Source organism: Haemaphysalis longicornis, unplaced genomic scaffold (assembly GCF_048455015.1).
Source record: "Haemaphysalis longicornis isolate Haplotype H1 unplaced genomic scaffold, Haemaphysalis longicornis Haplotype H1 scaffold_5, whole genome shotgun sequence".
Taxonomy (NCBI): Eukaryota; Metazoa; Arthropoda; class Arachnida; order Ixodida; family Ixodidae; genus Haemaphysalis; species Haemaphysalis longicornis.
This window is the reverse complement of record NW_027526385.1, coordinates 30,236,219-30,308,307: the sequence shown is the minus strand read 5'-3', so window position 1 is coordinate 30,308,307 and position 72,089 is coordinate 30,236,219. Positions and strand designations below refer to the sequence as shown.

Sequence of the window (72,089 nt, the reverse complement as noted above, 5' to 3'; positions counted from 1 at the left end):
CTTCTTAGTAACTTTTTACGTCCGTTGGCGGATGTCATTCGGACTTGTACATCCGTTTCTGGATGTCCACTGTACGTCCGAAAATGTACGTCCAAAAATGGACGTACAGTGGCCGTCCAAACTGGGCCTTGGATGTCCGGCTGTATTTCGGCCGTCCAACGGACGTCCGTGGTTGCTTGGGGAGCTTCGTCCGGTGGCTTTATCAAAATAAATACACAGGAAAAAAACTTCGCCGCCTGTAAAGGATACACCACCGCAGAAAGCGTCTTATATTGAAGCCAGCTTTCGCGCATGCTCAGGTGTGAGCACAAGGGGCATACGCGTATGCGGGCCCTTTACTATACGATTTTAAAGGTTATAGGCTCCGTGCAGTCAAGTTTGATGATGATGATGATATGACGATGATGATATTTTGGCTGTACCCTTTGAATCGGGTGGGTGTGCCGCGCACACGCTAGCCAGGACAAACAGAAAGAGAAATGCATGACAAACAACGACACTAACGCGGCCCGAACGAGACACAAACATATGTTACAGCAAAAAGAAACACTTGACAACACTCAGCCACATACGAGAAACCAAGAAAAAAAACAAAAAAGCACAACATAACGAAGAATCTCAGAATGTACACTTAACGTGCTTAACGTCCCTGGGCTTCCGTCGCACACCAGCGTTCCAGGCGGCGCTTTGTACGCGCAACAGCGCCGAGCGAGCGCAGCGCCATCTACCGCGCCTCCGCGCAGCACGTGTAGGCGGAGCCGCACCGCCCTGGCCGGCCGCCTGTTTCCACGCGCCCTTGAAAAGGAATACGCTGCAACGGCGACAGGATGGCGTGTTATCGACCGAGAGGCTTTAAAACAAACAAAGCGCAGAAGGAAAGCTACTACTGCCTTCGCTGCCCTGAATCGTCCGAGTTGGGAAGGCTGGTCACAGCCTCAAAGGCGGCACATGTTTCCGTGAAATTTTAAGCGCGAATGCACTTCTTAAGCGACCCTGAATCACGCGTCCACCGCCGTCCGTCCGTCCGCACCACATACCCACTTAGGGCGATTGGCCAAGAAGAGTTCCTAATTTCTTTAGCACATACCCACTTAGGGCGATTGGCCAAGAAGAATTCTTTCGCATCACCCGTGCATTCCCACGTACCCATCGACGACTGCTGCTTCGCCAGGAGCGGAAGTCGGGGCGAGTACTGCGGCGTCTACCTCGTCGGTCACGTCTACGCGAACCTCGTGTCGCACGCCGTGTCCACCTCGCCGGTCAGGGACGAGTCGCCGAACAGTGCCGTCTACACCGACGCGTACTCGGGCGACGGAATCGTGGTCGTCACCCTCTACCTCGCGCCAAACATCTCGCGCGACGACGTCGTCGAATACGTGGACGCGGCGATGGAGAGTGTGGCCAGGCGCGTAAAGCCCTCGGACCCGGTCGTGGTTGTTGGGGACTTTAACGTGGACGTGCGAAAGGGCGGCGAGTGGTTGATGGAATACATGCTCGCCAACCACTCCATGACGTGCCTACCGCTAGAGGCTCCCACCACCATCAACGGCAGCTACATCGACCTGGCCTTTGCGAGGAACTGTCTGATACGCGCGGTCTTGCAACAACTCTTGACCGTACATTTCAGTGACCACAAGGCGGTCATAATGACCGTCAGCTACAACGACAACACCAACAAGTGCTGAATAAAGAATACTGTCGTTTCACTTTACTTGCGTGTGTGTGTGATCTCCTCGAACATACACTTTAATTCACCAAGATTTCCAGAGAACGACTAACGGGGTGTGTGAATCCCCACTTGATCACGCGGGGGTGTTAAATGCAACTAACGGGCGAATGCCAACACAGTTCAACATAACTCCCCCTCATAGCATCCCCCGTGCATTCGCACTTCCCCATGCTCCCCTTCGGGGAAATGCGGGTGTTTTTTTTTTTAGAAAATACAACGGCGATGACTACCATGCAGATTACATGCTGCTGTCAAAATAAAGTGTATCGGTTTGCCACCTGTTAATACTCGTGAGCTTAGCGAATACGGCGCGCATTGGCAGTATTTGCACGAAGGTTGGTTTCTCTGCATCATGCATGCGTGCGGCACGTAACACTCAGCCGTATTTTAATTGTAAGAGAACGAATTGATGTCTGCAACATCTCACCCATATTTGGAAATAAATGATTGTTTTTAAACAAAGTAGGGACATTTGTTTGAAAAAAAAGCTGTCAAAAAGTCGAAATACCTACGTCAGTACAAGATATAAAAGCAACGGATGTGGGATTTTTGCGCTGCAAATAAATGCTGTTCAATAAAACAAAGTCGTTTTAACGGGGCTCACAATTAACAGCAACTTCAGAGAACAACAAAAAATAAACGGAGTTTGATTCTAATATTTGGAGGCCCTGCTGCTTACCCCTTAAAAAGGAATAGATAGTATTAAATTGTTCACGGGTATTTCCTGGCGGGCTTGCAGTGAAACCCGTGTACGTTGTGAATGTATTCACAGAAAAGGAGACGGAATTCGGCACAGAGGTTGAAGTCGTTCCTCGCTCCTCTCGCTCCTTCAGGCGATACTGCTGCTTGACCTGGTGCACGGAGCAAGAAAACATGCTCGCTCCGTGATCTGGGGGTGGGAAGAACTGGCACCAGCGGAAACGAACTCTCAGGGGCGAGGAGCAGGACGCATTCTGGGAATGTTTGGCGATAATTCAAGCCGTGAACTTGAAAATCGTCATCAGGTTCGTTTCCTGGCTGCAGGAGCCGCTTTTCTGATGGAGGCGAAAAGCAAAAACGCCCCTGTGGTCGAGATTTCGGCGCACGTTAAAGATACCCAGGTGGTCAAAATTAATCCCGATCCCTCCACTACAGCGTGCCTCGTCGCCTGTCTGGCGTCGGCGCGTTGAACCGCGCAATCAATCAATCGAAAATCTCCGCCAGTTGGTGCGCAGTTCTCGATGCTTCCCACTCGCCTGATCCACATTGGAGCCCGCGTAATTAGTCAATGCTGCTAGCACGTAGCACAGAGTACAGACCGCACTACACCCAAACACCGTCCACACGAACGTTCTTGCCAGCACCACGCCGCAAACCACGTTTCGCGTCGGGAATCGCGCTGCCCGGGCGGCTGAGTGCAACCTGAAATATGGCTTCCTCGCCGCCGCCCAGGTAGCGCCGCCGTGCGGTCCAAAGCCCTGTGAATACACCCTATGAGAACAAAACGGCTTCTTTCCAATGCTGCGAACAGCTAATTAATTTGTGCTTTCTAGCAGAAACACATATTCACTGAAAAAAACTATGTGGAAACGTGAAAACGGGCGCACGAAATGCATCTGGCTATGCGTACATGGCACTGGGAATCGCTTGCCCCTCTCCTCCGTACGCGTAGTCAACAGTTGAATCCTTCAGTCTGTTCCTAGCCCGGTGCGGAGGAATTACTGTAGTATGTTTTAATTAATCTTAAACTTAAAAATTGCGTATACTACATTTCATCCGGTGCCGCCAAGCAGGAGCGCAATCGAAACCCGAGCACGCTGGCGAGCGGTGGCCGACCCAGTATTTTTCTTATTCCCCGATGGCGGCGCTGGGTGTCGCGGCTTCATTCGCAGCAAAACTACGAATGAAGCGGTACAGGGGGATATGGGCTGGTCGTCCTTTGAGGCAAGGCAGGCGCAGAGCAAGATAAAATTTGAGGAGAGACTGTGACATGGAGGAGGGAAAATGGACCGCGAGAGTGTTGAGGTACCTGTATATGAGGAGCATGGGCACGCGGTGGAGGCGGAGGACCAGACAGGTGACCAAGCGGTACGGAAAGTCGGTAGGGGAAAGTGGGGTATACACAACAGTTAAAAACAGGTAAAGGCAGCAGAGACGACGAAGTGGGCACAGAGAATGGAAGTAAAAAAAAAAAAACCCTAGAGTCCTATAACTCGAAATCAGGAAGGAAGGCTTCTATGGCAATACTAGCGGCAGTGCATTGCTTTTTGAAGCACTTGCCGGGTTTGTCTGAGAACACGGGCATACACGGCTTACTACAGGCAACAGGACGAAACTTGTGTATGCTGCGGCAGGGATCTGGAAACCGTTGGGCATATTGTCATAGACTGCACAGAGACATGATCACCATCATCAGCCTATTTGGGTCCACTGCAGGACCAAATACTTTTTGATGGATGTCCACCCGCTCCTTTAGTGCGCGTCCTGAGTCTATTCATTGACTCCGAATTATCTTATTTTTATCTTGAATCTAGTTGATGGCCTTCCCCTTCTTCGATTCGGGTGGTCCACTAATTGCCACTTCTCACTACATGGCCAGCCCGAGTCCATCATTTTTCTTATTTGAACTATGATATCTGCTACTGGAGTTTCCTCCCTGATCCAAGAGGTTAGTTTCCTGTCCTGCACTCAAGAAGTCGTAAGTTTTTGTAAAACGTAATTTTAACTTGTTACTTGCACTCTGCTTGCAGAAGTTTTGTACTACTTCCACCAGGCAATTCTCCCACTCGGAAGTGCACATAATGATTAATAAAAATGAGTTTCTGCAAAGGTTCAATTTTTTTAACGTTTGTAGACATTCACTGAAACTTATCCGTTTACTGAAAATTAACGCACTGCTGGAAGTGTCTCGAGTGGCTTTGGAATCTGTTTCTATTGTACTAAGTTCAAAACACATGCAACGGCATGTTTGTTCTTGCTTTTTAGTTCACGCTATCATTTTAATAAAGAGTGTTTGATGTTTCTCAACTTCATTATGCAATAATTGAATTTGTACTTTCTCTATTTACTGCAACATTCATCTTTGTCTTTTTGTGTCTATATGCAGCAAGGCTGCCCGTCCTTGGTTCACCTCAAAGCACGCGCTTCTAATACCATGCAAAAAATTAGGACGTTTTCAGCTCCAAAGGCTCATGTTTAGAATATTGTCCTCCTTTTGAGTGGCATATGCACAAATCCTTGACGTGAAGGCTCAATACCTTACGTAACACTGCCGATAGGACCATAATTTATGTAGATTACACCTTTGTGCAAGCATTAAAATAAAAGTAATCTGGCAAATCAACATGTGTAATACAAAAATGCCACATGAAAGTCAGCGGGGGTATCCATACGCATAAATGTATCACGCTGTAATTTCTTTCCCAGTGTCCAAGATGTGTTTGAAGTACCGGCAGAGTGGGACTGGACTGGACTGGAAAGGACTTTATTCACATCGATCCTGCAGTGGGCGGGGGTTTGTTATGACCCTCGTCCCGACGTGGCCGGTCGTCGCATCTTCTTCGCTACCCTAATAGGCGCAGGCCCCTTTACGGAGTCCGTGCTTTTCGAGTGCAGTGAAGACCTGCTGGATGGCCCACTCTTGCTTCGTCTTGTCTCTTGATTCGATGGCTTCCTGTAGTTGTGCCGGGTAATCTTCGAAGCTGGCGCCTTCTGGTTCGGTGGCGCAGTCCCACATGATGTGCCACCGGTTGGCCGGCCCCTTTTTGCATACCTCGCATAGGCTGCTTGTGTACTCCTCTGGGTACATGCGGTGTAGTGCCGCCGGCGACGTGACCGACGCCGTCTGTAGCTGTCTGAGAATCGTCGCCTCTTCGCGGCTCAGGGCCCGATGGGGCGGGGGATATTCTCTTCTGGACAGTCGCGCGTTTTTTAATACTTCACCGTAACCTCGGGCCCTATCTTTGGTCTCTGTCCACCATTCCCACTCGGGGCGGCTTTCCACTCTGGGGGCGCGGTGTGTTAGTGCGCGCGCCTCCCTGTGGGCCGTCTCGTTGTGGTTCGGTGCGTGCGACGAGCATTCGCCAGCGTGCGCCGGAATCCACCTGACTTCCACTCGCCGGCCTTCTCGGGTACCCGAATTCTTGATGATCTTGATTGCTTTGCTGCTTACGCGTCCGTTCGCCAGGTTTCGGACGGCTTCTTGGGAGTCACTCAATATTGTGTCGCAGTCGGTTTCGGTCATTGCCAGAGCTATGGCGATTTCCTCGGCCTCCGTGGCGTTCTCGCACCTTGCGCTCGCTGCCGTGGCTATTCTTCCTGTTCTTGCATTGATCGTGACCGCGACGTATCTGCCTTTGCCGTAGTCCGCCGCGTCGACGTATCTCGTTCTCGGGTCGTCGCCGTGTTGTTCGACGATGTACTTGGCCCTCGCCCTTCTCCTTTCTCGGTTGTATTCTGGGTGTACATTCGTCGGTATGGGGCTCACGCGTATGTTTGCGCGCGTATCTGGGTCGAGTTCTTGCAGTTGTCTTCCCATGGCTCGGTGTCCTTGGCCCAGTGTCTCAAGAATGGTTCTGCCTGTCTTGGTTGACGATAGCCGCTCTCGCTGCGCCTCCAGTTGCGCCTCGATGAGCTCATCGACCGTGTTGTGGGTGCCTAGTTGCAGGAGTGTTCTTGTACTCGTTGACTCGCTCAAACCCAGCGCTCGCTTGTGCATCCTCCGTATCATGACGTCGATTTTGGCCTTTTCAGTTTGTGTCCACTGGTGGTACGCGACCGTGTAGGCGACGTGGCTTATTGCGAAGGACTGCACCAGTCTCGACAACGCCTCCTCACGCATGCCCGTATTCTTGGTGGACACTCGCTGTAGCAGTCGCATCGTGCTGGCCGTCTTGGTTGCCAGCTTTCTCATGAGGTTTTCCTTGTTGCCTTTGCCGTTGATGAACATGCCCAGCACCCTGATCTCCTGCACTTCTGGGATTCGTTGGCCCGTCTTTGTGATTATTTCTAGGCGGTCACATTCCCTCGGGGGCGGTGGTTGTTTGCCCGGCTTGCGGGGGGAGTACGTCAGGAGCTCTGACTTGGCCGGTGAGCACTCTAAGCCCGTCCCTTCCAAGCTGTTCTCGATGGCCGTGATCGCCTTCTGAATTCTTCTTTCGATGCCCGCGTCCGTACCACCGGCAGTCCATAGGGTAATATCGTCTGCATAGACGGTGTGTCGGACGCCCTTGACTTCCGCCACTGCTTTGGCTACGCGGATCATTACGATGTTGAAAAGTAGCGGCGAGATTACCGACCCCTGGGGGGTTCCCACGCCGCTCGCGTCCTGTTCTGGTATTACAATTTCTCCCGCCCGGAGCTCGATCTTGCGGCCCGTCAGGAAGTCTTCTATGTACTTGTAGCTGCGCTCTCCCATATTGAGCCTCGAAACTTGCGCCAGTATGGCCGAGTGTTTTACTCGGTCAAAGGCGCTTTGTATGTCCAGTCCCAGTATCACTTTAGTGTCTCTGGTTTCGTTTTCGATGATTTCCTGTTTCAGCTGCAGCATGGCATCTTGGGTGCTTAAGCCTCTTCGGAATCCAATCATTGAGTCCGGGTACAGCCCCTCTTCTTCTAAATAATCCTGCCACCTGTTCGCCAGCACGTGCTCGAAGACTTTCCCCACGCACGATGTCAACGATATGGGTCGCAGGTTTTCGATGCTCGGTGGTTTGCCCGGTTTCGGGATGAGCACCGTTCTAGCCGTTTTCCACTGCATCGGTAGTTTGCCGCTCTGCGAGCACTTGTTGTAGTATTTCGTCAGTGCTTCTATCGATGAGTGGAGAACCGCGAATACTGCTGTACGAAAAATATTTTTCGGTCCTCTTAAATGGTCAAGTTTATACTAAAGCGGCGCAACGTCATTCTGTTCTCGTGTGCACGGAATATGTACCGTAGTACAGCGATACGGAAAATATATCACAGTCGTGTCAGGCGGCTATGTTTTACGCTATAGGGATACAGCGCAGTACTCCTGCGATGCGGAAAACGTTTTTTAATACTGTAATACGGTACGAATTCCGGAGCTGATAACGTAACAAGTCCCTAGGCCTCACAAATAGATATTTTTAGTAGTGTGATAGGGGTATACCTTCTGCAGCCTGGCGAAACGGTCATGTTCCGCGGTCCCGTTTTGCAGACACGTACCGTAGCCTTGTGAAAAAGTTATGTTCTGTGGTTACATTGTAGGGCCAAGTTCGTACACTGGGGAAACGGTCATATGTTCCGTGGTTCCATTTTTTTGGTCACTTTCCTTGGCCTGATGACGCAATTTTGTCCTGTAGTTCTGTCACACGGCCTGGTTCAGTAGACTGGTAGCCTGGTTCAGTAGTAGCAACGGTCATATTTCATAGTCTTGCTAAACGAAGGTGTTCTGTGGTCTCCTAACTCGGAACATTTTCCGAAATTTGGAGTGCTGAACTACTTTCGCAGAAGCATTGCACGGCCATGTTCTGTAGCCCTCCTAAACGAATTAAGTTCCGTGCATCTTTGCTACGAAACATGTTTCGTATTCCAGCAGTATGGCGAATGTCCCGCAATCAGTGATAGCCAACGTGTTGCCGAAGCAAGGTTAGCACACACATGCCCCGTACTTTCACAGGGTTATTTTACGGTGTGGGCCTGCGCTCCTGCATGACCCAGGAATAAAAGCATGTGCGACACTACTCCAAACACTTTGGAGGCGGCCCTGTCCACCAACTCCCTGTACCACCAGCTCATGTTGGTCGAGAGGGTGGGAGTAGGGGCCACAGCCTCAGGAGCCTATGCACACGGGTTTCTGCCTCCGACGTCCTACCTGTTTTGTAGCGCAAGCTACACTACACTACCTCGGGCAGTCTTCGAGGGGTGACCAGTTTTGCCCTTGTGCGCTAGAGGTCAAACCACACCCCCTTCCGCAAGCGCCCGGCACGTATGAGCGGCCCGATAACAGGGGGAGATAGGCGGCAGGGGAGAGATAGGCGAGGAGGGAAAGGTGACGTGCGCGGGACATGGAAGGAGAGGAGGACGCCGCCGCAGCGATAAGCGCGCGCCACGAAGGAAGGACACGAGGCCACAAGCGGCACAGAACCGTTTGCGATAGAGGAAGGCGAACATCCAGCTGTAGTCCCTCGTACAGGGGCGAGGATTAAACATCACCGCGAGGCGAAAAAGAGGAAACGCGCTACTGTGGCGTCCGGCATCGCAACCTTCGAGTCTTACGCACTAGTGTGAGCGCCCTTCGTTGTTTTTCATCCAACACCCTATTCCCTTTTTTCTAATAAAGGTTTATCCACCGCCATCCATCTCATGAGCTGGTTGCAGCACGGTGAAAGATATGAAGCGCGCAATGGCGGTCCCTGCCCTGCGCAACGTAGTGCTCTCATTGTACGATCTGTTTCTTGCTTGTTGATGGAAGACCTAAGCAGGAGGATTTCATTTAAACTGTTTCAATGTCTGTGGTATTAGTGTCACAATTTGTGTTATTTTGCTTTCTGTCGAAAGGAAATGTGATAACGCCCTGTTCCTGCTGCTGCGTATAGAAAAGGAACACGGAGTGTCACCGCACGTCCATCGGTCCAAATGCCATCCTTGGAGCAGTTTTTTTAAAGCGCAGTTTTAGTGTGCTCAGTGATGCCGTTGTACGCCAATACGCCTGCAGGAAAGCCAACTACTTTTTCTGACGATGATGATGAATGATCGTGGGTGAAGTGAAAGAAAAAATTTCCCCGCATTTCCCCGAGGGGAAGAATGTGAACGTGCGAATGCAGGAGTTGAATTTGCGCGGTTCGGTAATGTTTGCGAAAGAGAGATCACACACACACACACAACTACAAAGAAAGTAAGATGCATTTATTCACAGACACCTATTTGTGTTGTCGTTGTACTTGATTGCTAGAGCGGATCTCAGCTTTGAAATTTCGTGTCAGTACTCCTTTAAGCGGGTGCATTAGCCCTTCTCACGCCCGATTCTTGGCCAATCGCCCTAAGTGGGTATGTGGTGCGGACGGACGGACGGCGGTGGACGCGTGATTCAGATTACTTGGCCAATCGCGCTAAGTGGGTATGTGCTAAAGAAATTAGGAACTCTTCTTGGCCAATCGCCCTAAGTGGGTATGTGGTGCGGACGGACGGACGGCGGTGGACGCGTGATTCAGATTACTTGGCCAATCGCGCTAAGTGGGTATGTGCTAAAGAAATTAGGAACTCTTCTTGGCCAATCGCCCTAAGTGGGTATGTGGTGCGGACGGACGGACGGCGGTGGACGCGTGATTCAGATTACTTGGCCAATCGCGCTAAGTGGGTATGTGCTAAAGAAATTAGGAACTCTTCTTGACCAATCGCCCTAAGTGGGTATGTGGTGCGGACGGACGGACGGCGGTGGACGCGTGATTCAGATTACTTGGCCAATCGCGTTAAGTGGGTATGTGCTAAAGAAATTAGGAACTCTTCTTGGCCAATCGCCCTAAGTGGGTATGTGGTGCGGACGGACGGACGGCGGTGGACGCGTGATTCAGATTACTTGGCCAATCGCCCTAAGTGGGTATGTGCTAAAGAAATTAGGAACTCTTCTTGGCCAATCGCCCTAAGTGGGTATGTGGTGCGGACGGATGGACGGCGGTGGACGCGTGATTCAGGGTCGCTTAAGAAGTGCATTCGCACTTAAAAAAAACACTCTTCCCGTGGCCGGAATCGAACCTGGGCCCCTACCGTTAAGACGCCGGCGTCTATCAGATTGCTCCACTTCGACGTTTTCTTAAACAATAACCTCATTTACACATAAATATAGTCAAAGTGAACGCCAAGCAGCAGTTACCGATTCGCGCCGTACACCCCAAATGCAAACGTTAAGCCTACGGAGTGCACATCCGAAAGTTGCTGTGGGTATTCTAGAAGTGGTGCGTACCTCCAGAGTAGCACATACTCTCAGTGTGGGATTGTACAACCAAAGAATCCATCACGAGAAAGCTTTGCGTTCAACCATCGACGTCTTTTTACGGAGGGGCGCAATTTTTTAGATGCGAAGCATCTCATCCCAGGTGAAAATGTTTTTTTCTAGCTGGATTATTCAACCAGAAATTTCTTCTAGCTAGAAATATTCTAGCTAGAAAAGGCAAGTTTCTAGAAGGGTAAGCTGACGGGCCAGTTGGTACATTGTTAAACTAAGAAAAACAGCGCAAACGACTAGCTAGAAATAGCAGACTTTCAAGCCAGAAATTCAGTTTCTAGTTCATTTCTAGCTGGATTGAGATTTACTTCTAGCTAGCATTTGTCAGTCCAGCTAGAAGCAAAAAAAACCGCAAGCTGGAAATAATCGTTTCTAGATAGACAAAGAATTTTTCTAGTTAGAAAGTTGTAGATTCCAGCTAGAATCTAATAATCTAGTCAGAAATGAAGCTGGAAATTATGATTTCTTGCAAGAAATGCTCTTTCCATTTTTACGGGGGATGCTCGGGGCTGTGTCCCTCCCTCCATCGTTATCGCTGTCCGCCGTCCGCACTCTTCTGCGCATGCGCGTCTCTTCAGCCCCGTCAGCACTTGGGATGACGTCAGCGCAGTCCACTATAAAAGGAAATAGGCGTTGCCCGGTTTCGATCCCACGACTCTCTGGCCGCAACGGGAGGTACGTGGCGCTCTTCCCACTGCGCTACAAACCGAGACGGAGCATGTGCTACGATCGCGCCTTATGTCCTTCACTCATTCAAACTACGTCAAGAAGCTACTGGTACAACGAAGGCACGCGAAGCTGAACATCAACGGAAACGACGAACTGAAAACTAATGGGAACTTCAGTCGACCCCATGGCTGCTTCGCATACTTCTCAGGGTTCCCCTACGGAAAGATGGTGTAATTTTTTTAGTTAGGTGACGGTCCGTAGATTTGAATGCCATCAGCTGCTTACAACACCTGCTCACAACAATGGGTCATATAATGATTTCGAGTTAATAAGGTGAGTTAAAGCTTTGCGTTGCGCACGGTCTATAGGCCGGACAACCCGACGGCTGCGAGCAAATTAAGTTCGCTCTAGACGGTGTTCTCTGAATATTAGTGTAGCCTGGGGTCTACCTGGGCAGTGGCATTTTTCTTACGGCATATGAGATCCTCACCCTGTATACCTCGGCTGCAGTGGTTTCTCCTATGACTTTCATGGAACCGTCATTTGTACGTCTTGGCTACTACTCCCTACCTCTCCTCAGACTTTCTCCTCAATTTTTGGCCACACGATCTTCCCTTGGCAAACAATGGATAATAGCAACTGTGACAGCAACAACAAACAAAAAAAAATCACGCCATATCCACGGAATGAATGATGATAAGTGGGGCGAAGCTCGAGAGGGGGAGATCATCGGTAACCGTAACTCTCCCGTGAAAGTTCGCCCATTACATCATTAAGAAAGACGTAAGACTGTGTGCGCACATAGTACAAATCAACTTTTATTTTCGGAGTCAATGCTCCCAGGCCCAGACCTGGTCAAAGACCCCGCGCCATCGAGGACTACCCCGCACCTCCACCACAATTTGTCACGTAGGATGGGACACAACGGTAAAGAAAGAACTTTTATTTAGGGCGAACTTGTGCCCGAACAAGACGAGAGGAAACGAGCAAAGGTCCTTGCGTCTCGTTCGATCTCCGAGAACGACTGCCTGCGTCCGTGGCGTGATCTCTTGCGTGATCTCCCCCTCGCAGTGCACGTGCGCTCGCGCCTCCGTTGGCGAACACAGACAAGCTCGCCCTCCCGGTGCCGACTTTGCGCTGCCGGTTGCAGCCGGTTCTTGCGCGTGCAACGCGGCCCACTTTGCGACATCTCCGAAAGCATGCGGCGGTCACGCACCACGAGACACAAGGGATGGACAGACTCATGGCTTTAGGAGCTTCGCCCCTAAAAGAGCAGCAAACGACAGCCACAACAACTGCAGCAGCGTGCACGCAAAGGAACCGCGATCGAAACTGGGCGAATTTGCTGTGAAATCAGCTCCACCCAAAACACAAAACATTGCACGCGCCGCTCGTGCTCTGTTGATGTGGCCAGTTGCAGCGCTGTCAACGGAAAATTTTCCGCGAGTTTGTTTGCTTTGCAAATATTAAACAGACAGCTCTGAGTGCTTTCGACTTACCCGACGCGCAATCACACGGCCGTTAATAAACCACGGCTGAGAAAACAGGCACACCGACTTTCGTAGCTTCGTACCCGGCTTTGTTTTCTTTGTACTATTCGTCGAGCGAAACACTTAACGCGAGATTTTTTTGTTTTGTTTTCAGGGAGACCAAGCAGCGCCTCTGGCACGCCACCGAGACGGCACCTCATGGGACGGCGAGTCGATTGGAGACGGCCCGAACCGGCGACGGAGAGAACGGACACTTCGCGATGGAGCGGTTTGATCCTTCCATCGATGTGCACGCTCGGGTCGGAGCTGTGGCGCCGCGCGCACGGCACAGAAGGAGCAAGTCGTGGGCCACGTGGAAGGAGACTAGAGGTATGCGAGTATCAAGACATCCAAAAGAATACCCTTCGAGAGGGTGTAATTTACGATGAAACACCCTTTAAAAGGGTGTATTCTTGTGTTCTTGCTAGAGTGCAAGGGTGTTCTAAACAAAGACACCCTTAGGAGTGTTCTCCTTTGTTTTTTTGCAAAATTTTAAGGGTACTAGTTACAGACAGTTATTTGCACCCTTAAGGGTGTAAATAATTTAACAGTGTAGCAGAGACAGAGAGAGAGAGACAGATAAACGAAAGACACCCTTAGAGGCGTTTTCCTTTGTTTTTTCACCTAGGTTGTAAGGGTATTAGTTATCAACAGTTATTTGCACCCTTAAGGGTGTAAATAATTTCACTGTGCAGTAGAGATAGAGTGAGATAAACGAAAGACACTCTTAGGGGCGGTTTCCTTTGTTTTTTCCTTAGGTTGTGAGGGTATTGGTTATACATAGTTATTTGCACCTTTATGGGTGAAATAATTTAACAGTGTAGTAGAGAGAGAGAGGGAGAGAAATGTTTACTTATTGGAAAAGTTCGCTCGAAACAAAAGGGAAGCTGGCTACTCAAAACTTTGGAGTAAGCGAAAATTAGAGTGAGCTAAAATAAACGAGTTAATAAGGATTACATTAGAAATGATCGCGATTCGAACATGTGCGTGCTCAGTGGGCAATATGCTACACTAGCATACACTAACAGTGTGATGTTAGAATGTGTGCACCTGTAGCGGAATGTAATGTAGTAATCCTATATGCATGCATATATACACAAGCAATACAGAGTGGCCATATTGCAATAACGTATACGTTCACGTATATGCAGTGCAACCCATAACCCCGATGTGTGTCGCCACACGTGTCCAGGGCAATGTTCAAGTTTTTTTATGGCGTTCGCATAACTTTGTCACGGCGAAGAACTGCCTGAGGGCACGGAAGGGCTTAGTCTGGCTTCTTAGATTGTGTCACGGTCCTAATAGTTTCTTCAAAAATAGGGTTGCCCACATAAGATGTTAAAATTGGAGGGAAAATAGCTGTTCGTTGACATTCCAGCGCACAGACACCAGAACTATTAAAACTATAAAAAAATTCCCCCGCACCTCCCCGAAGGGAATCGTGCAGAAATGCGAATGCATTGGGTGCACCGATGAGTGTGTTGCGAGTAATGGCGTAATTAATGACGCGAGTGTGAACGTAATCATTTATTCATCAGCACCTGTTTGTGTTATCGTTGTACCTGACGGCCACAATCACTGCCTTGTGATCGCTAAAGTGCACGGTCAAAGGGTCTTTGAGAAGCATACGCGCGTCACAGTTTCGCGTAAAGACCAGATCAATGCAACTCCCGTGAATGGTAGTGGGGCACGTGTCTAAGCCGGCAGAGAGACAATGCATAGAGTGCCTGGTCTGCATGTACTCGACCAGCCACCCGCCACTCTTCTTGCGCACGTCAACGTTGAAGTCGCCAACCAAGACTGTGGGGTCAGAGGGTCTGGAGCCCACGCGCACACTTTCCATAGCCGCGTCCAGAAATGCATTCGCATTTACGACGACGACGACGACGAAGGCAGAACTACGAGGCGCGAGCGCACGTGCGACGACGACGGCGAAAGAAATGCATTTCTCCTCCTCCTCCTTCTTCTTCTTCTTCTTCCTCTTCTTCTTCTTCGTCTTCTTCTTCTTCGTCTTTCTTTCTTTCTTTATTTATTTTGTTTCAATTTTGACTAATTTCCAATCTGGATTCCTCAAAAACAAGAAGAAAAAAGCTTCCAAAATTTTCTAACTTTCCTTGAATCATCCACCTAGGCAGCAATCTCATTCGAATTAGCAACTGATGTTTGGCCGATCCCCTGATTGGGCATGCGCCATTTTGTGAAGGAACAACAACAACAACAACAACAACAATTCGCATTTACGACGACGACGACGACGACGACGAAGGCAGAACTACGAGGCGCGAGGGCGCGCTGGCGCTGGAGGAATGCAGGCGCACGCCGGCCAACGGAGCAAGACAACCCCCGGCTAATAAATGCATTATTAGCCGGGGGTTGTAATAAATCCCGCGGCTGGTCGAGGCAGCCGCAACTTATGGTAGTCGCTTCGTCAGTGACTGGGTGCGCACGCGCTGCGGCATCCTTGTGCTGAGGGTCAGCCGCGGAAGACAAGCCGGTGAGTATTGTGAGCCGTCGCTCTATGCATACACATCCGCGTCTTTGTTGTCGTTGCTGTTAATAGCAGAAATTTGTACCTGCGCAGCATACATACATACATACTGCATACCTACGCACACACATACGTACACACATAAATATATACATACATGCATACATACATACATACATACGTGCATACATACATACATACATACATACATACATACATACATACATACATACATACATACATACATACATACATACATACATACAACCCGCCGCGGTGGCTCAGTGGCTAAGGCGTTGCGCTGCTGAGCACGAGGTCGCGGGTTCGATTCCCGGCCGCGGCGGCCGCTTTTCTGATGGAGGCGAAAAGCTAAAACGCCCGTGTGTACGAGATTTCGGCGCACGTTAAAGATCCCCAGGTGGTCAAAATTAATCCGGAGCCCTCCACTACGGCGCGCCTCATCGCCTGCGCTGCGTCGGCGCGTTAAAATCCTACAATCAATCAACATACATACATACATGCATACCTACATACATATACATACATACCTACACACATACATACATGCACACATAAATAGTCTTGGTCAAATGAAATGAGAACACAAAAATATGAACCACAACACGCAAAATCAACGAATATGGATAGTGGAGATAAACAATGGCTCGCTAGTTGTATATTTGGAAAGACACATTTTCGATATTTGTCACCGTAGTAAAGCCACACGACAGTTTAACTTGCAGGGAAAGAAATCGCGCTATTTGTGTCTTGCGGTTAATATTTTCGTGTTCGCGTTTCATTTGTTCATGACCGTACATACATGCACATATGGGTGCACGGGTGTGCGTATGGAAATTGAACGCTATTTTATTTTTTTCCATGTCCTTTGCAATGTCGGGTTGTATTGCTACAAGAAGAAGGTGACGTCACAGGAAAATATAAACTGCGCGAATCAGGCGGTCCTCTTGCCTCTATATCAAAACAAAAACATTTCGTATTTTGTTTTGTAACTCCTTGTTCGCATTTTATTTCCTGCAGGGTATAAATTACCGATTGGCATGCTTCATAGAAAATGTGCCCAAATTACTGAGTGACCAACGGATGAAATGTTATAGCTCACATTAGCGTTAGATGAACTGCATTCCATGTTAACGTGAAAATTGCCCACAATTTCACTTGTGTAAGCATTAATATGTGGACTCAACTTGAAACGGCTTCTGTGTCACGCTTTCCGCTACTTGGTACTTTCATACAGCATTGCCTATTGCGCCGTTATTTTGCCTTTTGTAGGAATAACAGGAACGACATTAATTTTATCACAGACTTCAAACAAATAATGAAGACGTTAGAGAAAACAGATGACGCAGTGGCGACTCCCTAGCCGCTTTCTGGTGACGTCATAGAATTCTATGACGTCACCAAATTCTACGACCAATTCTTTGACATCAAAGAAGATTCTATGACGTCATAGAATTCTATGGCGCCAGCAAATTCAATGGCACCATAGAATTCTATGGCGACAAAGAAGATTCTATGCCGTCATAGAACTCTATGACGACATATAATTCTATGACGTCAAAGAAGATTCAATGACATCATAGAATCTTGTTTCCGCGAGTGGCCACTGAACGAAGCCACCGCCAAGAAATATTTTTGGGCGATCGTTGTAGGGCCTCTAGTTTCTTTTGTTCGGATCACTTGAATTACAACTTGCACTGAACTCACTGATAACTGTTTTTTCCTAATGCATCACTGCTGCCTCTATTGCGTCGCTTCTGACGTCTTGTAGAGCGAAATTTGAAAGGTCCTCAGCATTTCTCGCATTAAATCGACGTTCGAAAAAATGCAGCTATTAAGGAAAACAGATGAAGCAGTGGCGGCTCACGGGTAATTTTCTGGCCGCACCTATATGACGTCACAGATACTTGTTTGTGCGATTGGCGGACCTATATGACGTCACAGAAACCTGTGTGTGCGATTGGCGGCAGCCGACCAAGGCCACCGCCAAGAAACATGACTGTTGTAATGTAGCGGGGCTTCTACCTCCGATGAATCATGTACTACTTCAATTATAGCGGGCAGTTAGCAGACTCATAATGGTGTGTTTTAATTTTTCCTTTATTACGTCACTTTTACCTTCGTGAAGAGCGAAATTTGAAGATTTTGCTTGATTTCCCTTTTTTTTGTGTGTGTGGGGAAAAAAAGGCGTAGCTTGCAGTAGCGGTGCAAGGCTGGAGAAACATCAGAGCAGGCGGCCCCTCGCCCTTCGTCGGAGACCCGGCTGTTGCACGTCAGTGACATCACATGGATTTCCGAACTTTCCGCTGGAAGTTCTCCGTGACTGACAAGCCCGGATCGTTTGGTCCGCAGGCTCTCACACCTCTCCAAAATGAGCCGCGTTAGCACGCACTAGAACCCGCAGCAACCGACTTCGCGAACTCGGCGTCTGTGCTGCGCACTTCAGGCGCGACGAACTCACGTGAACTGGCGAGGAAAAGAGCATACGAGAGATCACACCGCGAACGCTGGGTGGAATATTCCCGAAGGTCGAGCTGACCGGCTCCTCACGAGGTTCAGACTCCTCACGCGGCGCATTTCCACGCGCCCACCTGTACGACGCCGGGCGCTCCTCCCGAGGCGCAAGCTCACTCGCGCTCAGCTGAGACGCCTTTTCTGGTAGCGCTGCACTGCGGAACTAAAAGCTTGAACAGCTCTGATGTTAGAAACTTCTTTGGAGGCTGGAATGGGGTTTAGTGAGTTACTGACATCATTTTATTTTAAATAAAACTAGCATTGATACACTAGTTGTACCGAATAAAACTTGGTCATATTTTGTTCTCATGGTTCCTTTAACCAACGATAACAAAATGGCGCTACGTAGCTCCAGCGTTACCACTCGCATCCCGACGGTGTTTTCTTGTTTCGTCTCATCTGCGAAGATACGCTTGTCCCCAGCCCAGATCAGCAACAGAATGCGACCGGACTGCACGCATGTAGTGGACGAACCTCACGACTAAACATCCCCGAAGCTTCAACCATATAGCGCAAAAGACGAGAGACACAGACAAGTAGACACACTCGGCGCTACTTGTCCGTGTCTCTCGTCTTTTGCGCTATATGGTTGAAAGTCATGTACCAACAAGCCCAAATTTCTACGCCCCGAAGTCGCATTGGCTCTTGTCGACGCTTATAAACGTGTCTCACAGAATCAACCACCGTACACGTTGAACGCTGCGCCGCTTGACTGCATGGCACTCCCACACGGTTCGGCGCGTTTTCCTGGACCTTACTCCCCGCCGCCGTCGGATCGCGTACTTCCACACTCGCGGGCCATGGCAGCGGCTTCCGTTACAATTGCTCCTTCGAGCGGCGAGCCGAATCAGCGCTGTACCCTGTATCGTCCCCGTCACGTATGGCTGATCGCATCATCCGGTTCCGCTGTGCATGCGCACTGCCTATCGAGCGGCCGTGCATCAGCAGTAGTTCAACCGCCGCGAGATCACGCCGATACGCGTGTTTGATCCGACTTCTTGCTGGACTAGCAGGAATGTTGCCCGAAAGCGGGTTGCCGCTGACACCGTGCGCCACGAACCACAGACGTCCATCACCATCGGCGTCGCTGAGTCATCGCGCATCGCGGCAAGTGAGAGCCAGCGCCGCTTGATTCGTATCCGTTGGTGGCCGACGTTTTGTAAAACAACGGTGGAACGAGGGATAAAAAAAGATTGCCCTATCGTCACGCGACTCGAAAGCTCGTGCGCGTACCTACGTTTGTGAAGGCCTTCGTACTGCCGCTGCGCGCGCGTACTTCCGTAGCTGCCCTCCGCGAAACACATGTTCCTAGGGCAGACGGGGCTTAGCATGGTGCTCTTGTTGTCATTGCAATCCACCGCGCAACTCTAGGCATGCTTTCATGCCGCTGTGTTGAAGCCGAGTGCGGAGTGAACGCCGCGTGCACGCCGGAGCTTCTGGCAGCTTTAAGGTAGCCTCAACCATCTTCAGGTACGTGCGGTACTTTTCAGTTGTCTCTTGTCGGGGTAGTAGTACTAGTAAAACTTTTATTGAAGCGGGAGACCGCTGGCCTAAACAGGGGAAGAGAAAAGGGGCCAAAAACGCCCGTGTTATCGAGATTTCGGCGCACGTTGAAGATCCCCAAGTGGTCGAATTTAATCCGGAGCCCTCCACTACGGCGCGCCTCATTGCCTGTGTAGCGTCGGCGCATTGACCCTCATAATCGAATCAAATAAAAATCAGGGAAGAAAAAGGGGAGAGGGTAGTTAAAACACTGGGGCAGTGGTACAGTTCTTGGATTTCACGGCGTAACTTATTGTGGAAGCTGATGAGGATTCAGTTCTTTTAAGCGCCACTCTAGAAATGAGTCAGTCCATCGCAACTGGCGGGCCAGGCAAAGTATTCCATCGCTTGTCGGACCGGTGAGGTATCCGCCCAGACAACTCGCGCCAGACCGCTATTTAGAGAATAAAATGTCATTTGGTGGATTAATTCTGCGTCAAGTTGTTGCGTATCAGGGTGCAGTTGTAGTGCCGGGAATTTTCGGTGTTTGGCAAAAGTCGGGCGTGACCACACCAGATGAGTGAGGTTTGGTGGAATGTCGACGCCTTCGTTGTTTCGGGCTCTGCGCAAGCAGGCTCGACGATGTGTGTCGAGGAAGGTTTTTTTTTTCCTTCGGCTGATCGGCTTGGGAGCGGTAATTAGTTGCGTCATGAAAGGGAGCGTAAAGAGGGAGGTCGAAGTTCGGGTGGGCTTGCGAACTGCTGGCGTTGAGGGACACTGATCCGAGGTATCTTCTGGCCTTATTAAGGTGCACTTGACGTTAAACCACACCTATGGGTACTACGAGTCTTTTTTTTTTCATCTTTTTCGTACCATTCGCATCATTCCGAGCTCGTGCAAAAGGTTGTCGATTCGTGAGATCGCTCTGCGCACGGCAGTTTAACCAAGAAATCCGTTCGATTCGTTAGTTTGTGTCTGTCACTGAGAACGTATTAAGAGACGTAATAAAACACCACTCCAAAGTGGTTACTCGTCAAGCCTAATGCCGCGATCGAATACTGTACAAACGTCCGACTAGGCAAGAAATAAATAAGTAAAACAAGGGGAGGACAAGAGCACAGCCCTGGCTTTTGTCTCCTCTGGTCCGAAGTTTGGGCTGTTATTCATTCATGTCACACCAAATTGCCTAATGTAACACCCTTGCAAGCAAATGCACCTGTTGGTAGGAATACGACTGCAGCTCAAATTGGTTGTCGGCGCTCGCGTTTAAGTCGCCTTTTCACTGTCAGCGTTTGCATGGCTGCGACAGGAGCGCAGCGAACCCAGTTCCTGTCGCGTCGACGTTATGTAACCGGGGCGGCTTCAAAGCAGCGTGCGACAAAAAGGCACAACGATAGAATAGCGCGCTTTTGTGTAATGCGAATTATTTACATTTTGCGCGTTTGCGCTGTCACTGAGCGGAAGCACTTAGGCCGGTTGGGTAAAAATGAAGACTGACTGTTCCCATACAAGACGGCACGGCCGCCAAAATGTGACTCTGTTTAGACCACTGTTAACCTTGATTGATTGGTTGATTGATTGATTGATTGATCGATTGATTGATTGATTGATTGATTGATTGATTGATTATGAGGTTAAACGCGCCGACGCTACGCATGCGATGAGGCGCGCCGTAGTGGAGGGCTCCCGATTAATTTCGACCACCTGGGGATCTTTAGCGTGTGCCGAAATCTCGAACACACGGGCGTTTTCGCTTCACGTTTATCCTTGGGGCGTGATGCTTTGCCGCTTGCTGTTTTGACGTGTCGCTGTTTCACCGTTGTGCAGTTTTTGTCGCGTGCTCTTTCGACGCCGTGCTGTGTTTACGCGTGTTGTATTATTGCGGTACGCATGTGACCGGCACGCCGCGCTCGGAAGCCGTAGTAAAGTCATAGCCTAAAGTTGTGAATTAGACAAGTTCACTCGCCGCTGCGCTAGCTCGCTACGATGTGCTTCCGTCGCAGCCGTGTAAACGTTGCAATGAAAAATTGTCGGATTCCTTGTCATCATGCTAAAAGCCATTAGGAACGACCTAAACGGGGCCCTGAAGACAAAATTCGAGTTTGAATGGTTCAGTTTTTAAAAAGGCTGCTTTGTACTGGCAGCAATGACGCCAATTTCATCGCAAATTTAAAACGAATAATGGAGGTATTAAAGGAGACACATCGAGCAGTGTTCACTCCCCAGCCACTTCATAGCTACTTTTCTATGACGTCTGAAAATCTTGCTTGGGCGATTGAACGCCGCCGACTGGTTACCTTTAAGAAACGTGACTGAGCGGTTGTAGCGTGACCTCTTGTTTCGTTTGATCTGATCACCTTAACAATAAAGTTCAATCATCACACTTTAACTTTGTTTTTATTGCTGGACCGTATTACGTCACTGTAGCGCGAAATTTTGAATACCGTAGAATCTTGATAAACGAAAATCGCTTAAACGGAATTGCCCCTTAAACGGAACTGTAGCATTCCGGTTGGTTGGTTTGGTATTCAGATAAAGTAAAAAAAAACTTTCGGTAATCGGAACTAAAATTTCCGCCTTACCGTGAAAAGGGAACCGGAAATGGAACTTCTTGTCAAACCCATAGCCACTAGCATCAGCTTTTTTAAGTTCCGGCTGTTTGTTTTTTGTTTTTGTTTTGTTTTTTAGCCTCGTAAGCCTCGTCTCGTTAGTAGTCAGCCGTGTTAGCGCGACGAAGGCAAAATCACAGTTCTTGTTCCAGTTGTTCAGTCTAGATTCAAGTTGTCGAAGTTACAGGGTTTAGTTCCTGCCGCCTCGTCCGTGCCATCGTGGTGCTATTCGTACTGCATTACCACTTTGCCGTCTTCTAAATTCGATGGCTCCTAAGCACTCGCAAAGTCGAGGCCTGAGGCATGCACACCATGCGCTTACATTAGAAGAGAAAGGTCATCATTCTTGAATTCGAAAGCGGCTGTTCGATGAATTTTCATGCATTTTTAGGGCCCAGCTAGTCATTGTTGCCAAATAAACTCTGTGAATGTTGTGCCTAAACCTATTGTAGTTTTCTTGATCTCTGAAAAACTATCAGCTACATTCACATTAAAGTGCTTCGAGTTCCGTGAAATTTCCTTTAAGAGTGTGTACGCACATAAATTTGCACTTTTTGCACATATCTCAAAGTAAACTAAGCTCCTGTTCAAGGGACCGAAAATATTAGTTCCATTCAACAGGAGCTTCGTTTACTTGGAGAGGTGTGCAAAAGTGCATATTTATGTGCGTACACACTCGTAAGGAAATTTCATGGAACTCGAAGCATTTTAATGTGAATGTAGCTGATAGTTTTTCAGAGATCAAGAAAACTACAAGTGGTTTAGGCACAACATTCACAGAGTTTATTTGGCAACAATGGCTCGCTGTGCCCTAAAAAATGCATGAAAGTACATCAAGGAGCCGCTTTAGAAGTCAATAGTGAGGACCTTCCGTTTATACGTTCCGTTTATCGAGAGTCTACTGTATTTCAAGTCTTTGTGCGTTCTTTGGTTATAAAAGCCTTTCGTTTTGAAATGAGGATTACCGAAGGCTCGTTCTATCAAATTAAAAAAAAAAAGGTTGTATTTTGTCTTCCTTCGAGAAGCAGCAACGCGGACGCTGCGTGGGCTGCGCTGAAGGTGGGACTTACCGGCTTCGTTGACCCGCGTGAAGTGTTGCGTGGTGTAGACGGAGAGTTTGCTCATCGGAAGACTGCGTGGTCTCAGGTGCTAGACGATAAAAAAAAAGCATCGTCTGAGTGCCGACCGGAGGTAGATAAGTGTATTGCCTGATGCAGCTACGACAGTAAACTTCCGAGATAAATTGCGGGAGCGTATGAAATGACATCCCTCCAGGACGAAAGCGTCGGCACCCCTCCCCTAGTGTTGGTAGAAAAATAATTGGAGTGCCTGTGCAGCTACAGGCATTCTTCTTCTCCGGGGCCATTTAAGTCCGGTGAGCAGTTTTATGTTTTGGGTTCATTTGTTTCATGCTTTATCGTTTTTTTCAGTTGTGATTAGTTTTATATAAAAAAGGAGCTGCCATGGCCATTAACACTGAATTTCAGTGCCGTGTTGTGGTTGTCTTCCTCGTGTGTCCTCGTCTAATTTTTGCTGCTACAAATTTGTCTCATTGATTTGTTCATTAAAAACTTAGTTATCCCGTACGAATGATCATACTTAGTCCTATGATGCGCGTTATCTGGGATCAGTGTCGCTTCGTCTAGCGGTGGGATAAAAAATGAGTAGCCATTTGGTGCTTTGTTTGGTGCTTGCCTCTCGTAAAAAGGTTTTTCCCGCAGAAATAATCCCACGACAGTAAATTCTATATAAAACTGTGATTGTTGTAACACCCTGATATAATCTCCGATTCGTCGACTCAAGCTGTTTTTTGGGTAGATCATGAAGCGGGTCTTGGATGTCTTACCTTCATCATTATCAGGCTGATCAGGTCCACTGCAACACGAAAGCCTCTCCGATTGATCTCCAACTGCTCCAGTCCTGCGCTGCTCGAAACCATTGTTTGCCTCTGAATTCCCTATTTCATCCTTCCGTCGTGTTATCGGCCTGCCTTTTCTTCTAGACTCGTTTCTCAGCATCCACTCGCTAAGCCTGGTGCTCCACCGGTTGTCATTTTTTTTACTGCATGACCACTTCTTGACCATGCACAAGTTTCTTTCTTTTTCTTTACTTGAACTATGCTATCGTATATTCGAATTTGTTCCCTATCCACGAAGCTCGTTTCCTGTCCCTAAGAGTTGCTCCATTCTTCGTTCCATGACTCGTTCAGCCGACCTAAGTTTGCCTTCCAGTTGTTTAGCTAGGCGCCAAGTTTCAGCTGCATAGGTCATCACCGGCAGTAGAGATTGTTTCTACATTTTTCTCTTGAGTGATAGAGGTAGCTTGCTTTTATTTCGGAGTGCTTGCCGAGTGCACCCCAGCCCATACCTATTCCGTTGATTGATTGATTGATTGATTGGTTGATTGATTGATTGATTGATTGATTGTAGGGTTTAACGCGCTGACGCAACGCAGGCGATGAGGCGCGCCGTAGTGGAGGGCTCCGGATTAATTTTGACCACCTGGGGATCTTTAACGTGCGCCGAAATCTCGCGCACACTGGCGTTTTTGCTTTTCGCCTCCATCAGAAAAGCGGCCGCCGCGGCCGGGAATCGAACCCGCGACCTCGTGCTCAGCAGCACAACACCTTAGCCGCTGAGCCACCGCGGCGGGTCATACCTATTCCGTGCCGGATGGTTGGGGTCAACACTTGTCAGAGGTTGTTATATTCTGGTACGTGTTCTAACGTTTCGTTGCATATGCTAAATACGGTACTTTCGGCGTGGTTATTCATCATTACTTTAGATTTATTAACATTTATTTCTAGCCCCACGGCCGTGCTTTCTGATTGTAGTTCCTTGAACATTTTTGCAGGTGTTCTGCAGTCTTACTCTGCAAGCATATGTCGTCTGAAAACCTGAAATGGCTCAAGCATTGTTCGTTTATCCTTAATCATGTGTGTTCCCAGTACTTAAGCTTTCTTAATACCTCCTCCAGACATGCTGTGAACAGTTTTGGTGATCTGGTATATCCCTGTCATACGCCCTTTCTGGTTGAGAACTTTTCGCTTTGCTTGTGAATGATTATCGTACATCCCTTTTATATGTCGTTTAGAAGTCTTTTGTAGATCTCTTCTACAGCTTGGTCTTTTAGTTCTTTCAGCATGGCTGCATTGTCAGAACACAGGCGCATCTAAGTGAGTTCATCTTTCGCCCAAATGTTTACAAATATTACATTAAGGTGGATGTCCGCATATCCAAAGAATATAAAGTCTCCGTCGAAGAAGCGGCTGGAATAGGGTATTTTCGAACACGCACCATAGTAGGTAAGGAGGCAAGAAAAAGCTATGAATGTTTAATAACAAAACAGTGCCGGATAAATTATGCAGCGATATAAACCAGCGGCTATAGGGTGGTATTTAAGTGAAAGTATCATAGTTATTCCGGTTGTGAAATATGCAGAGGACGTTGTAAAAATGTACACCAAGTGGGACATAACAGGCTGTGGGAGTACTTCCGAATAAAAAAAATAACGGCAGCAACGACACGTCTTTAACCACGTTGCGCTGTCCTCACTCAGCGGCGCAATAGTCATCGTCGAGCCAAGCCGCTCTGGGCGGCAGTAGAAGTCCCACTTAGCAACGTAGCAATCCTAAACAATTTCATTGTAAAACTCGGCAACGCAACCCGCAGCGCAAAACTCAAAGGAACACTCGGACGCGTTGCATTTCACATTAATGCTTTCCATTCCCAACTCGTTTGAAATGCCTACGTGTTCTAAGAGCTCTTACTAAAGCGGAGCTTTCGTGTTCTCACTGATGGCGTCGTTAACGCGAAAACGCCGCAGTGAAAGAGAAAAAGTCGTTCCGTGGCCGGAATCGAACCTGGGTCTCTCGCCTTATGAAGCCGGGGTCTATCCGAATGCTCCATTTTGAAATTTTTTTTCTTTAATGCATGGAAATTTAGAAAAAAAAATCAGATAAGACAATTAACACACAATATAAACACCAACAGAGAGCAAAGGGTAAGCACGTCAGTTTAACAAAGGTCGGTACCATTTCAAAACTCGGGCAAGCAAACGCACGCATCCAAAAGATGTAGCCACTCCGGTGGATCACTCTGCGCTGGATAAACGCTCCGTACCAACGCCGCCTGTTCCCTAAAAATGCACTTGGTCGGCCTAGGGGGTTCAGCATGCCCATCAGTCATGCGGCACTTCCACGAGCTAAACAATCCTTGGAGAACAAAAACGTCGTATGGCACCTGATTAACGTCCTCAACTGGCAAGAAGCGAATGGTGTAGGGGGTGATCTCAATGTCCTTTTTTAGTGTCCGTTGCAAAACGTCCCAGAAAAACACCGCATCACGGCACAGCACAAAACAGTGGTCAATAGTCTCTGGTTTGTAGCACAAGCGGCAATTGTCTGACCAAGGGATCGACATTCCTTTTTCGCGCAGCCATGTTTTAACTGGAAGCGTTTGCGAATGAAGCTTAATGAAAAACGTTTTGGAATTTGGCGGCACGCACATGCGCTTGACACGGTCTAAAACATTGTTCTTATGGTCCCGCAAGTATGGCCGGCGATAAAGAGGCACGGGCAATAGATTAATGAATTAGTGTTCTTGATAGCCTTCCTTGAAATACTAAACAGGTACTCCAGAGAAAACCGTGGAGTAAAGAAATGAAAATTATCCACAACTTCTTTTAGTAAACCCCATGCCGGCTTCTTGTTCACCTCACCCGTAGAAACAAGTAGAAACGGTAAATGGTAACTTATGCGCTCTTTAAGTATAGTACATAAAAGTGGATGCTCCGCCAACTTGTAGAAGAAAAACCGAGACACAAGTTGATGCACAAACAAATGCACTAACCCAACACCACCAGACGCTAAAGGAAGAAAGAATTTTTGACATGTTCGAAGTGGCTAGGAGAACGTAGGCGACAACCAAAGAATCCTCGACAAGAAAGCTTCGCGTCAACTATCGTCGTAGTTTGACGGAGCGGTGCATGTTTACTTCGAAACGAATCTCTAGCGGAGAGAAAATAGCGTGGATCGTGAAACGTAAGCCTTCAATTACAGGCAGGCATGGGGGAAGGTCAGCCATGACGATATTAAATAGCGTTGGTGACAGGAAGGAACCTTGGGGTACTCCGCCGCAGCTGCGGCTGTTTGTCACCAACTCGTATACGATATAATTGCTTTGAGAAAAATGTTAAAAAACAAGAGTATTACTGGAATAAACGTTCTCAAGCTATCTGGCGTACTATCACACTCAATTTGACTCGTAACATGCGGGCGGCCGGCGCAGCTGCTCCGCGAGCGGTGCATCGCCTTGCATCGGCGCCTTTGATAAACAGAGAGAGTTCCGCTATTCCGACAACCGTCGGCAACCCCCGTGAGCTCCATATTTTTCGCGCTCTGGATGCAGTGTCACCAACAAAAGTTTACAGCGTGAAAAAATAGAACGAATGGCGAAGAGGGATGAAACAGACAAGCGCTTGGCCGTGTCGCCATTCCTCGTCCTTCGTTCTATTTTTCGCGCTGTGAAATGGAGTACCAAGTAGACCAAACTTTCCCGTTAAGAAGTGTCGTGAATTTGCCCTGGGTAATTCAGTTTTGCGCAGCCTTGCGTCTCGAGAATGGTGATGTATGATAGTTTCGTTTCTATTGGCGCCAAATGATCGGTGGATCGGCTGTTCTAAGAAGAGCCGCTGCTATTGACTTTTTTTTACAGCGAGGTTATCTACGGTTAGTATCCGGCAGGTTATCTCTGGCAGCTGAGAGATTTAGTCAAACCCCTGGGATCGTAAAACTGCTCCACACCTTCTGCGTACAGAAAAAACTCCATAAAGATATGCAAAAAGGCCCCAGGGCCTTCATATTTTGATATAAGACTGCTCGTATGGCCCCTATAAAGATGTCTTCCAGCAATCTATTTATAGTTATGTGTGAAACCGATTTTAAGGGTATTGGTGTAAGCTTGGTCGTTGTAAGCTGGCTTTTTCACATAGTGGGTTGCACAGTGAAGCATAGCAATGTCAGGATGCAGTGTGATTACAGAAAACAGCTCCAACTCTTGTCTTGCTGAAGGCATCCCAACACAGATTACATGAGAATCAGCCGCGAAGACGACCCTACATGTCGGCGAGTTTCATTTGCTTGTCATAATTTTCACCGCCAAGTTGGAAATGTTGCTGAATAACTGTCTGCTGGCAGTATGAATGATCATATGCGGAGAAAGTATGGTTACAGGAAATGGCTGCGACTGTTGTTTAATCGGAACTATCCCGAAACCAATTATGACAATTAGCCAGTAAGACTACTCTAACATTAGTCACCATCCATGGCTTCGCTCGTCATCCTTCTTAAATAAGCATTTTTTTAGAAAGCTTTGTCGTTGATCAGATCGCAAATGTTTTTTTAAATGTGTCAGCCATATTTAGCCGTAAATTTCAATTGCAAACTTCATCACACTAAAATAATTTACAGTTAACGCATTGCGTCTAAAAAGTTTACTGGTTTGAGTAGCTTATGTTATTGTCTGCCGGCTATGATGCAACAGCAATGGAAACACGCTATAACAGTAACTTTTGCTAAAAACAGCGAACAAAGACGAAGTGCGTCAGTAGCGCGCTGTGCCACCCTGAGTAGCAATCACACGTTGTTGGATTCTTGATGGATGCATAATGAGCCTCAACATAGCCTCTGTCCGCATTAATGCAAGTCTATGCTCGCATTCCACAAGCCATCCGCTGAAGCCTTATGCAGTCCTTCTTTCGAATGGGCCACCTTCGTCCTTCCCAGCACAGGCTCGATGGTGCTGACGCCGGCACCTTTAGGGTTATTGAATTTGGCGCACACCGCGGTCAGTCAAGTTTCAAATCACTTTTCCGGGAACGGGCCGTCCAAAACGTAGAATCATAACATATTCTATTATAGGTGAATATACGTCTCTGCATTAAGGGAGCCTTCAATTAGGAGAAGTGTGAGAGTCCATCCTTGGACAAGACTGCCCGTATACGCTGTGGGATATTTGAGGGGTTCCTCTGGGACCTTGCCAGCACTCTGGGGTAGGCCCCCACGCTACCTCCCGGCGTGTCAACCACGCGGGCTCCCATGGCTACGGCAGCCCAGCGAGGTTCGCCGATACGAGAACACAGTAGACAGTAGTGCCGAAGCACAGCCGTTTATTTGGGGAATCCCAAAGCATGCGAGCACAAGGCTCGACGGCGTTCACGAATCACGCCGTCCGGGTCGTGACCGCGAACGGGAGGCAGGCACTCACGGCGCGCGACAAACAAAGCTCCCACCTGAGATGCATGTATCCATCACCGCCGCGTTCCGCCGATCTCGCCCCAACCGGGTCTCCGACGAGACTCTCCCGACTCCCGTGCGCGCACGTTCGCGCCGCCCGCGCCCGCGCGCCTATCCCCGCACACATCGGTGGCGCCATCTCTCGGGGGACGCCGACGAACCAGCGGAGCGCCGGACCGGTTTCAGCGCACAAGCGTCTCTCCCGAAGCGCGCGCTGGCTCGGGATCGCAGGTCGCGGTTCTCCACGATTCCCACAACGCTTAATGCAGTCCTTCCGCTTGTGGCCACTTCTATGTATTGAGGCTTCTACCGAGCGTTGACACGACGCCTGACGCGGCGTTTATGGTTCGAGGAGATGACAAGTGTCGATTCATCGGAGGAGACGACATGCTTCCAGTTGTCGGCGCTCCAGGTGCTGTTACTCTGTAGCCTTCCTCAGGCGTGCTATTTTGTTTTCGTTGGTCGGAAGAGGCTTTTGCACGGCGACAAGGCTCCTCAATCCAGCTTCAGCTAACCTTCTCTTGACAGTAGGCACCGAAGCTGAAACACCTGCAAGTTCGGTACGCTGCTGCGCAGTGCTGAACGGATTGGCGCAAGCCTCGGCGACGAAGTCTTCGTCTTTATTGGCGCGGGTAGCGCGAGGGCGACTATCATGGTGGCCGCCGGAAATACATTCATCGTTTCTCCATGCCGGAGTAATTCTATTAACAGTGTTGGTTTATCTGCCTGTTAACCTGGCCGATTTCACGCTGAGTATAAGATTTCACACACGATTGCCCAATCCGGACACGTTCGGCTTGAGCAACTCTTGACATAGCGACCAGTTGAGAGGCAGTGAAAATAACACTACAGCCTAAAGAGACCCCGAAACAGGGGCATAAATAGTGGCTTTAGTGCTTTCTTCTCGCCTATCGTCTTGCAGTGTGATGTGACGCTCTGACAAACATTGAGGGGGACCCCAGCTGTTCGTTTAAAGGAGACGTTATTCGTACTTTTTTTATTCATAGCACGTTGTTTTTACAGCACTTGTATGTTTTTATCCTGCATTACCACGTAGGGAGCGGATAATTAGAGTTCAATAGGAGAGGCCATTGTCCTGCTGTGGGCGCAGACATGATGATGATGATGACATAGACCGTGCAGTGACCCATCAGTGATGCAGTTGAACTTATGACGCTTTTCTTAGCGTGATGTATTGTCAGAATTAAGAGCAGAAGCAGTAACTAAGTAAACACCACCAGCCTGCGTTGTATATACAAATATTTTATATAGTGATTAAGGTTGGAAATTTTCGACATTTCGCAATGACCGTTTATGGATAAACTTAGAGACTTTCGCAAATGCGTATCAATGCATTGTAGCCAGAGTGGTATAACCGGTTATCACTCGACATGCACTAAGCCATCGAAAACACTTAAGATGTAGCAGCAAAGGAAGGCAACGAGCAATGGAACTCACGGGGGTTGCCGATGATTATCGGAATAAATGAACCCTCTGTTATTACTTCTCGAATGCTGCACGGCAAGGCGCCACGTCACCTCGCGGAGCAGCCGCGGCGGCCGCTCGCATGTTGCGAAATAAATTGAGCGCGATATAACTTAGCACGAGTTCTAATCAGAAACACCACAATTCTCTTTGAACTCAACGAGTTCTAATGCAAGGACACAAGCTGCTTAAGAAAACTCACTGAGGTACGTACAGATAGCTTGCACCGACGTCACTGTAGCTGCCATGTTGGTGCACCGCGGGCACAAAGGTGACTTTTGTACAGTTGTGAAGTTTTCAACTTTTATCTTATCTCCCTGATGGCCTGAAGGTCCAACGAGACGGAAGATTCAATCGGTCAGATGATTATCCAGATGAAAGATCCAGAGAGACAGGAGGTCCAATGAGCGCTTGTCTTGTCTTCTCTTCCTTGTGTATCTTCGTCTTCGTGCGCTGTTAAAACCTTCCCTAATATCCACCGAGACGGAAGATCCACGGAGACAGAAGATGAATGGAGCCTGAATGTCCAATGAGATGAAAGATTTACCAAGGCAGAAGGACCGCTGTTGGAACTTTAGTCTCGTTAGATGGGGTCTCGTGGAACCTTCTGGCATGCCATCCACTCATCTCTCGCAGCGCTGAGGAAGCTAAGAGCGATGCTCCAGAAAGGACCCGCCGCGGTGGCTCAGAGGCTAAGGCGTTGTGCTGCTGAGCGTGAGAATGCGGGTTCGATTCCCGACCGCGGCGGCCGCTTTTCTGATGGAGGCGAAAAGCAAAAGCTCCCGTGTGGGCGAGATATCGGCACACGTTAAAAATCCCCAGTTGGTCGAAATTAATCCGGAGCCCTCCAGTACGGCGCACCTCTTCGCCTGTGTAGCGTCGGCCATCCCGCACCAAAAAGGGCAGTAGGGAGATCATGTAGAAGACATGTGTTGTGTTTTGCACTTGCAGCTACACTTGCCATGGCTCGGTTAGCCAACCTTTAGGCTGAAGTTACGTACTTTGCAATACTGTCGCATGCAACACAACACACAATAATAATTCAAGTCATAACTCCAAGCTTTTCGCTTCTCGCGGCCTGATTAGTCAACTTCATGAGGCCCAACCAGATCTTACTGTATCAGTCGCATGTTGTGTACCACGTTTTCTGTACCACGTTTTCTCGCATATAGTCATGCACATTCAGCGGGCGCTTCGTTCTGTACGTCCTCGTAGCATCTCTTATGACTTTCCGGTCACATGTGGGGGGAGCGCGGTCTATATAGTGCCGGCGTCCGTTGCCCAATGCAATGGGGGTCCTTCCTTTATTCTATTGCTGCTTTGCGAATTTGGGCTCACTGGTAAAGCTAGCTGCGCTGGCGCACCAAACGACTGTACGTCAGCGACGCCAACTTCTCCGTGACAATTTACAAGTTATTTGCAGACTCCGAGCAGAAGACTCCATAAGCGCGGGGTGAGCCTTGCTATTGGATCTCCTCGTGATTGGTATTGCGTATTAAGTACCGAAGTCTGGATACAAGCACCACGACCGTAGCCTGCTGCAGGCGAAACGCTTGATGCTCGTGAAGGCACTGGCATGGTGTCTGTATCACTTACGATGGACGGATTTTGTAGCTCAAGGACAACAAACGCAAACTCTGCGGTGTCCTTGGGGATATGACGGACCTCGTGTCTGTCGTATCTGGGCTGACATGTATGACCTGGCGGCAGGGAGCAAGGACATTGACGATATACGACACGTACGTCTAGGAGGGGTGCTGCAAGTGGGTTTCAGGTTTTCTGTTTCCTTCATTTGGGCGAGTGGATGGTGTAGCAAAGATTTGGCGCAGCTGCTGCTCCGTGAAGTTTGGCCCAACCAGTTATGCTGTCCTCGAGGTTATGAATCCACGTCTTGGCGATGTCAGACAGGCAGAAACAACGTTGTGAAGCTTGAAAGCATCATCTTACCCGTTACACTCACTGACACGGTTGTACTTATCGAGCCACTTCCCGACGCCGTCAGCCCGAAGGTCAGCATAGGCGGACAAGTCACTCTGGCTGCTGGTAGCCATTCACTCCGACGAGGCAGGAGCAGCAATATTCGGCACGCGGTTTTGCTCCATCGGATGGGTTTTCTGCGGAGCGTAGCTGGCGAAGAGGAGCTCCAGATGTGTAGCTGCCATGGGCCAGGTAGACGCTGGGATCACAGTCAGCCTCCACAACCTGTAAGAAAGTAGGTTCCACACAAGTTAGTAGCGGATCCAACGGTTGCTTGCTGCACTCAGCCCGTCTATGTCTCAATTGAACAACGAACGGCCCGTGATGGTGACCACGTATCGATAGGGATTATAATGGGTGTGTGGAGGTGAGTGATTCTGCGATGCAAAAATTAGTTGGTAATGATATATATATATATCATTCGACATGTAATCGAAAGGCGTGGGTTCGGTCCCCACTCTGGGCGCGTGTTTTTCTTTTAAATGCATAGCATTTTAGTAACTCACAATGTCACGCGGCGTTGGCGTGCGCTGTCGTAGTCCGCATGCGCGCCTTGTCGTAGTCCGCGTCCGCAGCCAGGAAGAAATAACAGTTTCCGGCGCCCGGTTTCGAACCCATGACGCCGCGGGCGGAACGCAAGGTGCCCGGCGCACAACCGACCGAGCCACGAAACCGACACAGATTTCGATGCACCGAACGCGCCTTATATCCTTCACTCATTTCTCGTTTGTTTCGAAAGCGCCACAAGTTGTCCCGCGCTTCCAAAAGATGGCGACACGGGTCCCGCGATCAAGAGATACGACTTGCCGGCGCACCCCCTCGGAAATGCTGTGCATTTGATCGTGCCCCTCGCGAGGGGGATGTTGGTGGGACATTGCCGCCTTTTCTTTCTTTCTTCTGTATATTAAAAAAAATGTTTACTTCATTAACCGTAGTGAAAAAGAAAAGAGCCCAACCACACCCCTATGCCTCCTTTCGCGTTGTAGACTGCTGACCTATCTTTCTGTATTTCCTCAACGAGCCCCTCATTCCCTTATTATATTATTCTGCGAAAGCCTAGCGAGGGTCTCGGTTCTGGCAGCCTTGATGCCGAGGTAGCATAAGAGGGCTTCCCGCCAGTTACCCGCTCATGACAGGCTGTAGACGTTTGAGTCACGCCCCGGGGGTTGAAAAGAAGGTCCCCTTCTCCCCGTGTAGTCAGAGTGGCGCTGGCTACCACCCTCAAGCGTCAGATACAATTCTAGTAAAAATATAAATAGCCCAGAAAGTGAAGGAGAACACAGTCGCCCAGATAGCCGAATTGGTAAGGCATTCGACATGTAATCGAAAGGCGTGGGTTCGGTCCCCACTCTGGGCGCGTGTTCTTCTTTCTTTCTTCTCTATATTTAAAAAAAAATGTTTACTTCATTAACCGTAGTGAAAAAAAAAGAGCCCAACCACACCCCTATGCCTCCTTTGGCGTTGTAGACTGCTGACCTATCTTTCTGTATATATATATATATATATATATATATATATATATATATATATATATATATATATATATATATATATATAGGTGCCTTATTGCACCGAATGAGGTGATTGTCATTTTTTAAATGCATAGCATTTTAGTAACTCACAATGTCACGCGGCGTTGGCGTGCGCTGTCGTAGTCCGCAAGCGCGCCTTGTCGTAGTCCGCGTCCGCAGCCAGGAAGAAATAACAGTTTCCGGCGCCCGGTTTCGAACCCATGACGCCGCGGGCGGAACGCAAGGTGCCCGGCGCACAACCGACCGAGCCACGAAACCGACACAGATTTCGATGCACCGAACGCGCCTTATATCCTTCACTCATTTCTCGTTTGTTTGTGATACAGGCATAAAGAAATCAAAATCAAGAAAAAATCCACCGTGATCAATAGCGGGAAGCGTGTTTCCCGCTCCATTGCATGGAGAAAGTTGGACAATGGTGGCTAAACAAGAGACAAAACTGTCCGCAAGCTAGCACCCTCAGTCCAGTGCGATTGTTTCGACAAGAGCTTGCCGCCAACAGACTTGCCCTGACGAAGGCAAGTCTCCTTGTAAAAACATCGGCACCCGACTGAGGCTGCTACCTTCTCCAAAGTTTTGTCCCGTACGTACGGGCATGTGTGTGTGGGTACGTATGGCTTGCGCGTGACGCCGCGACAGCCCTTTCCGGAGCGCTGCTCTCAACTTTCTCAGCGCTGCTGCAGGTTAGAGGTCCTGACATCGCGCGCGCGTGCACCGTCATGGCCGCTACAGTGACGTCAGTGCAAGCATGTGTACGCAGATTTATACAAAGTGTGTGTGCATGTGTCTTATATACTCACTCCAACCTGTCTGTTGTATGATGATGCCAGGCACGGGGCCATGACGCGTCGGAAGAAGGCGCACCAGGGGCTCCTCATCGCGCTTCCCTGCCTGGGGACCCTGCTGCTGATAGCGTCGGCGCCGTGGCGCCTCGTCGGCCGCGGGGGCTCGGTGCCGGCTGAGTTCCTCACGCACCGCTACTGGAACTACGATCCGGAAGCTCAGGAGCCCAGGGACCCGCGCCAGAGCTGCTCCCTGCCCGCGCTGCACCCCTTCCACCCGGCCGTGTGGCCCTACCTCAACCCCGTCACGCCAGTCGTCTGCAAGGTATACATTACACACGTGCACGCCGTGGGAACAGGCGCGGTACCAAAGGGACGGAGGGATGAATCGACACCGACCCCTGCGCGTGTTGTGTTGTAGACATGAACCGTAAAAAATGCAAAAGAATAAAATGGGAAAAGATGTATGGACTAAGTCATTATGGTGGGAAAAGGCAGAGGGACGACAGGCTGTGCGTTTCTTACTGGTCCCTGTTAGCTTAGTCCTCTAAGTTTGAGAGGCCAGACGCACAGGCTTGACGCCAGGCGTTTATTCGGCGACCAGCGTCCCGACCGCGCACACCTAATCACGGCGATGATGACTGGGGTTGAATGATGATGATAGTATTCGATTGTCGCTGGGCGGCGACGATGGTCGGTCCGCAGTGTGGAAGGATTAGGATCGAGCAGACGCTCACAAAATTTCCCCCCTCGTTACCACTTGCACATAAAACAAAAAGATAGGCAGGATTCATAAAATCTGATGTTTATTTATGGAGAAAAGTTTTATTGAAACGACCAAGCGACTGTCCCTCCGTGTGGAAGGTGTCCTTACTCCGAGATACCGTGACTTCTGCTAAAAGTCCTCGCCCATGCCACCAGGGTGCCGGAATCCGTACTGGCCAGGGAAAAAGCCCTCCATTGGTTGATAGAAGGGGAGGAATCTCAAAGGCACAGGGATTTTCTGGCATTCAAACACGGTATGGTAGAGTTTCAAGTTGAGGAAAGTGGTGACAGAGTAATTGGTATTGGGCAGGGAAGGCAAAATGGAGGCAAGTTGGGTAGATATGAAAACCTTGTATCGCAGTGCTCCCATAGTAATTTAAAGATGAGCATCCGGATACTAGAATGGATGCCGAGAGGAGACTATAATCGGGTACAACTTAAGGACGGCAGCGGAAGTTAAGTTGCCGCTGTGCCTCATAATCGCCGCCGGATGTTACTCCGCGCGCTGCAAATAGTGCGTTACTGGGAATATTTTGAACATGGCACGAGCCGTTTCCGTGATTTCTCGGACTTAATATGCTTATAAAGTACCGCAGCGACGACAAACAACGTGAGAAAAGGCTGACGATATCCCGAATTCATAGCAATCTCCTTTCAAAACGCGCGCTCGTTCATATCTGAGACCGACACTTAGGGGGAGGGATACCGTACATGAGTCATTGCCGTTCTTAACTTGTTCCCGAGTATAGAAGTAGGGTAAGGCAAACAAGTTAGATGGGATGATGAAATAAGAAAATTGTGGCATAAAACACATTTGGAAGTCTACTTGATGCGCTGTCCTGCGGCAGGGAAAATAGTCTTTATAAGCGGCTGCTGCTGCTGCTACTTCCACTACTACTAGTACTGGTAGTCGTAATAGTACTACTACTACTACTACTACTACAACTACTACTACTACTGAGGATGATGATGACAATGATGATGATGATGAATGTAGATATCTGTTTTCGGTCACTTAAACAGTACGGCACTGTATCAGGCCTGTTTTATGTTGAAGACGCACTTGTTAAGAACTTTCAGTCTAATAAATTCACCTGATAGGGTTAGTTACCGTTAAGACTAGCGTATTTCAATGTTAAATGAGCACAGATATACTGCACGCGCCCAATGTTATTGTGCGACGCTCATTCCCTTAGCTATGATGGTATGAAATAAACACATTCACAGGAACTGGCCAGCAAGGACTGAATAATTCAAAATAAATTCAATTCAATTCTGTTTTTTTCCTTTGGTAGGAGGGGCTGGAGCTAAAAGCTGTGTATCAAGCTTGGCAGAGGCTCCAGCTCCAGCAGCAGGCTTGTCCTAATGCATACCTTTTTAAACTTTATCCAGGTTCGCCAGCCCTGGTTGACGTACGTCGACGCAGACGGTAACCTCCGCTTCAACGCTTCGTCCGGTTACACTTTATCGAACCTTCGCTGCAGTTACAAGCCCATCCGACGCGTTACTGACGACAAGATCACCTACGGCCGGGACATTCCCTTCACCGCGGACAGAACGCCCATCAACGACGACGTGATCTCCGTGAGTTGCAGCAATTTTTTGAAGTGGCCCGTGTACATGAACGTCCACGCAGTGGCAGTGCGACGTGCCGTTCCAACTGACCCGACAGTGGGGCTACCAAACTCGCGTACCGACGAGAACAAAAAACGTACTGCCAAGTCGCCGACCCCCACACACCCGCGCAAACTTGAAACGGGAAAACCTGCACAGCTACCCAACGTCTTCGTCTTTGGATTGGACTCTGTCTCGCGCCTCTCCATGATGCGGTTCCTACCCAAGACGTACGACTATCTCGTCGGGCAGCTAGGTGCTGTCGTGTTTCGAGGTATGAACAAGGTAGGGGATAACACGTTTCCGAATCTGCTGGCGCTCTTGACGGGGCAGCAAGCCGACCGCATCGTGAAGCCTGGACAGAGGGACAAACTGTACGACGACGTCCACATCGTGTGGCAAGATTTTCGGCGCGCGGGCTACGAAACGCTCTTCGCCGAAGACTTCCCAGCATTTGCCCTGTTCAACTACCTCGCACGTGGATTCACCGAGCCTCCCACCGACTACTACCTCCGACCTTTCTGGCTAGCCGTCTACGAATCGTACCTGCTAATGTCGAGTTCCGCCCTCTGCTTCGGGAACACGCCAAAGCACACTCTACAACTCGACTACCTGAGGCGGTACTTCGATAGCCGTAACGCCAGCAGTGGCCGAGAGAGACCCTTCTTTGCGTTTTCCTACCTCGTCGAAATCAGCCACGATTTTTCTCAGCAAGTCGGGGCAGTCGACGACGACTTCGTGGAGTTCCTCTCGTACCTCAACTCTGGAGGTCACCTGGAGAACACGTTCCTCATCTTCCTCTCGGACCACGGGCATCGGTTCGACTCCATCCGGTCGACCTTTGTGGGGCGTATAGAAGAACGTCTGCCTTTCTTTGCTCTGAAGCTGCCAGGCGGCTCCAGCTGGCTCGAATCCAGGCGTGGGGCCGCATCCGAGTCAACGCTGTCCCGGCTAAACCTGTCGGAGATTGAGTCCAACCTCCGGTCGAACTCTGGCCGTCTAACGACTCCGTTCGACACCTACGAGACGCTCCGCGATATTGCCTCGTTTGGAAGCCGAGGAGTGCTCGAAGACGAAGACGATTCGCCCTTTGGCATCAGCCTCTTGGACGAGGTTCCGCGAGACAGGACTTGCGATAAGGCCGGTGTTCCGCCCGACTACTGTTCCTGCGGTTCCGAGGTGCCTATCGAGCTGAACAGCCCGCTGGTATGGAAAGCTGCCAATGCGCTCGTCGGAAAAGTCAACGATCTTTTGACGAAGTTCGACGAGGCCGTCATGGGCCGCTGTGCCAAGCTCAGCTTACGGCGCGTGCATGACGCGCAAGAACTCTTGGTCTCTGAGGATGCGAAGAACACTGGTGACGGTACGCGTCGGTTGAGGGTCACGGTCGAGGTCGTACCCAGCGCGGCCATGTTGGAAGGCATGATGCTTGTTAGCGGCGAAGAAGAGTTGTTCGATGTGTCTGAGGACATTAGCCGCATCAACAAGTACGGCAACCAGTCGCACTGCATACGCCATGAGGTGCTGCGGAAGTTCTGCTACTGCCTTGCGGAAAAGCCGAGGAATAAAGCGGGCGTTGATACTGAGGACCCGAACGGTATTCTTGTCATTTAGACAAAAAAAAGGAAGAAAGTTTCGATTGGAAGGATGAAACCTCCGCGAGCAGGAGGAGGAATAAATTTGTTGAGAGCGCAAATGCCTTAATTGGGAGCGGAAGATTTTTTGTTCAGAAACAAGATCGTTTCGTTAGAAAAGCAGGACATTTTGCTAACATCGCAGTAATGTTGACTTGAGCTTCGTTGAGGCCGAGCGATGTTTAGTTGGTAACGAAAACGTTTTGTTGTCCTGTTAACAGCGCAGAATGTTTACTCAAATATCTTTGAGAACAAAGAAAGTTTAGAATGTTTCGTTGGGAACTAAATATGTTTCATTGATGAGGAAGAATGTTTCGTTACAAAAATTCTTTTACAACCTATGAGCGTTCCGTTCTGAACGAAGAATGGTTAATATATGCAAGGACTGCGTTATTCCGGGAAATAATCTTTTTGTTAAAAAAAGGATTATTTAAAATGCGGAGGAACGTTTTCGCGAACCAGTGGCGTGTCAGGATAAAAAAAAGTATGCTTTGTAAAAGGCGATGCTTGTCTCGTCAATCAAGCACATAATTCCACGGAGCGATGTTCTAGAACAAACGAAAAGGGTCCGTTGTGAAGGTGCAACTTTTCGTTCTAAATAATTCCTCTTTACGGAATATTCTGTCCAAACTAATCGGATTTTGTTACAAAATAGTACCGTTAGGTTACAAGTGACGAATGTATGTGCAGTTCTAGAAAACGTTTGCTCTGGACTAGGCAAGTCCATCAGTAAATTTGTGTTACGTGAAGAAACTTGCATTTTAATCGAATGAAAGCATTGCTTGGAAGAAAGTTAAAATTTGAAGCCTAATAAGGTACGTTTTTAAACCAAAGGTTCGTTCTCCACATAGTGCAAATGGGAACGACGCATGGTTGGGACCAAAAGCTGCGAATAATGTTCTTCCGCAGTCACGACAAAGATTTTTTTGAACACCTCGCTGCAATCTGTAAGCTCCATTTTCCGAACATCAACGCCGCTGGCTTGCGAACATGAAGTGCTGCTGCAGCTACAACTGCTCAAACTGTGAGGATATATACCATTGTGTTCAGTGATCCCAAGGTTGCGCTGCCTGCAAAGACTGGTGTCATCATCATGGACGTTTGCTAGACGTGTCGCGTTGACTACTACTACTTTCGGAGGTGAAAACATGCGATGTTGTGTTGAGAACGACAGTGACCGACGACCAGAGGAAAAGTGACATCAGTGCTGTGTGGCCCGTGACTCAACGGTGCGGTCCTGGTCTGTGCTTGGTGTGTGTGCTCTCAAGAGCTGGAAACAGCTTCACTTACGTGGAAGGACATAACCTGGATCCGTTTGTCTCTACGTACTCGAACTTGTACAGTGACACATTCAACCTTGTTGAACCCTCGAAAAAATACGCGCGTCGTGATCTCTCCTCCTGGTCCAGCAGGGGTGCCCTTGTATACGAAAGAATTCTTACGTCGTGCATATCCTTTTTTTTTGTGGATGGAGCTCTCGGCTATGAAGCACGGGGATGTTAGATTATTTATTTGGTTCACAATGACAAAAAAAATTCGATTGCGCGGGTCGTCACCGCTTGAAGCGTGCGTCCGCACAATAAATAAAAGGGCGGAGAAAACCAACTAGCCCCATACCTGTGCGTTTTGTCTTCGTCTTGCACTATTTTTAATGGGACTGTTTAGACTTTGTGTTTCAACGGGGTGCGTTTCATTCAGAAGGACAAACGTTATTGCTTCAAGGAACTGGCAGCAAGGGCTACGCCGTCTCCCCGAAGTGTGCCTGAGATGCCTCCTGTATGTTAATAAATTTTTATACCTTAAGGGTTGCTCAGTAGATAATCTTCAAGTACCGGAATTTAAAACACTTCTTGAATGACAAGATACCGGGGCGATGCGCGTGAGCTGAAAACGATTTGATAAATGTACCGTTTAACTATAGCGGTAGTGACAGGGCGAACGTGCTGAATGGTGAAACACCACGTGCGGCAGAAATATTATTGGATGGGTTTAAGCCACATTTCTGTGTTAGAAGCACCAAAAAGAGTTTCGGAATGATGACAGGAGAGAGCTGTACCTGGAACAAGTGATATAGAGGGCGGCCTCCCAGCGCTGCTCGCTGTTGATGGTAAGGAGGATAGGATAGGACCGTAGCCTGGATAGTGGGGTGCTAACACAGACCCATATAATTTCGGACAGTAATGCGTGAGGGAGAGAACAACTCATGCATGCATCTATGTTGATGTCAGGCAAGGTCGCGGACATGATGGCAGGGGTGAGGAAGGAGCGGGTCTGAAGCTGGCAATAGGTGACCTCTAAGAGTCTCGTTGGAGATGGGCAAGGAGGGGGAAAACCTGTACGCTTCAAACGGTAATGGGTGAGGATGTCTCCTCATGTGTGCAGCCTGCCAAGTAAAGTGAATATATCGCTCACTGCCGACGACATCGAGCCGTAGGAAGAACAAAGCTGTATCAGCTTTGTGGGTCGCTGTGCTTCCAGGTAGCGCGGTATGAGCGGTAGCCCAGTCGAGAGTCAAGGAAAGGAATAGAACGTTTTCTGCCTCCAAAATGACATAAAAAGTTGCCGGGAAACACTTCCGTAAAGAATGTTTAGGACGGCTGATTTAAAGTGACCGGTGAGCGGATGCGAGCGTGGCTTGTAAAGAGTCCACCAGCGTGGCTAACAGTAGCCGCTCTGGTAGGGTAGGTTGCTGAATCTGTGCATAAAGTGGGGGAGCCTCGAGGTTACGTCTTTTCGAGGGCTTTCGCGTTAGCGAGTCAGCGATCCCAATTGTGTACAGTAGAGGTTTAATCCGGAGCGTCTGTAGGGTGGGGTGGTGGGAATGTGTACCAATTGCTCATAGTTGGAGGGGATAAGCAAGTGCCGAACCGCATGGCTATGAGTGAGCCTTTCTAATTAGGCGGTGCATCAAACTTTCACTATGTGGGCAACAGAGTTGGGCCCCCAGTGCAAGTAGGCTGTCGTTGGATCCTTCTTGGGGGAGTCCGAGCGCTACCCTTAAGCATTTACACATCATGTTGTCAATTTTGGTTCATTCGCCTAGTTTTATGCTTGGGAAGGGGACAGAATATGCTATTCAGGACGTGACAAAGCATCGAACGTTGCATGTTAAAGGATACTACACACCCTTACGCCCATTTTGCCAGCTGAAACTGGCGAAACAGCCACTATCTTGTTTCTATGTCTTACCCTTCCCTGCTCGCAAGCCTTTCCGCGTGCTGCCGGCCTGAGTACTGTCGGTCGTGCAGCGCCGCTTCACGAAACTATGCGAAACGATTACAAAGTTTGTACAGCTTCCGCAAGGTAGCGGCCCAGCGTCTCCATGTTTGGGGCCTCCAGTCAAGGCCGGGCTGGAGGAGGGTGCGATAACCACTACGCTGACGGCGGGGCTGTTTCCCCACCACTTTCTCGGTATTTATGTAAAGGTATTTTTTGTTTCCTGTACGGGGGGGAAGGGGGGGGGGGTAGCCAGCGCCACTCGGACTAAATTGGCCCCGTATCTGCTCCTTTCTTTGCAAATGTCGTCAAAAGACGATAGTCTTTGTAGGCATTTGCCAAGGAAATGTCCCCCTTCGCTTTCCCGCTCACCTCTCATGCTGTTCGTGTTCCGTCGCGCTCATCCCAAAGTAAACACACTAAAGGTTTGCTCAAGGCGATTTGAATTTACCGCGTTCCACTGCTACAGGCGGGGTTCCTCGATGTCAGCGCTGCAGAACGGCGGAGACGCGCGTGAATGGAGGCGGCCGACTACAAGGTTTATAGAACCGCGTGGCCGTGCTCCACGTGCATTCCAAGCAGAACGTGGAACCTAGCTAGTGGAACCATTCGTTGCTGTTGCCGCAGCATTTTTCATATGCCGCCAGGAGGGGGAGGTTTTCTGCAGTAGATGTAGAATATCATTTGCTATCGAAAAACCAAGCACCCAGCATTTTTTAAATAAAGGAACACTGTGAATATCCCTTGTGTACTAATTTCCTTATTATATTTTCGTAATGCCTTGTTCTTGTTCAACAAAATTGACAAGTATGAACATATAAACCGGGCTGAGGCGTTTGTGAGTATATAAGACTATTGCGCAGTAAGAATTTTACTTTGGCCGGGTGGCTGAATTGAGTTACAGAAAGACAGACAGACGGACAGACAGACAGACATACAGACCTCTCCTTCTGTACACCCACCCACATCAATTCGCGTCCCCTCACTGTCCCTCATGTGGCACGCTGGACACACTATTCCACTCCCTCTGTGAGTGTCCGCGCTACCCCTTCCCCATTTTTCACTCCCCCTCTCACTGGGAGCCGGCTCTGGGGAGCTCTGACCTCGCAACGCAAGAAGCCGTCACGGACAGAGCCCTGGACGTCGCGGGGGCCCTTTGGGCCTCCGCCACCCCCCTACCCTGAACCCTATGCGAAATAAAGTGGCTCTACTACTACTACAGACAGACCAAAATTTCTGGGTTTAAGTTGCCCAAGAAAGACTATCGTCCTCAAAACTTTTATTGTTGCCCGGTGGAGCCTTGGGTGCGCGCGCTCGCCGCTCCTCCAGTTCGGCCGTGCCCCAGTCCACCTAGTTTCTTCAATGATCCGTGGTGTTGCTTGCGTCGGCGGACATGCCTCAGGCATTCCTATACTGCTCCCATTGCAAAGCGGCTGCAATCGTCCAAACGTACAAACAAAAAACAATCCCAACGTAACAATAGCTAGACCTAAAGGAGCCATGCAGACAAAATGCAAGATTGTTTTATTCGAGAGATTTCGTGTTTTATAGTGCCCCCAGCGCTTGCAAGGCAGCAAATGATGCTGTAATCGCTAAGTAATTAATCAAGTTAGGTTAAAATGTCGATTCTCCCCTCAAATTTGTTTTCGTGACGTTTGCAATGAAGTTATAACGGCGCGTATTAAAACGAACTTCCACTGCGTCATTCGGCTCTGCAGCCTTGCTTGCCGTCAGCCCTCCCAGATTGCGGTACCATACCAGCCACGGACCATCCGTTGCTTTGTTTTTGACCTTATTCACACCTGGCTCGTTTTTGTTACGGTAGAAAGCAATTGTTTTGTGGAACTTGGGGTATGCTCGACAAAGAGGGTCACGTAAGACAACGTCGCTTACGCCAATCGGCCAGTTTCGTGTAAGACAACTCCAGAGCGGCGAACAGCTAAAACAAGCATAGTGCGCCCAGTACCAACGGCAGTGCGCATCGGTACTTCTATGTTTATGTATATTTCATAACTTTCATTCTTTACCGCATCATTCGTACTGCTGTAAAGTGAATATGCATTACATTTAGACGTCAATAGCTCGTTTGGCAAGCAAATCAGCCCTGCCTAATTTGCGTTTGCTCTTGCCAGCCTCAGCCAATCGTACAGCTGGGCAGATATGACATCATAGGTTCTGTCGCGGAAATGTGCTAGTGGGTCGCGTGGCCATTCCATTTTTTCATTATATAGCTTCTTTGAGTGAAGCGTGCGTAAAATGCGGTGTCAATATAATTCTAACGAGGCAACTTTTCGAATGATCGAAACTTTTTTTTTGTCTACGTGGCCCCTTTAAGCGACGATTTTGACGCATTTCGTTTAGCGAGTAAGCTGCCTTTGACGCACAATGAGGTCTCGGCATCGCAGAAAACAGTGGTGTGTTTGATCGGAGACAGTTGCATTGTCAGTGAATTTTGACGATTATGACGAGGCATTGTGGAATGTGCACTCATGTAGGTACGTCGCGGCAGCGAATCGGCCTCGTAGAATTTGTCCACATCCTCTCTGCAAATATGACGACGATAATACTACCTCCATTCCTCACAACAGAATGCAAGGAAGAACGGGAAATCCATGACAGCTTCGTGAGCCATAGCTTCACGCCTGCCTACTTCGGCATTTTAAAGGATTTCCAGAAGCGTCATAGAAATACCTGAGCTTTCCTTTCCGTATTGAGCCACATTTCCTTTATAAGGAAATACTTTCATTGCTTTTTGTTGTTTTTCGGTTGAATAACTTCTAAATATAAAGCGTCGACACCCAGAAGCAAGCAAAATCAGCCTGACCTGAACGGTGGCAAAAATCTGGCCAGGACCCCCTCCTGGACGCGAAAGCAGACGCTTGCGCTGAACACGGCACACAACACCGCCAGCAGCGCCCCCGTTGTGATGAGGAAAGCAATGCCATCTACTGCCTCCATAAAACGCCGGGAGTTGGCGCTGGCTGTCGCTAGCTCTCGTCTAGACGATGGTCATCATTCTCCAGACTCGCGCGCGAACTGGAAGACTTCATGTGCGTTTGGTAATTTTGCACAGATTTTCTTTCTCTCTCTCTCTCTCTCTCTCTCTCTCTCTCTCTCTCTCTCTCCAAACGCACTCACACGCGCGCACGCGCACGACCGCAAGTGTGTGTATGTGTTCATTGAGGTTGTTTCAACATCTAGAGAACTATGTCAAACGCGAAACTTTCTTAGCGTCTGTTAAATATTAATTTCAATTTGTTCATACTTCATCATCATCATCATTAGTTCACCATCAGCCTGCTCAGGTCCACTGCAGGGCGAAGGCGCTTGAAGGCCTCCCAACACCCTTTTTCCTCTTATGCTACACCCTTTTTGGCTAAAAGGGTGTAAAAAGTTTAGTGTGTATGGTATAGTTTGGAAGATATGGTATCTCCCTGACTTACTCCCTTTCTGATTGGAAATTTATCGCTTTGCTTGTGGAGAATTATCTGCCCGTGCATCCCTCATATATGTCTTCTAGGAGTTTTGTGTAGGTTTCCTCTATTCAGCTGCGGTGAGTATGGAATGAAACGGTTTCTTGTAAACTATAAACACCATGTAAATAGGTTTAACGTATTCAGCCGATTTTTCTATCACTTGGTTGACGACATGGATGTTATCTATGGTTGAGTACCATTTCCTAAAGCCAGCCTCCTCTCTGGGTTGATGAGAATCCAGGCTGTCACCTATGCAGCTAACTGTAACTTTGGTAAACAGCTCGTAAACAATTAAGAGTAGGTTGATGGGACTGTAATTCTTGAGGTCCTTAGGATCTCCCTCCTTATGAACCAAAATAATGTTGGCGTTTCTTTAGGATATGGGCACTTTTTGAGTGTTCAAGCGTTCCAAAAATAGTACAGCAAGCTTTGCTAGTGCAATATCTCCTGCCTCCTTCAGAAGATATTCGGTTATGCCATTGTCACCTAGAGTTTTTCCTATTTGCATGCCTTTGAGAGCCTTTCCAACTTTCTCTTTAGTTACTAGTGGGACATCGGAAGTTGAGCTTGTATCCTCACTAGTTTCCCGTGGTCTGACGTCGCTGACATACAGTCTGGTGTAGAATAATTCTGCAACATTATATCTCGTCCCAGTTGTGCGTAATGTTTCCATGCTCATCTCTGAGTGCGTAAATCCGGTCTTTGTCGATGGCTAGCTTTCTTTTAGTTGTTTTCAAGCTTCCCCCTGTTTTCAGCGTTTCCTCGATCACTGCCATGTTATAGGCATGAATGACTTGTGTATTATTTCTTGTAATCAGTGTTGTCAGCTCGGCTAATTCATTCCGATCCTTGGAACTTGACGTTTTCATGTTCTTACGTTTCGCAATCAGTTGATTCGTTTTCTTAGTTTTTCGATTTGTTCTTTACATGTCGCTTCTCCCACAGCTGCTGCTGATTCACTGAGTGCCGATGTTAGGTTCTCATCTAGCCTGCCTACACTGATTTCGTTCTGCTCAATGAAAAGCCAAAATTTGTTTTGAAGAGTTATTTTAAGCTCCTGCGATCTGGCCCTGATTGATTCCATGCGGTATTTCTTAGTTTTCACGAGTTTCGTTCTTTCTCTTATGAGATTCAGCCAGCGCTTGCATCTAACCATGCTGTAGTCGCTGCTCTGAACCTTACTTAGCACCTCTATGTCTTGCATGATACCCGCGTTGACACTTAGAATGAAGCCAATTTCGTTTTGGTTGTACCATCGGGGCGTTTCCATGTCCAGTTCCTATATTTTTGTTTGTAGAAGGATTTGTTCATTAACCTCAGGTTATGTCTCGCTGCAAGCTGCAAATCCCACCGGTTTATCTCCTCGACTGTTGCGATTGTCTATTCCGAAGTTTCTAATTAACCTTGATCCCATTTGCTTCTTACCGGTCTTTACGTTAAAGTCTCCTATCACAATCATGAACTACGTTGTTGCCGTCTTCATTGCAGATTCCACGTCCTCGCAGAAGCTATCTACGGCTTCATCATCATAGCTGGTTGTTGGCGCATGGGCCTGTACTATCTTTAACCTGTATCGCTTGTTTAGCTTGATCACAGCATCCGCGACTCTCTCGTTAATGCTGAAAAACTCCTCCACTTTTCGTTTCTATGTGAATTACAAATTCCACCTCGTGTGCTTTCTTCTCTTGGCGTCCACTGTAGCAATAGAATAAGCCCGCTAGTAAGCTACACGAACCCTTCTCCTGTCCTAACTTCGCTTAACCCTACTAGTATCCCACTTAATGTCTGAGAGCCCCTCTAGTAATGCAGCTAAGCTTCTCTCGCTAGACAGAGTGCGTGCGTTGAGTGTTGCCATAGTCAAGTTCCATTGGCGGCCTGTCCGAACCCAGGGGTTCTTAGCCCCCTTGGCTGTATCACTGTTCTGACCGCCGCCGTGGACAGGTGTTCTACAGATGCTGGGGACTGAGGGCCGAGAGTAGAATGTGTCAGTCATGGGAGGCGGCGGCCAACTACTAGAGCAGGGTGGCCAGATCCTTCTCTTGTGAAGGAGTGCTTTTTATGTCCCTAAGAGCTCCCCTAGCGTCGTTGAACTCTTTAGGGTAGCATCTTAGGTATCAGGGGTGATGTTTTATTCCGGAGCAGGTAGCACTCTCCACCTGCATGTGTACGGAACAGAGCCAGACGAAAAAAGCGAGAGAGCGAGAGAAGTTTCCCGCCGCCGACGGTGTCGCGCACACCTGTAGTTATACTGTTACTGAGCCAACGTTTGTCGGTTTTGCTTTTTATACGTGCGGTTCTGAACAAGTAAGCTGACACGCTGGCCCACTGATTAGACTCACTGACGTCTGGCCGTTGGAAAGGTAAGCCACTGCCATGCTTCAGTGTACAGCTGCGAAAAAAATGTCTAGCTTAAAGCTCAGCTGGCCAAAGAGAAGCTGGCGAAGACAAGCTGAGCTTCTAAGCTGCTGAGCTTCTAAGCTTCTGAGCTTCTAAGCTTCTGAGCTGGCTAATTTGAAGCTCAGCTCGCGCAGCTCCGTCTAAGCTTGTCCGGCATGATTGAAGCTTTTGTCTAACCTATTACTTGCAGATCTTCTCCAGAATTATTGCAGACGGCAATGTTATCCGTGATTCTCAAGTGGCTTGGATATTTTTCGTCTCCTTGTATCACCAGCTTATCTCAATCAAGCTTTCCAAGTACTTCCTTGGAGGAAGGCTGTCAACTCTTTGAAGAGATTTTGCGACCATCGACCGATAAGGACAGGAGGAAGAAGTGTCAAAAAGCAACCTTTCAACAATAGACCCGAGGATTGCAGTTCTCTGGCTGCTCACGCGACGCCATACAAGGGCAATGCCATGACGGCCGGATGACTCGTCACACACAGTGATACAAAGTTTTTATACATTTACTGCAGCGATAAAGGCATTGCAGACAAAACTTTTTTTTTACACCAAGTGTGCGGCTGATGGGGAGGGCAAAGGCCGAAAGGTGAAGCGTGATGCATGTACAATAAATTCTCCCAGCCAACAACTTTCCTCGAGCACTTCCTTTTTGAAGAGCCATGGTTTGAAGTGCCATGCCTCGTATTGTGCCCACGCGCTCACGTCTCCCATTGTGCTTGCCACAGCAGATGAAAAACGTGTGGCAACTCTGAGGCAACGCATTACTTTATAGCTGAGCTCAGCTATTGGTCGCATTGCTGCACTGGTGGTTCATCGACAAGTTTCTGGGATACTCCCCGAAGCAAGAAGTTCCAGGGGGCCGTTCCAGCGTATACTCAAGCCTACAGAAAGTATTGTTAAGTTTTCCGCCTCCTAATATCACCGACTTAATGCCAATCAGTTACTTCAAGCATCACCGGTCCACTGAAGGAGACGAAGCGCGATAGGTAAGTCGTCTCTCATAATAGAAAAATTTAGGAAATCGGTCACACGCCACCTCAGGAGCAACTGCAGGATGTTTGGTACCTACACAAGTTGGACGGTCGAATGTATCACCCAGACTTTTATGGGCCATATTTTGGATTATCAACGGCTAGTTGTACTGGATTTCGTAATTTTAAATTTATTACCGGCTTAGGTAGCCTGTTGAGCTGGTTTGCGCTGAGTGTTATTGAAAAAGGCATCTATACTAAGCTAGACAAAAGAGAAAACGACGTTAAACCGCATAGCCTGGCATCAAGCTCTAATCCAGTTTATTTGCAACGTTTATTTATTAAAAACGTTTACTCAAGCAGGTTTTCTGGAAGTTTGCTGTTTTACTTTATTGATTTGTTTTACCTTGTACTTGATACAAAATAATTATAGAATGTGGCCCAAGGCCTTCGTTGCAATGAATGGTTTTATATATGTGACAGATGGGTTTAGTTATACAGACATTGCAATAACGGCCCGAAAGGGACTAGTGGAGACAACGACTTCCTTCTCTGTGCTTCAGCTTTCCTTTTCGTGTTGTATTTCTACGTTGTAGTTTATATATCTGTGCGTCACAATTTGTTATGCTACATTTGACTTGGCTGTACGTGTCGTCATTTCAACTGGTCCTTTATTTTTGGGATAAGGCTTTCACCGTTTTCATAAAATAACCGATTTTGCAATTGTACGACACGTACAACGTTATATCGGCCACCATACCACAAAATACGCGGCGCATATTTTTAAAAATGTTTGCCTCGCATCTCTCTCCGATGTTTTTGGAAATGTTACTCAAAAGGTTTATTTTGCTCGATTAGTATCCCGAACCGCTGAAGGGGCTTACAAGTATTTAAAAACTAATCTTTCAGCAGCCAGATTCATTTAGTATTCGCAGCCTGTCACGGAGGTTCAAGAATGGTTAAGAAGTTCTAGTGTTGTGCCAAAGCTCTGCCATACTCCGGACAATGTTCCAACCATTATATAACCAATGAAACAAATTATTTCTGCTTGGCTGCTTCTTAGCTCACAAGGCAAGTAGTGCCGAATGGACATCGCGTATATTCTATACGGCTCTACTGTAGGCGTGCACTTTGAAGGGTCGGGAGCTAAAATGCCATTGCAATGAAGCATGTGGTTATGATACCTAATACACATTCTCGCTTCAAACACACAGCTGTTCGGGCAAAGCCGAATTTCTAAAGTGGAAACGTTTTGGTTGGCAGACAATCGTGAACTGTATATATCATAACACACTCTTTACCAGCGGCGTTTTAAAAAAAGAATTTCAATTCTTTGGGCCTATAGCGAGGTAAAGCATGGAGAATTTCATCATTCGGTGCAACTTCCGCGACAGTACAAAATAACATTAAAAAACAGCACGCGCCATGCGTGAGACCGCAGCTATTTCCTCTTACGTCAAGAGTAGTAGTATATCCGTGCGCAAAGATCACTTTACACTAACTGTTTCAACTTTCTGCCATTAGGACGTGCTGTTTTGTCGCTCTGATATCCTGCCACCGCTCTGTTCTTCCTTGGTGATGCGATGGCGTTTTGCAGTTTTTTCTCTACTGTTTTGTGACATGCTATTTGGTTGTGGGCGGTTTTACACTTTCTTACTTATAGTTTCATCCATAAACCTTAACGAGCGACCTAAAATCCTCCCGATAGGCCGGCTGGCGGAAGAATTTTAGTTTGAACAATCCCTTTTCTGAAATCTTGGGGAACCCACACTAAATTTAATACGAGTTACGCCCCTTCTCGGAACCGCCTCAATCTAATTAATCACCAATTACTGACCAGAGAGTTCAGCAAATTAAATGTTAATTCGAATGTTCTTTCTTTGATAGAAAATGTTGCAACAGAACTCACTTTGTAACTGCCGATGAACAGGAATCACCACGCTGTTCGGCTACATCTGGGGTACCACATGGATCCGTGCTTGGCCCAATTCTTTTCTTGAATGTTAATGATTTGCATATTGGAGTTAATACAAGCAATGGTATATTCGCGGATGACTGCGTTATTTATAGAACTATCACTTCCGATTCTGACTTTTCAATACTGCAGGCTGACCTCAATAATGCTTCTGCTTGATGTTACGCACGAGAAATGCGTTTGAACACGAACAAATGTAAAACAATTACATTCTCTCGACACTCTGATAACTCATATTTTTTTGCGATTTCTGTATATCCGAAACTTTAAACTCGTACTTGTTACATCTTACCAATGTCTAGGAATTCACATAAGCAACAACTTTTCTTGGCAACTGCATGTAAATGATATTGTTAATAACGCTAATTATAAGCTTGCTTATTTGTAACGTAATTTTTATGTGGTGCCTCCACTTAAACTGCTGTTAAAGTTGAGTACGTGTGTTCCGTCTGGGGCCCTTACTTGGATAATGTCATTGACATGCTATAAATGGTACAAAACTGCAGTGCGCGCTTCATCTTGTCTGGCTTTGCTCGGACATCTAGTGTTTCTGTCATAAAATGCCTCTTGAACCTTCCCAACCTGTAGCCCTAGGCAGAAAAATTGCCCGTTTCTCCACATTCATAAAATTTACTTTTTAAATTCTCACTTCAAAACCGGACTTTTTTCTGCGCTGTCATACGTATCATGCCGTATTCACCATCGTCATAAAATCTACATTCCGCACTGGAACACTAACTTATTTTTCGCCTAATTCATTTGAAAAACAGCTAACGAATAGAATCACCTACCCCCTGCAATAGCTATTATGATCGATGTGTCTTCATTTAAGGACGCCATTGAAAATCCTTGTTGTTCATGATGACCGCATTCATGTTAACAACACTGTTTTGTACAGTACCCGAATTTTGGTTGTCCACACGTGATTTTCTTTGCCGTCGATTGTGCATTTTGTATTCACATATGTTTGTGGCAAACACCATTTTCTGCTGTAACGCTCTCTGGGCGTTGAAGGTGCTGAAATAAATAAACTTGGCCATCGGCTTGATGAACAGCTAACCCAAAATAATGCAACACAACGCCTTCAAAACGGGGCTGCCACTGGACGTGTCCTCATTTGGGTTCGACCGAATAGGATCTTACACAATGGGAAGATCAATTTTATCGGTTTCCAGGACGCCCAGTGCGTGGCTTCTGGTCACGATGCACCCGTTCCGGGAGGTGTTCCTTGCAGACGATCTATCGGTTCGGGTTCGTGACCCGCCGGATTTTAGCGGTTCTTCTGGCGCGGCAAATTCAAAAGCCCAGCGAGTTAGATCGCCGTATCCGATATGACAAATGTAGCTGCTGCTGCAAAAAAAAAAAAAAAAACGGGATCTCAATGAGAAATCGTTGCCCTACTACAACGAATGGAGTTGTGGACAGGCGCCATAAACACGGCAAGCTCTAGGGCGTTTAGTCGAAGAAAGTGAAACCGGTATCAGAATAGACCTGTGTACACCTTCGCGTATGCGTCATCGCGCTTAGCCATTCATTGTCTGAGTCAAGACAACCCTGTCGTACTAGCCAAACACCTACGTGCGGGTGTCTCGGAATCCGGGACGGACTTGGCAGCGCTGCCAAAAAAGACGCTGTAGCAGACGACACACCAGGGAGAAGTAAAAAAACTCTTGCAACTGCAGCGCCGCCAAGTTGGTCGCACCGGATGACCGGATGTTACGTAACAGATGCGAAAGAACAAAACCGAGAAAACACAGAACCGAAACAACTATGGCGGGGGAGGGCGCGCGAGCAGTCAGTCGAGCAGACGACGCAACGCGCAGGCCTGAGCAACCAGTTTTTCCCGTTATTTCGCTGTTGTGTGTTGCTCTTTCCGAGCGCGCCGTCGCACGCACGCACGCGCTACGCTGACGCCGTACTCTGGTCGGCATGCCCCTTTGGGGCCCCATTTTTTTTCTCGTTGTACGCGCGTCCGTTCCGCCGCGCTCTGCGGCATCTCAGTTGGGCGTTGTGCGCTTTGGAGTGCGGAACGCGCGCTAGCAGACGGAGTGCGTTAAAGATGCTTTAACGAAGCCTTGACTAGCTGCGGTGAAAGGTGGTGGTAGGAGACGTCGAGCAGTTGCAGACGACACTGGTAGCAGACGACAGTGGTCCCGGCAGACGCCGCGTGGGCAGCGGACGGATACAAACGCGTTTGCATCGACGCACGGCGTTAGGTAAGTAGTGCACGATTTTGAGAGAAGTTTCTCAAACACTAAAGAGTTTACAGAAGTTATTTTTTCTCCCAGTAATAGAGGTCATTACGTAACACGAGAGAAAAATGCAAAGAAAAATGCTGTTGTTTTCGCACGTCGAGGAGTAGTTTATGGCAACCGCCTTTTCGTGACGTCGGGCTGAAGGCGCGTTTTACCGCTAGCTTCGCCGGAAAATGCCCATTTAGGCGGGTAGAAAACGTGTGTTAGGGAAGCAGGTGTCGCTATTGTTCTCGGCATTTATAGACCGAAAGCTTCATTTTACTGAGAAACGGCTTCGAGGAACCAAAGCTTATTCAGGTGCGCTGTTTGTATACGTTCGCACATTCCTTTTCACAGCAAGCCTTCGGTGTTATGGAGTGCAAATAAGGGACTATAGTTGCGTACGTTATTTCAAATAAGTTCTCGTTCTGCCAAACACGAGCCGGCAAGCTACGGGACCTGACTGTTACGTCTGCATTCATGTCCGCTTGACGCGTAAGTTCGACTATCCTAAATCTTTTACTTCACAGCTTACAGTCAAGTAACCACCCTCCCAATCCTTTTTTTCTTGTGTGTGTGTGGGGGGGGGGGGGGGGGGGGAGCGGGGGGATGTTCGGTGGATGAAACATGTTTGCGGACGACTGCGACAAAGATATGACTCTGTCGCACTCTGTTTAGATAGTGGTCCCGTTTTAGGCGACGTGCAGGCGTATCTCTTTCTCTTCTTTTCTTTTTCTTTCGCCGATGAGAAGAGATTGGATATCACCATAAAGTGTCAGATAGTGACTTGCGCTTAGAGGTGAATGAAAGTTTACGGGTCCGCACTTTGGCGTGTTCTTATCTGTTGTTTTCGAAAGTTAGCTCGGGAATGTTCTGTGCCCGCACCACGCCCACTTGTTGAATGAGAGCGGTATGCCCGTCTCCATTGACGAAGGCTTCATTCGCTTTAGTGATTTGTGCGACGGTTGTTTCATTGCGCTCAGTATAGAAGCACGACCAAGGCTGGTCTGCGTACACGCTTCAACATACCGTATCAATTGTACTGTTCACATTCTGCTTCATTACGTCGACTGGCCGTTTTCTTGCAAGATAATAAAAATGGTCTGTTCATTAGAGCGCCACACCCTGTTGCCAGGTCATGTAACTTCATCCGGGAAAATGCGTAATTAGTGAAAAAAAGGGCTAAATATTGATTATGTTGGCATGTGGCACGAGGTTTGGTATTACAACTGTGTTTTTTTATCTTTCTCGCCGTTGAAGATTATTGTACGTGGATGCGCTAGAAAATTACTCTCCGCCGAAATATTCAGGGACGTACATATTGCTACGTGGAGTTGATTGTATGCCCAAATATCAGTCATACACTTCAGGCTTATAAATAAGCTGGCTGCTGAATTCAGTTGATTTATGTTGCCTTCGTAATTTGCGCTTCTGACACTTGTTTCTTTTCTTTGTTTTTTTCCTTGTCTTTATTCCTTTGTGTGTTATGAAATGTTGTACCCACCCCACCTGTAATGCCCTACGGGCCCTGAGTGTATTCTAATAAATAAATAAATAAATAAATAAACAAATAAATAAATAAATAAATAAATAAACGGAAAGTTCTGTTAAATAGTTCTCCATTGCATGCCCATTTTGTGAAACCTTCAATAGGCTGGTCGAAGCCTTCTGTCGCAGGCTATACATAAGTGCTATAATGCATTAAACGTACACAATGCGGGGTGTCTGGTTCGTTTTAAAAACACACACACTCGCCCGCACACGCACACGCACACACACACACACACACACACACACACACACACACACACACAACACACATATATATATATATATATATATATATATATATATATATATATATATATATATATATATATATATATATATATATATATATATATGCATAAAAATGCATGTACAGTGAAAATTCGTTTAACCATACCTGACGGGGACGCGAAGGAAGTGCATACTAACCGGAACTACCTTTTATCCGAATGCATTAGGTTAAAAAAAAACCGAGTCAGGCATTCGGTCAACTACGTATAAAAACAAACTACCGCTTAGGCTGTAATGGTTTACCGAGATTCCACTGTATATCAATATACCCTCGGAACCTTTAAGCATAGGTGCCGCAAGGCAGTGGCGTGTGCAGGATTTCAACCCGGACGAAAAAAAAAAGTGGGGGGGGGGAGGGGGGGGTAAAAAAATGGGAAAGGGGAAATATGCCATTAGGAAAAAGGTAAGAAGATACACAAGTAAAGAAATCAACCGGAAGGTCATGTAGAGTATTACCATGGACACAGCGTCCCGAATCTTTTAGATTTAATTGTTGTTTGATTCCTCACTTTTGCTATTTCTCTTACAGGAGTATTATAAAATGGCTGATAGTGATGGTGAAAGCAGATATCGAAGCCTCCTAAGCTTGAATCTTATCATGCAGTAGAAAAATATATACATGTAATATATTTTAATGGCACCTCGATTTGAGCAGATTTCTTCGTCCCATCTGACCCCCCGCCGCCCGTCTCTTTCCCCTCTCTGGCCCTACGCCAGTGCCGTAAGCAGAATTGGAATTGTGTGCGTTGCGCCTTTATTGCTTTCACTATGCCCGAATGGGATTGTCAATGGAACTCACTTGAAGCAAAGGAGTCATGCAGAACACACCAAGAACGCAAAAAGGCTTACCATTCCTGCCTAAATAAAGTTGAGAGAATCACGAAAGATAACAGTGCGTCCAGTCTATCGTAAACCTTCAAAGATCCAAATCGCAAACGAAGAGTGAATCCACGCGAGAAATTTTCCAGCACCAAGAAAACGCATCTGCGAATGATCCAAATTTACACTGATACCTGGCTAATGAGATAAAAGCATACTCTTGTACCCTTTCATCTTCACGACCGATGTGCGTATTGTCTTATCTGGAACCGTTCCTTTCCCGCGATTTCCTTGTAGCCGTTTTGAAACAACGGAAGCCCGGTGTCTTGCACGCGCCGTGTGTTCAGAGATCTTATCAGAGCTTTTCGGTCGACCAGCCAGTGTAGGGAGAAATGCATTAGTGTTTTAACAGAACGCGACTGGTTCCACTAATAAAGCTTTCGCTTTAAAAAACTAAGCGCTGAGTTTGCGTCCTGCCACGCGGTTTCGCTTCAAGCCAACGTTCTCTGAAGAAACGAGGGTCATTGCCCTGTCCCAAACAACCTAATTCCTTATGTCAGCCCCCTCCGGAACTCTTCCGACATGCGTAGGAGAAAGACGCGCTCGAGTCGCCATCGATTCTTTCCCGCGCATGCCCCCTTGGCTTCAGCCACATTTTTTTTTCTTGTCCTCGCATTTCGAGAACCGCGGGGGTCGGGGAAGTATTTTGGAGACCGTTGTGTCATAGAGGAGCGGTGACACGAATGGGCAAGCTAGGGTGACGTAAAAAGCGGACGCGGGGGTCGAGATTTCAAAGCATGGATGGTTTTTTGACGGTCGCCCCTTTCTCTGCTGCCCGCCCTGCGGCGGAAGTGAGTTTTGATCATGAACTGCTGTATATGCAAGGATCGAATAAGCGTGTCCTTGCGTAGTAAAGTCTTTTAAAGCGGAATATTTCTTGGTGGGAGCGATGGCGTCCTGCCAAAAAAGTAAAGCATTTCCCCGTAGACCGATTGGTCGACCGAAAATCTCTGATAAGATCTTTGGACACGCGGCACTAGCGTAAAACAGGGCTTTAGTTGAGTCAAAACGGTTACTTGAAAATTACGGACAAATAAGGGTTCTAGATAAGAACCGCTAGATAAGAACCGCTAGATAAGAACTATCATGTTGGAATTGAAAATAAAGCGGAATTAAATGAAATGACAATGCATGCATCGACCACGAAGAAGCAGTACAATAGTATATTACCTCTATCTCATGAACCATGTATCGGTATACATTAAGATCGTTCGTAGATATGTTTAATTATTGCGCGAGAAATCGTCTCATGGGTTCTTTCTGCGTTTGCGGTTTGGAGCTTTGAAGGTTTGACGATCGAATGGACGCACTGTAGGCGAAGGTTGAGCGCACTTTTACAGAAGGTTTTGACGCACTTTTCACGCAGCTTTGATGTGAGGAAGCATTCGCGCTTCTCATAAATTTCTTTATGAAGGAATGGTAATTTTTTATTTTGCTATCTTCGTTGAACTTTTGATTCGAATTATGTCAACCACAAACATTGGCGTGGTCCGGGAACTTTTGAGAAAGGGAGTACGTATAACGTACAGTCATCAAACGTGTAAACGCCAACCAACCTATGCGCAGGGAGGCGAGAGGCAGCTTACGATAGGCACCGGGTTAGTAAGGTGGGGGTCATGTACTAGAACCGCCAAGCTCCAAAGATAAAGCGAGGACTACCGCAAGCTGTCACTTTAGATACGCTGCTTTGGTTTCCCAGTTTTGAAGACTGCACGTCAATACGTACGGCCTTCGTCAAAAGTTCCCATGCCAGGCCAGATGTTTCTGTTTTACGTAGAATACGGAGCAAAAGCTTAACAAATGCACTGAAATTATTTTATGACAGTGTCAAAGGGAAGAAGCTTTCTCGCCAGCTTTACGGCATAACACATTTCGGTATCACGCGTGAGGTAAGCCTTTACTTCGAAATTCTTTGTGGCTCAATAACTTTAGGCTTGACCTGAAACTTAAAAAAAACTATGTTCCAACGTATCGTCTTTAGAAAAGGAAGAAGAGGGAGGGTATGCTCAAAATTGTGTTTTGGTTACACTCGCGTGAATGCAGTACTTGTTCTTTTAATATCGGACTTACAATGCCAGCTCAATTGATGACCCCATGGTCTTAGCCGGACGCGCGCGGCAACACGCGATCCTGAGCTCTAATCAAGCGCATCTCCGGTGCTCGCCCTGTTGTTCGTGCACTTCTGTAAATGTCAGTGCCGGGAGCAGTTCGGCGCCATGGGGGCGCTTATATAAGGTCTGGTCGCGGTGGCGTGCGTCCGCAATCAAGCGTGCTGTGCGCCTTTTTATGGCAGCTTTGTTGGCGTGTCGGGCCTCCGAATCACGACTGCATGGGGCAGCCCAATCACGCAATGGAGAGGCGCAATATGTGTAACGACGACTGTCAAATGCACGCATGCACGTTCTCGGGTCTCTAAATCAGACTTAGTTATGTGTGTTGTACTTAAATTAACAGGTGTGCGCTGTACTGTGAACATTTTCTATTGTTCGTACGTATAGGATAGGTTGATGTCTTACATTTCGGGGTTGTAAAAATATACATGCATGCGCGCGTGCCTACATAAAGACACACACACGCACATACGCACACACACACACACACACACACACACACACACACACACACACACACACACACACACACACACACACACACACACACACACACACACACACACACACACACACACACACACACACACACACACACACACACACACACACACACACACACACACACACACACACACACACACACACACACACACACACACACACACACACACACACACACACACACACACACACACACACACACACACACACACACACACACACACACACACACACACACACACACACACACACACACACACACACACACACATATATATATATATAAGGTTAGTAGAGACAGAGACCAACGAGAAAACGAGAAAGACGTAGAAAATAAAAATAAGTTTACTGACGTTTCAGGGAGAGGACTCCCTTTATTCACTAATTATTCACTCTGAAGAAAGGGAGCCCTCTCCCTGAAACGTCAGTAAACTTATTTCTAATTTCTACGTCTTTCTCGTTTGTCTCTGTCTCTACTAACCTTATTTTTTTCGCGCTCTGTGTGAGTTTTTATCTTTTCAGACTATATATATATATATATATATATATATATATATATATATATATATATATATATATATATATATATATATATATATATATATATATATATATATATATATATATATATATATATATATATATGACATATTGTTGTGTAAGAAGGTGGAAATATTGTACATAGAATTTCATGCACTGAACAGTTTCCGATGCTTATTTATTAAGGCATGGTTTCTAAGCAGTGTAACCTTACCATCCCGCTACTCCATAGTGCGGAGTAGCGAATTCTTGTTTTCACTGCATGGCGGTAACGTCTGCAATAAATCAATATGTCGTGCGAAGGATAATCAATAAATCAATCTTTCTCTTTCCCTCTCCTGCGTGCCTCGACAAGCATACTTTCAAGCCCCCTGAGCAAATTCGTGAGCTGCCTAAACTTAGAAACAGAAAACACACGCAGAAGAACAAAAACAAAAAGCGTACGGATTGCCACTTAACGTGAGGACCAGTAGTATGCCGGTGATACTATTTCCCTAGATTGATTTTTTTCAGAAATTGGTTCATTATAGCTGGACACCCTGCGCGCGCATATGCGATGTAAGGTGACAAATTTTGCATACTTGAAACTTGCCTGCTTTTGGTTGTGTAGACGTTCCATGACGGAAGCTTGGGGCACAGAGAGGTTAATACAGCTTGGCGGCGTTACCAATGTGCACGGGGTCTTGTTAACACAAGTCGAATATTTAGAGTCAAATCAAGGGCTAAATTTGGTAGGTTAAAAAAATGGACTCAAGCAGCGCAAGACAGGAGTGGTTAGACATCAGTGGAAGAGGCCTTCATCCTGCAGTAAACTTGTAGATGATGGCGATGATGATGATGATGATGATGATGATGATGATGATGATGTAAGAACGTGTTGTAGAAACTGCAGGCGTTCGGAAACATGAGGCGCTTTTGCAAATTTAATGTTGGACCGGGCCCAATGTGAAAACATTGGGTGCCTTTTAGCCGAGCAAACAGGCCAAATTATACCTGTAGGGTATTTCTTAATATGCTCAATAACCAGAAAAGATAAGAAGCAATTCACTTAATAAGCAATCAAGATTCGTGTTTTTCACTGAGTGAGCAACTGTCAGTATTTGAGTACCGCCCTTGCAATGCTCTGACATAGCTAAATTCATTCTTGTTCTATCACCTTATGAAAAGTTCGAGGAAAATTACGGAAATTTTAAACTTCCCCCAGTGTCGTACTTTGTAAAGATTGGGAAGTGGCGATGCTAGGTGGTTTTCATTGTTTTGGTTGGTTTTCAAGTGTCAAGTGTATTTCTCATAATATCGAAGGGAAGTTAGCCACAGGTCTGTAAACGTTCCAGAACACTTACGGCGGACAGGTGGGCTGACAATTACGGCTGATAAATTTATCTTTGTGTCATTTTTCAGCTTCTGCCTAAATTATGTGTAATGTTTTATCTTATCCAAGCTGCTGCGATAGCGCCTATATTGTTACGCTGATGTGCTATTGGTTGAATTCAAAAGCTTAGTCCCATTGAAGCCATGTGTCGGATCAATTCACGACTGAAACACGGTATTCTAAGCTTGGTATACATTCTCGCCGCCTGTTTTTCTCATGCAATAAATAATATTCCACGTTGATATCGAAGTTATTTGAAAACAAAAACGTAGAATACTGCGTTAATTGACGTAACCGATCATTCTGAGACAATAAGGCTTACGATGATGAGGTGCTTACACTCTGTAAATTGACAGCATTCATTTCACTGTCGTAAACGACCGTCAGCCTATAGTGGTGGCATCTACACTAATTATTCACTCCAGAGGCGGTGTGTTGGTCGCATGTATGGCGAAATATTTGTCACAGGCAAGAACGACTATGGCAGCGCTATAAACATCATTAACTTCCCAGCATAACAGAAGTGAACTTCAGCGGCGTCACTGGGTCATAATGACGTATGTTCTTGTACTGAATAGGCACGTTCATTTCAAACAGTCGCCTTTGCTAAAGGGTTGTTTGGTTGCAGGGACGGTAGAATAAGAACTGCGCCGTTCAGATTATGGGTTCGTTTTTTTTCTTCAGCGTCTTTTTTGTGTATGTGGAAACGAACAATGTTCTTCAGCGGTTAAAAGAAAAAAAAGGGACGGCACAAATTAGTTCGACAGCCTAACAAAAAGGCATTTTCGGAAGACAGGGGATAAGGAAGTCATAAAAATGCCAACACAAGTTTGCAAGTATTGTAGCAGGGTAAAGCATGGTTCGCGGATTGGGTCATCCGTATTGCCTGATGCCGAGCACCCTTTACTACCGCTTCGAACTTTACATGAAGATCCATCCATCTGCTGCCGTTTAATCGCCGAACGCAGCCCCGGCCGCGCTGCCCACGGCGGTAAGCCTAGTGGTGGCTGCGGCGAGGCATCATCTCGCGGTCATGACGTCACCCAGCGGGAGTGTGCTCTCGGGCGAGGCGAAAAGCCCAGCGCCTGCCCAGGGGAGCACCGCATACTCTGCGGGAACAGCAGTGCGAATGATTACCACGGTTGAAGGCGAGACTATCTCGGCACAAGAATACGAAGACGACAGCGGATGGCTCCCCAGCCATCGGCGAAAGTTCGGTCGCGCCCTGGCGCAACTCAAGCAGGACGCCAAGCGCCTGGCAGATGTCTCGGTCCGGGAGCCAGGCTCATCCTCACACCAGTCACGTGAACGCATGAGGAAACAACCTCCGCAGCACCGCCCCAAGTACCCTCGCCTACCCAAGGACGACATCAAAGTCGTCATTCGTCCTCGAGAGGGCCTGAATGTCACACAGGTGAGCGACGCTCAGCTGCGCGACAGCATTCTGCAGTCTGCGGGCTTCACATTGGCCCAAGCCTCTGAAGACATCCTACGCTCCAATCCTGAACAAAACATCCTAATCGTGAGTACGCCGGCGCTCGCTCGAGCGGAAAAATATGCAAAGATCTCCGAGTTGAAAATAGGAGAAGCACAGTACGCTGCTGTGGCTTATACCACGTCACCCGAGGATTCAGTGAAAGGAGTCATCCATAACGTACCAAGCTACGACTCGGCAGAAGACATAGCGAGAAGCCTAATCTACTCGAGGAACCCCACAGCGTTGCACGCCAGAAGAATGGGGAAGACGAACTCAGTGATTATAGCATTTGCGGGTACAAAAGTGCCCTACTTTGTCTATTACCGCGGAGCAGAATACCGGTGTTTCCTGCACAAAAAGAAACACGAAGTGTGCGCAGCGTGCGGCAAAGTCGGACATCGCATGGACGTCTGCCCGTACCCAGACAAGTCCTTCTGCGGCGCATGTGGTCTTGCAAATCCCATGGAGGAACACGAGTGTGTGGTGAAGTGTTCCTTGTGTGGGAAAGGACATCCTACAGGGGACAAAAAGTGCAAACAGCGCTACAAGACACCTTACGTGTTGAGGCAGCGCGAATGGCTCCGACAGCAACAAGGCCTCCAGCATCAACGACGCGGCAGTGGAGTCGAAGAAACCAGAGGACAAAAAGAGACAGAGCACTCAGAAGCCTTCCCGCCGTTGGCAACCCCGCACAACATGGAGGGAGCTGGACGACGCTCACGCTCCCAGTCCAGAAGAAGGGGACGACAACAACGCAGTGCCTCACGCTCGGCATCTCAGAAGAACAAGATGGAAGGCAGCCTCGACGCTAAGGTGAGTTGGGCAACGGCGGCCTCTCAGGGTAACACCGCACACAAAGTAACAAGTACGAAGAAAAATGATACCCCACCCCTTGCAGGCGAGGAAATCACTCGCATTCGACAAACCCTCGAATTGGTTCTAAAGGAAAACAGGCAGCTCAAAGCTGAAATTGCTATGCTGAAGCGTAACCAGACAACTGCAGCTAACGTAACTTCCCTCACCCCCTCTCCACCAACTGCCAACATCGTGTGCGCCTCCGAAAACACCTCTCCTCCGATTAAAAGGAAAGCCGCGGATATTCCTCAGGGCACCGCCCAACAGCAAGACCTCTTGAATCTGGAAAATAATCTTGTAGGCCAAATCAACAAAATTGGCAGCATGGTTACGGCCTTAGCCGACACCTTCACTAAGCAGCAAGAAGCCTGGAGCGCCAAATTTGTCGCCATAGAAGACACCATCACACGTATGCAACAGACTACATCCAACGCCGGCCCACAAAGGACAACAAAAATGTACATGCGTCCCCTTAATGTTGTAGCGGAAGGACCCAAGAAAGCTGAGTCTACTGGCGACCGTCATGGAGCAGAACCGCAATAAAACATATCGAATTTGGCAATGGAACTGCCGAGGTTTCAAAAACAAACGAGGAAATTTGCAACAATACATCAATATGCTCACACCTAACAATCCTGATGTTATAGCCCTTCAAGAAACTAATGGCCAGGCGAAGCTTACGGGCTTTAGCCCATTCAGTTCCTCCCCCTCGTTGGCACACAGGAAAAAACGTATGGGAGTTACAACCCTCATTCGAAGAAACATCCCAGTCATCCAGCATTCAACGGACATCGAGGAACCAGAAAATGTGTTAACTGAAATTATTTCTGGGCGGAAACAAGGCGGAGGTAGTCTCTTTGTTTTAAATGTGTATAGCAGCCCTAGTAAGACGCACTCCTTCTCCAAGCTTCTCAGAAAAACTATGGACCTAGCCAGACGTCAACCTGTGGTTGTCCTTGGTGACTTTAATTCCCCACACCCGGCGTGGGGATACCCCAGAGAGGTCAAGAAAGGAAGAATATTATGGGAAGATGCGCAGTCATTAAGATTGACCCTGCTCACTGACCCTACATACCCCACAAGGGTGGGTAACAGCGTCACAAGGGACACCACCCCGGACCTCACTTTCACAAAAAATATCAAGGAGGCCATCTGGAACAACACGCGTAGAAACCTCGGAAGTGATCATTACATAGTCGAAACAATTATCCAGACCGGACCAGCTAAATCAATGGGCAGACGACATATGATTACCAAGTGGGACACATTCCGGAAATTACGAGAAGCAAATGTAGAACCAGATGGGGCAGCGATCGAAGACTTGGATGAGTGGATTTCGGAGCTACAAAGCCATGTTGACCTGGCCACACACATATACCCGAAGAGGCAGACTTATGGCAGGCTGACTCCAGACTTCTACACATGTGGGAGGCTAAAGCCAGCATCCAGGCGCGGCTCCACAAGCAGAAACTGAATCGCCCCCTTCGCAGGAGATTAGCAAGACTGAATCGGGAAATTGAAGCACACGCTAACTATCTCACGAATCAGCAATGGCATACTGTATGCGACCGCATGGATTGCCAAATGGGGAAAATCAGCACGTGGAATACGTTAAGAAGCCTCCTGGACCCAAACGGAGGTAAAACGGTACAGCGAAATAACCTGCTAGCTCTCCTACATACATATGGCGGTGATGAGCAGCAACTTTTGAAAACTATTAAGGACCTCTACATTAAAGAGGGAGACCCAGAGCCGTTGCCAGAATACACTGGTCCTGAAAACTCCGACCTCGACAGGCCTCTAACGGAGGCTGAAATTCGAGCTGCACTAACGAATCTCCGGACCAAATCGGCGCCTGGCCCGGATGGAGTCACGAATAAACTGCTGACTAACTTGGACGATCCTTCCATAGCCGCCCTCACACGGTACATGAACCAGTGCTGGGAACGAGGGCAAATCCCGCCCGCCTGGAAAACAGCTAAGATCTCCATGATACCGAAACCGGGCAAGGAACTCAAGTTGGAGAACTTACGGCCTATTTCTCTTACGTCTTGCCTGGGCAAACTTCTGGAGCACGTGGTGCTGAATAGGTTGTACAAGCACATGGAGACAAACCACTTGTTTCCTCACACGATGGTGGGTTTCAGGCCCAAGCTTTCCACGCAAGACGTTATGCTGCAACTAAAACACCAGATCTTGGACATTCAAGGTTCGGACCTTGACACTAGAGTTATACTTGGACTGGACCTCACCAAGGCATTTGACAACGTCAGACACGATGCCATTCTATACAATCTGGCCGAGCTTGGAGTCGGGCGCCGTGCCTATGCATACATCAAGGACTTTCTGTCTCATCGCACGGCACGTCTCACCCTGGGAGGACTTGAGTCGGAGCTTATTCAAATGGGGAGTCAGGGCACACCACAGGGATCCGTACTGTCGCCCTTCATCTTCAACGTCGCCATGATCAAGCTGCCTCCACTCCTAGAGGCTATCCCGGGAATCCAACATAGCCTCTACGCAGATGATATTACAATCTGGGCGACTGGAGGCAGTGATGGGGACCTGGAGGAAAGGCTGCAGCAAGCTGCCGATGCAGTCCACGCCTGCATCACCCCGAGAGGTCTTGCTTGCTCACCTCAAAAATCGGAGATCCTTTTCTACCAACCTCCCAAACAGGGAAGAAGAAAGAAAGACGTCCCGAACATTCAAGTGTATATACAGGGCAGCCTGATTCCACGCGTTGAGTGCATTCGCGTACTCGGCCTTCGTGTTCAAGCAAATGGAGCCAACACAGCTACTGTATCGACGTTGAAATCTAGTGCGGAGCAAATCAGCCGACTTATAGCCCGCATAGCTAACAAACACCACGGCCTCAAGGAGGCAAATTTACTGCGCCTGGTTCATGCTTTTATTATAAGTCGCATCATATACGTGGCTCCTTTTCTGAACTTCAAAAGAGCAGAAATAGAGAAGCTCCAGTGCATCATCCGGAAAGCCTACAAGCAAGCTGTAGGAATACCCGTCATGGCATCCACGGAGCGCTTCCAAGCAATGGGGGTGCACAATACCCTGGAAGAGCTAGTAGAAGCACAAAGGATGGCACAGCTGCACAGGCTCTCGTGCAGCGAGACTGGCCGCGCAATTCTAAGGTCCCTGCGCATCCCCTTCGCTTCTCAACACGGTATCAAATGCTCTCTGGATGACAGCACTCGATCATACATCCATTGTTCTCCCATACCACGAAATATGCACCCGGATCATCATCAAGACAGAAGAACCGCCAGAGCTACTGCACTTCACCGGTAGCTGTGCGGGAACCCACATGTCCTCTATGTGGATGCTGCGGATTATCACGACCGACCGGCTGCGGCCGTAGCCGTAGTAGACCAGCAAGGAAACTCAGTGACCTCGGGCACAATCATGACGACGCACCCTGAGGTGGCGGAAGAAGCGGCTATTGCGCTCGCAATAGCTAGCACGGAAGCCAAAATTATTGTGTCTGATTCCAAGACAGCAATAAGAAACTTCCTGGCGGGACGAATATCCCGGCCAGCGGCCAAAATTCTTTCTACGTTTATTGGCGACAGATGCAGGCATGTTCGCCTTGTATGGACACCAGCGCACTCGTCCCTGCCGGGGAATGAACTGGCTCACGAGGCAGCCCGAGATTTCGGCAACCAGGCTGACCTCGACGGAGACATCGGGCCTACGTTCACGGGGAGCAGAGACAGGCTGGCCACGTACACGGAGATCACGCACCACTACAGGTTGAGTCGCCTCAAGTACCCTGCACCACACTCTTCCCTCAACAGATGGCAGTCGGTTGCGTGGAGACGAATACAGTCGAACACCTTCCCCAACCCTGTTCTCTACAACCGATATTACCCAGACACGTATTCCGACAGATGCAAGTGGTGTGCAGACAAAGCCACCCTACAACACATCATATGGGCATGCCCACAGAAACCTCGTTCCCCTAATAGAGCATTAAACATCAGGACTCAGGAGCAATGGGAGGCCGCCTTGCTCAGCTCTCACCCCGACGTACAACAACTACTCGTCCAGCTGGCGGAAGATGCCGCTAGGGCCCACGGGCTCATGGCCGCCATCTAACGGGGAAGGCTAGGTGACTTCCTCCCTGTCACCCCCTTCCTTCTACCAGTTTGGGCTCAAATAAAGTTCCTTCTCTCTCTCTCTCTCTCTCTCTCTCTCGAACTTTACAAAAAGCCGCCCCCGCAAAATATTTGGTAGTCTGAAAGGCACTACTACGTGAGCAAAATAAATTGATTTTGCGCAAAGAAAGCACAAACGCTGAACATTCAAGGCCTGACGGGAGCCAATAGCGAGGAAGCCAACGGAAGCCAATCCACTGAGAGATTGCTAGACTTTGCGGGATATCGTTGTTGCGGGGAAATAGTGCCTAAACTGCAGTTTAAAGGGACTTTGCAACACTTCCGAAAAACGCTTTCACTCTTTCCTTGGTGTCTGCAAACACCGCGAATGCCAGTTAATGCAAGCACGCAGCGGCACTGCGTGATGTGCTCGTCGCCGCAGATACGCCGTCCGTTTCTGCTTTGCATCTGTGGCTTTCGTTATAGTGGGGCTGTCGAATGCGTCCATTGCTGCAAATGGAGGAAATCCAGCTAATAGCCGTTATACCGCTGTAATGACGTAATTCCAGCGGTCGAAGAACGCCAAAACCAGGAAAGGGAGAAAAATATTTTGTGCAAGTTTCTAAATTATCTGATGGGCATACAGCAGTAGTTTTTCATTGATTGATTGATTGATTGATTGATTGATTGATTGATTGATTTATTGATTGATTGATTTTAGGGTTTAACGCGCCGACGCAATGCAGGCGATGAGGTGCGCTGTAGTGGAGGGCTCCAGATTAATGTTGACCACCTGAGGATCTTTAACGTGCGCCGAAATCTCGTAGACACGGACGTTTTTGCTTTTCGCCTCAATCACAAAAATAGTTTCTGGGTGAGGGGTACTTTGCGACCACATAATCTAAGTATTGGATGTGTTGGTTTGCGTTCTGCAAGTATTCAAGATTTTGAAAAAAAGAAAAAAAAGTGTTGCAGGGTCCTTTTAATTGGTTAATAATTAGTTTAATTCATAGCTGGTAATGAAGGCACACGCAGAACGCCCGGGCCATGCAAAAGTGCAGATTACTTCGAAACTGCAAGTGGTGCGGAACAAGAGGGAAAAAAAAGGTGAGGGGAGGCAAAGCATTTTCCCTTCCATATCTGTTTGCGTAACCGCTGCCGTCACCTGTTTCACCGCACAACGCAAGTGCAGCGATCGAAATCTTCGCCACCTTTACTGCCACGTCGCACACTGAGTTCACGGCTGGATGAACGGTACACGCTCTTTCCCGCTGACACTGACACTGGCAGTCTCGACAAGCGACCGCGAAATAGCAAACTGCCCCCATTTCGCAAGCTGCCGCAGTTGACAGCAGTGACCGCATAGTTGGTATGAGCAAAGCGCACCTTTTGTCAGCGTGCATACACCAGCCGGCATATTTTGTGGCGTTCGTTTCCGCTAATTTTGCGCCAGTGTTAGGCGTGATCTATACATTTTTTTTTTGTCTTGTTCACTACTCCACCGAGAACAGCTGGAGCGCCGTAATAAGCAGCCAAGAGTAAATGCGTTGGCGGGAAACGGCGCTGGTGCACTCGCTTCGCAGCAAACGGTGGCGCGCCAAATTCGCGAACTCGCTCACGTCTTCCGCTCCGAACTCCGCACAAGTAGGGGTGGCTCCAGTCCAATTTTTGTATTGCGATAAAAGATTTGAATACGCCACGAAGACAAAACACTCGTTTGGTTTATTAACAAGACTCCTTCGTCCCGATAACAATGACACGAATGTTATTGCGAAACTCGAACGAATAATCAAGACAGTAAGGAACAGTGGCAAATCCCGGGCACCTTCCGGTGATTTCGCTATGACGTCACGGGAGCTTGTTGGTGTGATTAATGGCCGGCGACGTAAGGAGCCACCAAGAAACACACGAACGGAAATTTGACATCCAGCTGAATGCAGCCGTACGGCTACAGAGGAAAGCTATACAACTTTCTCAGTAACTTCGCAGTTGAAGAAAAATTCGTACTTGTCCAGGATTCGAACCCGGGACCACCGCTTAACCAGAGCAGTCGCTCTACCAGCTGGGCGAACCAGGAGGCCAGTAGTTTGTAGCGCGAGAGCGAATTCATCAACAACTCGAAGTGAAGGACAGGTGTTAATCGACCAGAGTTAGGGGAATCCCCAAGGTGGAGTAAGTTTCTATTTATTTATTTATTTATTTATTTACTTATTCATTTATTTATTTATTCATTTATTTTATTTTTTATTTTTTTATTTATTTATTTATTCCCTCCATTGGAATTGCCGCAGCCTGGGGACATGCGCCAACGAACTGAACCTGCTTTATGACCATTTTATTTGTTTATTTAGGACCGGAAGGAATTTTTCTTGAACTGCGAAGTTTCTGAGATGCTTTCTGTAATACTTTCTTTTGTAGCCGTACGGGTGCGTTTAGGTGGATGTCAAATTTTCCTTCGTAGGAACTTACTCCACCTTGGGGATTTCCCCTATATTTGGTCGATTAACACCAAGAAACATGAGCGGGAGATTGTAGTGGGGCCTCGATATAATTTCATTCCACCATATCACTTGACTGCTGACGTGCAGTAAACGTACTGATAATGGTTTCAGCGCTGGCCCATGTTAAGTCGCCGCTGCCCATATGAGGTCACTGTAGTGCGACATTAAGACGTTAACGTTGTTAGGAACTTTATTAGGAACTTTGCAAATATTGCAGTACATAAATTGAGAAGGAATACAGAATTACATATTTCGTACATCCTTTTGGCTAAAAAAACGTTTTTAGTGGCTAGAATGGAGCTGAATGAGTTAGCGAGTGAAAGTGCTTTCATACCGAACACAGTTGTATTATCAGCGGAGCTGTTCCGGGGCTGACCCTGACAGCCTCTGCTGTAGCATGTCACGCTCTCTCCGCCGCGTAAAAACTGATTCCCAGTATAAACTTCATAAAATATGCAAAAAAAAAAGGTCCTAGGGGCTTTATATTTTGATGTAACAGGGCTCATCTTGCCCCTAGAAAAAATACAAAAACTAAACTAAAGAGCAGCTAAAACTACTCTAACATTACGTCGAGTTTCATTTACTTGTTCAAAGTGAAGTTGTAAACGTTGCAGAATTGCTGTCTGCTGCCAGTACAGCGCCTTATACAGAGGCTGTAGAAATTGAATAGAGAGGATGTAGAAACAGAAATTGGCTGTAGCTGTTGTTTTACCACTTGAAAGGCAGGGGTTCGGTGTGACGTTTATTGCAGAAGCCCAGACGCTATAATGGCCCGCACACCATGATGATGATTATGTACAGGAGTGAAGATGAGGAAGAGAAGGCATGAGCGGTAGTGCTGATGATTATGTACATATGAAGACGGAGCGCTAGTAATCTGTCCATTGTCCACTCGCTGGTCACCACTTGCAAAATAGTAAACAATGCTCACACTTATTTACGGGAACTATACCAGAACAGATTATATGACAATCAGCCGCTACGACGACTCTAACATCACGCCGCGTTTCATTTACTCGTCGTAATTGGTTCACAGTGAACTTTACAGAATAGCTGTCTGCTGCCATTACATGGTCATCTACGGAGGAGGTATGGTTCCAGAAAGCGGCTGTAACTTGGTTTACCGAAACTATGTGAAAACAAATTACATGACTACTAGCCGCTAAGACGATTCTAACATACGCACCACAGCTGCTCCGGTAATCCTTCACAGAGTGAAAGGGCACTGATTTTTTTGTCTTCACGGCCCATTTAAAACTTCCTGCTGGAGATTTCACGTTTTGAGACATTAGTTCAGCTTATCTCTTAGTAATTATTCGGGCCCTACGTTTCTTCCGCTTGGCTGTCGACGCGCCTCGTTCCGTGAGTAAAAGTCGTGACCCAATTACAGCGTCCGCTGCAGCTGTTGGCATGGCGTGAGCCGTGCGTCGTCGGGAAACGGGATGGAACAACCGGAGCCTGGTAGAGAACTCGCGGTTAGCGGTTCGTCTTCTCGGTCCAAACTTTAGAGGTAGCGTCAGTTGGTACGCTGCTGTGAGAGAGACAAAGAAAAAGGGGAAGCTCGCGCGCGCACTCCAGAGAGAGAAAGAGTATGGCTACGCAGAGATGCGGCTTGTTTGTTATCGAGGCATTCAGGGTAATAACTAGGTGGTGTCCGGACACTCGAGAGAAGCTGTGCATAAATTCCAGTCAGGCTAAATGCCATCCACAGGGTTCACTTTCACCCATAGCGTTAATACTGGTGATATTTTTCTGTGGCTACTTGAACGGAAACATTTTGGTCTGTCTGTCACTCGATTCAGCCAGCCGGCCAAAGTGAAGCAGATGCTGCGCAATAGTCTTATATACCCACAGCCAAATCTAAACGTCTAAGTCCGGTGGCAATGTTCATACTTCTCAACATTGTTGAACAAGAACAACACATTACGCAAATATGAAGCAGAAAATCAACAAACAAGTGATATTTGCAGTTTCGTTTTAGGGATGCTTGATTTTTGCGATTGGAAATGAAATACTATGTCCACTGCAGAGAAAAAGTTCACTCCGTCACCTGCTGTCGACCGCGCCACTATAACGTCTGGCGGCATTTTAAGAAATCAAACGGCAACAGTTACGAAAGGTTCCACTAGATATGTTCCACGTTCCGCCCGCTTGGAACACAGGTGAAGTAAGGAAATGTGTTTTTATAAACATTGAAGTAGGGCGCATCGATTCACGCGCGTCTCCGCCGTACGGCAGTGCGTACATCGAGGCACCCGACTTGGAGCAGTGGAACGCGGTAAAATTAAATTGACTTGAGCATACCTTTAGCGTGTTATTTTAGGAGTAACGAGATGGGAGAGGAACAGCATGAGAGCTGAGTGGGAAAAACAAGGGAGGAATTTACTTGGAAAATATCGACGATCGTCTTTCGTTAACATTTGCAACGAAAGGAGCAGATACGTGGCCATTTTTTTCTATTTGTTCCCGAAAAAAGTTACCTGATTTTATCTTCAGAACCGGCTCATCGTTTTCGTACGGGATCGTCCAGATTTCTTCAGCTAGTGAGAGTTGTGCAGA

The 72,089-nt window shown here is 47.8% G+C and overlaps 2 protein-coding genes across 4 annotated transcripts in view; both read left to right on the top strand.

Annotated features, from left to right (window-relative positions):
* Positions 1-18,811: 18,811 nt before the first annotated feature.
* LOC144138013 (uncharacterized) lies at positions 18,812-40,681 on the top strand. 3 transcript variants are annotated; one of them, XM_077670050.1, is made up of 3 exons: positions 18,812-19,002; positions 35,101-35,377; positions 37,210-40,681. In XM_077670050.1, the coding sequence occupies exons 2-3, from the start codon at positions 35,111-35,113 to the stop codon at positions 39,043-39,045; spliced, it is 2,103 nt and encodes a 700-aa protein (XP_077526176.1). In that variant the 5' UTR covers positions 18,812-19,002; positions 35,101-35,110; the 3' UTR covers positions 39,046-40,681. The 3 variants fall into 3 exon arrangements, with proteins under 3 accessions (XP_077526176.1, XP_077526175.1, XP_077526177.1); XM_077670049.1 differs by lacking the exon at positions 18,812-19,002 and adding an exon at positions 19,009-19,361; XM_077670051.1 differs by lacking the exon at positions 18,812-19,002 and adding an exon at positions 23,242-23,357.
* Positions 40,682-52,881: 12,200 nt separating this feature from the next.
* LOC144138012 (sodium/calcium exchanger 3-like) overlaps positions 52,882-72,089 on the top strand; it is a 74,802-nt gene continuing 55,594 nt past the window's right edge. The window contains exon 1 of the mRNA XM_077670048.1: positions 52,882-53,319. The gene's annotated coding sequence lies outside the window, so the exon portion shown is untranslated. The remainder of the gene's footprint in view (positions 53,320-72,089) is intronic.

Coding starts and splice junctions, on each gene's coding strand:
- LOC144138013 (XM_077670050.1), top strand. CDS start 35,111: ATGACGCGTCGGAAGAAGGCGCACCAGGGGCTCCTCATCGCGCTTCCC. Junction 35,378..37,209: donor TCACGCCAGTCGTCTGCAAG/GTATACATTACA, acceptor AACTTTATCCAG/GTTCGCCAGCCCTGGTTGAC.